Raw genomic sequence first — 72,089 nt, 5'->3', positions numbered from 1 at the left:
TGCATACAAGAGACTGAACTCAATTCAATGGAGAGTCAATAAATTTTTTCCATTCATTCTTTGGTTAGAAGGAATTAATACAAGCATCTTGCTGAGAGTGATGCTTATATGAATCTGTTAGGGGTTTTCAAATTTAAAGGACACACTCAGTGTGATGGCCAAGCCTGTTTCTGTGAGAACAACATGCTAATCTGTGGTTGGATTCCTGACATGGCTAACCATAAATCATCTTCCACTGTCAATAAGCGTGAGCCATAGCATACTTGCTTTTGATGTACGTACATACAGAAAATGCTGCTTCACAAAGCCAAATTCGCAGAGCCTTGACGGTGTGGTTAAATCAAACATTGTGTACGTTTACATGGACACTAATAATTCGATATTAATGCGATTAAGACAATACTTTGATTAAGAGTCACCATGTAAACATTTTTGATTACCTTAATCCAACTAAAGTCACAACTGAACTAAACAGAAAGTATGCAGATATTAGTGGCATTCTTGAAGTAAACACCGCAATCAAACTATTACCGTCATGTAGGACTTTTCGCCATAGTTTCCGACAAGATCCACACGTGGCTTCCAGTAAAAGACTGCGCACACACACATCGCAAAATCCTGAAGTTTTTCTCTTTCCATTTGATGTGCTTTATTAAATTCCATAACACTCTCACCGCCCCTTTCTTATTTGCGTCTAATAGCCCTGTTTGTCACGGGGGCATGAATGAAATGTTCATGAGTTAAAGTAAAACTGCCAAACTGCAGTTAAAGTCACTCAAAATTACAGAAAACTCTAACATGAAAGCACTTCACGTAAACACCTTAATTATATTATTGTATATTAAGGCAAATAACTACATTACTGATGTCCATGTAAGTGTAGACAGTAGTGTCTTCAAAGTAAGTGAAAGATCTAAAAAGGCATCCTGCTGATTTGATACAGAAGGGCACTTTTTTGTCAGACGCTCACCAGTTTGACCTTCATTCACCATCATTATTATTAAAAAGCACCCAATGCATTAACGCTTAAGGTGCCTGATAGTTAGATGTGGAGCTAACATTAATCATATTCCCTCTAGTGAGCACAAAAATCTTCATCATAATTTACTCCAGTGCACGCCTCAATGTCTCGAGCCTCCTTTAATAGGTGCTGACACCCCCCTGGTGGAGCGAGCCCCACAGTTTGAAAACCCCTGGCCTAATATATAATGTTCTCAACACATTAGCACAAAAACATACCTTTCTTCAGGGCTTAGTTTGTGCCGGAACACGCTGGATCTGGCACCTCTGAAATCCGATCCGGCACCTGATTTTACCGATCCCCTTCCTCAACTGCCCTCATCCCCCGTACACTGTTCACTTTCAGTTTCTTCCACAACTCCCCAACCCTCTTCACTTTGGTCCCTTATCCTCATCACCCCTCCGCCATCCAACTTCCCCCCCAACCACATCCATCCCATTACCACCCCCCCCCCCCTCCACCCCAACCACATCCATCCCATTACCCCCCCCCCCCCCCCCCCAGAGCTGAGCCTGGTTAGTACCTGGATGGGAGACCACACAGAAAAATTTGATGTTTGAAGTGGTGTTAGTGGGGCCAGCAGTGGGCGCTAAACCTGTGGTCTCTCTGAGTCCTAATGCTCCAGTAAAGTGAAGGAGACCGAGGTCCTGACTCTCTGTGGTTATTTATGGCCAGTTTCCACTGAGTGGTATGGTTCATTACCCTTTTATAGCCGTTTCCATTTTCAAAAGGTACCTTAAAGCGAACCGTCCCGTACCACTTTTGGGCCACCCTTTGCAAAAGGTACTTAACACAACAAAAGGGTACCAAAAGGCAGAGAAAGATGTGCAGCTGAACTCTATTGGTTTACAGAGATACGTCACTCACTCATGGACAAGCCAGAATGAAAACAAAGGAAGCACCATGTTTTAAATACACAGCCGACACATTACACCATAATAATATATACATATAATAATGAGCCATGGTCGACCCAAGCTTAAACACACCTTGTCATCATCTTGATGAACAGCCACAAAGCTAAGAAGAGCAGAATCTACCCTGTGCCCCGTAGTTGTTTACAAGGCTGTCTAAAGCGCGGGCTGTTTCGCTTTCTCGCATGTGCTCACCGCACGTCTATATTTGAAATAATGAACTTTTTGAGCTGATGATAATAACGTGTGCGTGATTATTGAAGTATGATTATTGAAATATATTTGCTCTGCCTCTGGGCTGTATTGCGTGTTGTTTTTGAACCCAAATAAGGACTAAATGTATGCTGTGTGTAGTTTTTCTGTAAGTGGTAACATATTGGAGACTGTCAGAGGCTGTATGTGTTCATATTTGTTGTATTTATTTATTTGATGTAACTGCAGACGTTACAGTAGGCTATTTCGCACTGTCATTGATCTGCAGTTATAATCAAATTATGTTTATTGAAAAGTTAGTAATAAACATTTATACACAACTATTTTTGAGTATAAAGCATCTGTTTTTTTGAGAAATGCTTCTCATATGACATGTGAAGGACCTGTACAGCTTTACTGTAGACATTTCCTCGAGCAAGAATGACGTCGACTGAAACTTTCTGTCATACACCATGCACACCAAAGGAGTACTACTGGTACCCTTTAGGCAATGGAAATGCAAGCCTGAAAAAGGTGACCTGTACCGACCCGTACCTTACCGTACTGTATCACTCAGTGAAAACGGGCCATAAAAATACCATGGCACTTCTCATAAAGATTAGGGTGTAACCCCAGTGTTCTGACCAAATTCCTTCCATCGGCTGTTACCCAATAATTCTCATCCACCAAACTGGCTCTATCACAGTCTCTTTACTCCAACCAGTAGCTGTTGTGTAGTGAGCGCACTGACGCTGTTGTCCTGTGGCTGCCATCGCATCATCCAAGTGGATGCTGCATACTGGTGGTGGTGTGAAGAAACGCCCCCTCATGATTGTGAAGTGTTGAATGGCCATACATCATAAAAGTGCTATATAAACACACATTACTTACAAAGTTTTTAATATATAAAAAATGGATCTTCTCTTGATGGAACAACCAGAGAACATTCAGGAATTTTTTTTCTAACTTAGAATACATTTTTGTGATATCAAATTCATGAAGAAATAGCACTTTTCCATTGCAAGGTACGGCACAGTTTGGTTTGTTATTGCTCACTTTTAGGGGCTTTTCCACTGCTTTCTGTAACTATGGTACTTTTCCTAGTAGCATCTTGAGTGAGGTTCCAAGTGAGCTGTACTGTTACCAAAAGGTGTTGTATACACCCTGCTGATCACCAACTGGTCCAAAAGAATCATCACTAACAGAATCCATCTAAACCTGCTAAATTTAGGTAGTCAGCAGCGCACACTGCAGTTTTGTTTGTAGACACAATTAAATCATTTTTATACCACTGCAAGTAAAGGATAGCTGAAATGGCAGCATCGTGGTCAGTAGAAGAAGTCTAGACATCAGAGCAAAACTAAACCATAGTGAGCTGAGTCATGCCAAACTCACCACAAAGTGGAAAGCAGTTAAAGAATGCACATTTCAAATCATATAAGCACAGAACTACATCTTATAAGAGTGTGGAATGCTGATGGATTCAATTCATCTAGGTATTATAATATGGCATTTAAAAACTTTATGATTTGGCCTTTCATCAACACAACGTGTTTTTTTTTTTTACGGGCCTTCAAAGTGCACTGTGTATAGGACTATTAAAAAACTATTCTACATTGATTAGATTTTCAAAAGGCATTGCTATTCTCTCTTGAATCGATTTTGAGCTTAGTTTTTGACAGCAGATGGCGCTATAGAACATAGGAACAATGCAGAGTACGCAATATTTTTGACTTGCAAAATTTGCCTCATTCACGTCTTCTGCATTTAGTGTGAACCCAGCCATGTTGGCCAGGCAGAAAGGAGAAAACTGCTCACATGCTAACATTTTGGGGCAAAAACTCTGGTTGTAAGTGTCCACATGACCAGACTGTACCCAAGAGATTCCAAAAATCTTTACCTAGGTCATAGTTTTCAGGAAGTTTTGCTTTCAGTCACCCCATATTGAGTTTTCATGTTGACAAACAGCAAAATTACATTAAAAAAGGTGCTGTTTTGAAAATCACCGCCTAGACTGGGTCTAAGTCATATACATTGATTTCCATGTCACAATATGTAGTCTAATGTAAACACAGCCCACTATGAACACTCTTGCACCTAAACCAAAGACTATAGAATACACAGGACATGTCACTCGTATCTTTTTGAATGGGGAAAAGTGTAACTGTCAATAATAATAAAGCCCCGCCTACTTGTACAGGAGCCAATCATCGATTGCTATTTGGTGAAAAAAGCCCACCTTCTAGTACAGGAGCCAATCTTTGATCGCTATAGACTGACGATACTCTGGGAGAGGGGCTTGGACCAGACGTGAGTTTCTGCAGATTTTGTGTGATTTGGACGTTTAGAAATGAAACTAAAGGGACAGTTGTTGTTTAATTTTATTGGTGATTTCTAATATGAAATTCAATAATAAGCTTGGCAAGCAGTTTGGAGAATTTGATGTTTCCCCATTCAAGCAGAATGCCCAAGCATACTGCCTAAGAGGCATTTCAAAGATGGCCACCGAGTGAAATGACTTGCCTTATAGAGACTTTGCTTAAACCCTTCCGAATTTATTAATGATTGTTTAAGATTTGAGTGGTGTTGGTAAGAAATTGGATGCAAGTATACATCTATAGATTATGGCTGTTTGTAAAGCATAAACCACCATCTGCTGAAAAAAAAACTAAGCTCAGAATTGATACATGAGATTGTGTAGTGATGCATTTTGAAAATCTCAGAATCGATGCAGAATTGATTTCACAAATTATTATGACTTTTTGCCACAGCTTCAGTTTCAGACACATTTATTACATTTGATTTCATGAAAACCAGACATGATCCTATTACATACATCAACAACTGTCAGTCAGCATTATTGAGCAAACGTAAGGTGCCAATCAAGCAATCAAAGAGAGGAATGATTGATTCGGGGGAAACGCGCTGTGTGTTAGATTGAAGGAAAGAGAAGAGTGAAATGAGCACCAGGTGCAAACCCATAGGAAATGGACTGTGCAGAAAGAAAAGGAGTGAATGTCTATGAAAGAGTGACAGACAGCTGAGTAAACAAAGAGTTTCATGGTACTTGCTGCTCTCTTTCGTTATGCTTACATTTCCCTGATATGTCAGGGTAAAAGCAGACGCCATGCAAGAAGTCGCCATTTGACAGCGCGTTCATTTCAGCTATGTAAATACAGTTTGTGCGTTATCTACTTCCACGTAGCGCTGTTGCTGCTTAAAAGCACGTCGTGACCTCAGCTGTGAGTTTAGTACATCTAGCAGGGTTTATCTGACACGCATACTTGACAGAAGAATTAGAAGTGCAGATGTTTGAAGAGAACAAACATGATGAAACAGCTGAGGGAGAAACGCTGTTCACACTTCAGAGGTTGCGTGAAGGGTGTAAAAACACTGCCTCCTGCTGGCTGAGTGTGAAAATACGGACTGTACTCTGCAGAAAAATAAATGGTTACACGTAGAATAATGGTACATTAGTTAATGTATTTAATAACATTAAATAAGTATGAATATTCTTGTAAAGCACTTATTAATTATAGTTCAACATTAACTAATGCATTAATAAAATCCAAATTTGTCCTTGTTAACATTAGTTAATGTGCTGTGAGTTAACATGAACTATTATTATTTAACTTAAATAACATTAAGTAGCGTTAACAAACATGAATAAATACCATAACAAATATATTACTAATAGTTTGTTCATGTTAATAAATACATTAACATTAACTAATGTACCATTGTTTTAGTGTTACCAAATAAATAAATGAAACCATTATAGAATTTTTATGGTTTTAATGGTCCTTTAGATTGCTACTGGTAATTATTTGCCTTTATTTGTGGCATGATTGTAACATTTTGTTTTATTTAACATTTATAAGATATGTATTGTAACAAAAACAGTACAATACCAATAATAATAGAAAATAATAATAATCATAATTAATTATTAATAATAATTAATAATAATTGACATTAACCCCCCCCCCCCCCCCCCCCCCCCCAAAAAAAGATCATCTCAATTACCAAATAAATATACATATATACACACAATATATGTAGCATAAACATATAAAAAACATAACAATATTCACGCATTTACAAAGCCAGTGTCATGAGTATATGGGTTAGAAAAGAAAATTTACAAACTTAAAATGCTAAATTCCCCAGACTCTTAAGATAGGTCTCCATGTGGTTTCAGCTTTTTTCTGTGAAGTTTCAAGACGTACCGTAGTTGTTCCATTTGAATGACATAAAGCAGCTTGTTCAACCATCTCTTATAACATGGAGCATTTGGAGATTTCCAATCTTTTTAGCTGTAATCATGTCAACCATCAGGGCTTGCTGTTGGGTTAATGGAAAGATGTCCATTATATCACAAAATATCCCAAAAATAGCCAAATTCTAGTGGGTTGGATATTGGTTCCATAAGCATTGGAAAACAATTCAAAATGCTGGACCAAAACTCATAAAGAACAGGACAAAATCCAAATAAATGAGCCTTCTGCCCCACCACATCTGTCACATTTAGGAGATACCGAGGGAAATATTTTACTGGCATGTTAAAACTAATAAATCCCACAATAAATTAAATCGTTAAAATATGCTTTTGATGGTTAACATGTGATGGTTTTTAATGTTTTTAATAGTATTGTAATGGAAACCATTAGAACTTCTATGATGGTTTCTGTTGTTGTTTTTCAGCATGGTTAACATTTTCTGATGTTAGGAAAAATATAAGTAAAAATGGATATAGTACAATATGTGAATCGTCTTGCAATTCCTCACAAAAAGGTCTGCTTCTGTAGTGCTATCAGAATAATACTGTAAATAATAAGTTGCTTGGCTGGTGCAAAATCGTCAGGAATAATCTGATTCTGATTTTCATGAGCTTTCAGTTTTGAATAAAAGTTGTTTTGAGCCAAAACTTTAGCTGGATTTTTTTTAGCAACACAAAAATTTCATACTGATGATACTAAATTGCTGATGAAACCACAGGAAACCTTAAAAAAAACTACTGATCAATAAAACAGTTTAATTAAGTGTAGTTGTATTATTTAAAAATAATTATAGTTTTTAAAATGAATGAAAATAATTTAACATATAATCCAATTTTGTAAAATCACATATTTTTAAAGTGTGGGTTGCAGTTCATAAATATGAAGAGTTTACATGCAAAAACATTTAAATGCCTAAAATTAGCATATTTTTTATTATTAAAATTAGCCAATTAGCATTCTTCTAAAATTAGCATTTTTACCAGGCTCCTGTGTGTAGGTTCAAAATTTTTCACTTTTATAGCAAAAATAAGTTCTTTACATGGTTTTTAAAGTGAACATAAATAAACTCAACATAATTGTAGAAGGCTGAGAAAAATGCTCATTTTCCATATAAATTTCAGACGCCACAGGTTTTTGCATCTAAACTCTTCATATGTTATTTTGTCAAAGGTTACGTAAAATAAACAGATACTTATTTATTATGTTTTTATGTATTGGGTTATGGCTGGAAGGGCATCCGCTGCTTAAAACATATGCCAAAGTAGTTGGCAGTTCATTCCACTTTGGCAACCCCTGATAAATCAGCGACTAAGCTGAAGGAAATGAACGAATTAATGTTTTTATGTACATAAAAGCAATTTAAAAATAAGCAATATAGAGGAGCTATTAACATGAAATTGATAAAAACCCAAACAATACAAATATAAAAACAAAACAAAAATATCTGAAAAAATGATGTGTAATAGCAATAATTTGACCAGAGATGTATAAAGTACTAGAGACCCAGACTTGAGTAAAAGTACAAGTGCTCTATCAAAAAAGTGACTTAAGTAGAAGTTGAAGTGCTCTTTAAACACCATACTTAAGTGGAAGTACTAAAGTATTCAACATTTTTTTGTACTTATGTATTGCAAATAGTTTATTTAAAATGTACTACTCAAATACTGAAAGTAAAAGTACAAGTATTGTGTAATATAATTATTAAAGAAATCAGTCAAAAAACATCATTGTTTTGTTTATTTTAAATATCTTTTTTGGGGCATGTGATTAAGCAGAACGAAAAGATACATGGTTTATGATATATATATATATATATATATATATATATATATATATATATATATATATATATATATATATATATATATATATATATATATATACAGATTATATATATATTATACAGCGCTTACAGATAGCTCAAACTGCTGTGTTTTGTGAATTATATTATTTTGAATTATTATTTTATATTATTATTTTTTCAATTTCGACTGTGAATTTTTGTAGGCCATTTTTCACAAAGAATGCACTTCGGTCTATATGAATTGTCTTTCACTCCGTTAAATGCAAACATGGACTCTCATAGGGCCATGGGTGGTCTTCTTTCTCATTGCCATGAACAGTTGAAAGTGAAGGAGTTGAAGGTGGAATTTCTGGGTTTTCAAATGTAGAAAACAAACTAAAATGCTCTCAGTGCAAGCAGGCAGCGGTCTTCTTTAATCGTCTGAATGATGACGAGCCAGCTTATTCAAACCTGTGACAGAGCCATCTGCTGCTCTGGCATTAATAATGTGGGTTTGGAATGATTAGTAACATTTTTATAATTGTAACGAGTAACTATGCAGTACATAAAAAAATCTATCGTAGTAAAAGTATTAAACTCATCGAAAATATGTACTGAAGTAAAAGTGGAAGTAGGAGAAAAAAACAATACTCCAGTAGAGTACAGATACAGCCTTTTAGTACTTGAGTACAGTGGTGAAGTAGTTCTACTTCGTTCTATATATCGCTTAATATGACACAGGAGAAAGTACTGAACTACTAAAATGTATTTAATATTTTATTTGAAAGGCTTTTTAATGATGGCAGCTTAAAGACGACTCTCGTATGGAGAATGAAGTCACATGAATTGCTCAGGTGTGAGTTTTTCACAGACTTCAACAGAGTCTAAAAATCTTGATGGTTCAATGAGTCCCGTCTATCAAATCTGATCTTTATTTTGTATTTTCATTTTGTATTTGAAGTCAGGTGATTGGTTGGGCCATTCTACAGTTTGATTTTCTTTCTCTGAAAGCATTTGTTCTGTTGGCTGTATTTTGGATCATTGTCTTGCTGAAATGTCCACCATGGACATTTCACCCACAATGACGAAGGGCAGAGGGTTGCTGGAAAAACTACTGAGAGATTTCAGCTGCTGTCTGGGTTTTCACTTTTTCTACTCCTCCCTTTCTTCATGTGTTCAATACTTATTTCCCCCACTGTATTTAAGTTAATGACTTAACATTTTGAGTTAAGATTTCAAATATTTACTGTCACTTTTGATCAATTTATGCAAGTTACAGTGTTTTGTTTCTAGCTAAGACTCCTTTTATGATAGTTTTAAAATTCTTAAAATAGTGCGTTCGTATTATTTCCAATGTTGAATTAGAAGTTAAATTTTCCCCTTTGATCAATATTACCTCTTAAAAGGACATTCTTTTAAAACAAACATCTTTCTAACATCATTAATAAAAGCTATTTACTGTCACTTTTGATCAAGTTTTGCATCCCTCCTGAATAAAAGTTCAAATAAAATCTTACTGACCCTGAATTTATGAACAGCACACCCACCCACCCAAAAGTAGGCCTATTAATTTGCTCCAAATCAAACTCACATTTCTGCTGTGGTTTATCAAACTCACATTTGCCCTACAGTGAATAGGGCCTATCTTATTTCACTGCTGTTTGCACTCCAGAAGTAAAACAGCAGTTCACATTAACTTTAAATAACAACAGAAACGTCCAGATAAAAAAGAATCAAAGAAATCGGATTATATTTCTCATAAAGAGCCTCTTTAACCTCTCCCGCATGTTGTTTGTAAAGGCTTAGCCATTTAATTTCATCAAAATACACGGCCTGCTTTCAGATTCATAAAGCCGAGTGTGACGGTGACCAGTGGCAATGGCAATCATCTCAGCGGGACGTTTGCAATGAAAGAGGAAGTTGGAAGTAGGGCAGAACATGATTAAAGAAGCTGAATATTTTGCCTTGGTGCAGCTCTTTCTCTCTTCCTCTCCTCTCTCTCTCTCTCTCTCTCTCTTTCTCTCTCTCCAGAGATTCATGAGTTGCAGTTGTTGCCATCCCCCCAACTTCCTCCATTTTAATCAACAGGATCTATTTACAAAGCCGATGCCTCATGAATAATTCTACAACCTCTTCAGGACAAAACATTGACTTCCTCAACGCTGGAGTTGATATTTTGGTCATGAATCATTTAGAGACGCGTGAGATCTGTTGTTTGTTGCCAGCGCTTAACTTCATATTTTCTCAGTTATTCCGAAGGCGTTTGTGTTTTCCATTCACGTCACGATCATCTTCTATGTCCCACATTCGCCAGTCCGTTTATTTATTTATTTTAAATACAATCCTTTGCGTCCCGACAATACCATAGTGGACTGTAATTGCATACAGTCATGTTCTGGCACATTATTTATCATATGGAGCCGCAGAACAAGAGATAACATAATAGCTTTGGCCAGCTGACAAGCTCAAATACAGTGGCTGCAAATTGCTGATTGTCACATAAATTATTTTCACATTCGGAACCTAAATAGGGGAGGGTGTACACACGGAGAGTGAATGTGATGTCTCGAGTCATTATTATTTTTGTAATTTGTAATAATGAATCTCTGGATTGTTGGGAGTGCAAATGAGCTCTTAATTTAGAGACTAAACATGAACATGCATTTTAATGACATCATTTGCATACATTAAGGTGGTAAATGTGGCGTCCTGACATATTGGAGTGCTCGGGATTAATTGCTCGGCTGACCCGCTAAACAGAGCAGTTTAACTTCGTGTGTTGTCACTCACTTTCCCCTTTCTGCCTCTCTTGATTAGTAACCTTTAACCAGTCAGGGAGCTTCGTCTGAGTTATTCTGCAGGGAGATTTTGCTGGAAATCTGCTGCGCTGGCAGCTTGAAGACTGTCGAGATAGTGTTTCTCACACATAGGTGGTAAATAATATATAGCACAGCTGTATTACTGTCATTGCTGTTTTGAGAAGCCCAACTTATGCGATTCAAAAGAGGTCTGAATACATGCATACTGTTTACAGTAACATTCCAGATTCAGTACAAACAAACTTCATTGCTTCTTTCAAAAGCTCAGATGTGCCTTATGAGAAGCAAGAATGAACCTATTTGGTTCTTGGAGAAGCTCAGATATGTAGTTTGACACACAAGAATAAACCTGATTGGTTCTTGGAGAAGCTCAGATATGTGGTTTGATACACAAGAATAAACCTGATTGGTTCTTGGAGAAGCTCAGATATGTAGTTTGATACACAAGAATAAACCTGATTGGTTCTTGAAGAAGCTCAGATATGCGGTTTGATTCACAAGAATAAACCTGATTGGTTCTTGGAGAAGCTCAGATATGCGGTTTGATTCACAAGAATAAACCTGATTGGTTCTTGGAGAAGCTCAGATATGTGGTTTGAGACACAAATATAAACCAGATTGGTTCTTAGAGAAGCTCAGATCTGTGGTTTGATACACAAGAATAAACCTCATTGGTTCTTGGAGAAGCTCAGATATGCGGTTTGATTCACAAGAATAAACCTCATTGGTTCTTGGAGAAGCTCAGATATGTGGTTTGAGACACAAATATAAACCAGATTGGTTCTTAGAGAAGCTCAGATCTGTGGTTTGATACACAAGAATAAACCTCATTGGTTCTTGGAGAAGCTCAGATATGCGGTTTGATTCACAAGAATAAACCTCATTGGTTCTTGGAGAAGCTCAGATATGTGGTTTGAGACACAAATATAAACCAGATTGGTTCTTAGAGAAGCTCAGATCTGTGGTTTGATACACAAGAATAAACCTCATTGGTTCTTGGAGAAGCTCAGATATGTGGTTTGATACACAAATATGAATCTGATTGGTTCTTCGAGAAGATCAGTGATCTGCAGTTCTATACACAACAATATTTGCTTTTGGAGAAGATCAGATCTATGATTTGATCCATAAGAATTAACCTGATTGGCTCTTGGGGAAGTGCAGATCTGTGGTTTGATACACACGAATAAGCCTGATTGCTTTTTTTTTGTTGAGAAGCACTGTTGTACCATGTGACACGCAAGAAAGAGCTTTATCGGTCCTTGCAGAAGATCAGATGTGCCTTGTGACATGCAAGATAGAGCTTCATTGGTTCTTCGAGAACCTCAGTTATGCCTCGTGACATGCAAGATTGAAAATTATTGGTTCTTGGTGCCAACTATCTGAGAACTTCTAGGACAACAGTTATCGAGGACATCACACATACTATATAACTGTAGGATAATTAGGTTTATATTTAATAACTTTAACTGATGAACTTATTAGTAATTAGTTATTAGTTAATTAAAGTTTAAGCAATTAATAGTTATTAATAGTTAAATAAATGTATAGTAACTAATAACCTAACTTTTCTCATTTTAATATTGTGTAATAAGTATTGTAAAAATGCTATACAAATAAACTTGAAATTAATTGCCACAAGATATGCAACCAGTGAGCTTCATTGGCTCTCATGTGTCAAGCCTATTTGAGCTTTCATGGGAAAAATGAAATGCTATTTAAAAAATAAAATAAAAATTCTGCTAAATTGCATTTTACAAAATGAAGTCTATTTTTGTTTTGAGGGTTGGATGGAATTATTGTGGTGTTGGTGTTGTGGCTATACTTTTGCTGGTTGACTTTATTTCTTGACCTTGGTTTTAAAGCCATGTCTTTCTCCTATTCAATTATGTAAAATAGTTCATAAGTTCTACCTTGCAATGAATTACATAATAATAACAGTTTCTCCATTTGTTTTTTTCTTTGGTGATTCTGTTGTTCATCTCTTTTGGAGTCATTTAAATTCATTTCAAAAAGACAAATTATTTTGGATTTCATTAGATTAATGTGATTTGTTTTGGAACAATTCAATTCAACAGCAAAGGCAGAGAAATAATGTAACTAATTAGATTTTGGTGTTATTTTTACATATTCAAAATTTCAGCTTCCCTTTTCATAAAAGAAATGAAGCAATAGCTCTTATTGAAAAAAAGAAGCTTTATTTGTCTTTAATACTTTTCCTTTTAAATGGCAATGTAATTCCCAAAATCATTTTCAATTTTCATTTCTAGGTTCCTCTTCCTCTTTATTTTGTTATTATTGTTTGTCATTATTATTTCTTACTGTCTGAACATTATATTTGAGCATTAATTAAAGATCTCCTTCCTAAGACCTCCTCCCCAATTAAAAATATAAGCACAGCTAGTGTTTTTCAGCCAATGATAAACTTCAGGTGAAAGCTTAATGTGACTATTTTCAATATCATAAGGTTCCTTTTATAGCATAGATGTTGTAATGTAGTTCAAATATAATCAGTAAAATAGACTTAAGCATCCATTTTGGTTGTTAAAGAGTAAAAAGACACGAAAAACCATTTAAACGCAAGCGCCGTCATTAGCAGCAGGCTAACACAGAAATTCCATTGAAAATACTGGGGTAAAATGAATTTCCATATCTTAAAGACATGGTGTGGAAAAATATCATTTAATGCAGTTTTTCTTGTTTGGTCTGATACTCACTTTATATCATATCTCAGCCAGGCAGCGAAGATTGCTGATTTTTAAAGAAATCAGAGCTTGTATGGGATGAGAATTAACCCAAAGCCCTGGGACTGGCTGACTGAAATTAATAGTCTGTGTGTATGTACCCCATTGTTTGTTTTAGACAATATTCTCTAAACTGCTTTGAAACACTATTTAGTATAAAATGTTTGGTTAATAATAATAATAATAATAATAATAATAATAATAATTATTATTATTATTATCTTATTGGTTATAGCTGCATGTAATAATGTTAAACTAGGCCTAATTATAAAAGGATAAAATCTTTTATCTGATACTAAATTTGTTCCTTGGCTATACAGTATTCATTAATTAATTAAGAGTACAGTGATCAGTAATTAATTTCATCACTGCTCAAAACTATTATTTCGTTTAACTATTTCGTTTACTTGTTATTTTTAGATATGTACACATTGAAATGTGCAGCAGTTTTTATTTTAAAGAGGGGTTTTAGTTTTATATTTAAGGATTTGTGCCTTCGAATCTTTAGACACAAAGGACTTGTATGTTGAAAAGTCGTGAAGCTTTTGTTCGTGATGATGTAATTAGTGCTGACGTCACGTTTTGAAGATGGCAGACGCCGCAAACACACCGACACCTGAGAGCTGTACAGCGAGTCATACTGATGAAGAATATGACAAAAAATGTATTTTCTGTAAAATATTAAAGGGGGAGATGGGAACTGAGCTTCTACACAGCGTAAGTGTGCTGTCAGTTTCTTTTTTATTAACTTAGATGCGTGAAAATGTGCCAGGGACGATACGAGAATTAGGCAAAAGATCAAGTGTGTAACGAAACCATTATTTGAGGGGTGGAAAACAACACATATATTTGTTTATATCTTATACTATGTTCTTTTATTTTTATTTATATTATTAATATTTTATTAGGATTATTGTAGTTTACGAATAACGTATTATGCAGTGTTAAAGACGAAAAATGACTTCTAATTCAATGTATATATTTAAGTTTTGCTCTGTTTTGACCAATTTGTGAGTTGCTAAGCAGTACATATTCTATTAAAAGTAATGTTTTTCTATTTCTTTTTATAATTAGTATTCTTATTATTATCTTCATCCCTTATTTGTATTTAAATTTGCTCCACAAAAGAAACAATACCTCCTGTTTATTAGATTATATAAAAGTTATCTAATAATAATGCAATATGAAGCTATCTAAAAATGTATAAATAAAGCGCACTATAAATCTAAGATAATAAAAAGTATTATTTTTTTAATGGCCTGTTAATGTAACAGTTGTTATTATTTTACTATGTGCTTTTGTATACTGTTTTACAATTAACTTAGAACTGGGATGATGTTGCACGATACAAAAAATTAGGCTAAAGAAGACAGCACATTACATGTCTAACAAAACCAGTATTTGAGGGTTGAAAAACAATACACCATTTTGTTTATATCCTTACAGTATGTCCTTGTATTTTTAATCACAAAATTTCATAAAGGTTATTGTATTTTAAGAGTAATGCAGTATTAAAGATGAATAGATTAGGTAAAATAGATTACGTTATCTAATTGTTTCTATTTATCATTGTCGTTGTTTTGCCTAGTTTGTGCCAACTGCTAAACAGTTTATATTCTATTAAACAGAAATGTATTTGTTTTTTAATTTACTTTACAATAGAAAGAGTAACTCATATTTATTAGATGATATGAAAGTTATAAAATAATAATGCATTATGAAACTAGAATGTATAAATGAAGCACACTTTAAATCTAAGAAAAATGCATTAAAATAAAAAGAATACACTTTTTTAATGCCATATTAATGTTACAGTTGTTATTATTTTATGTGTTTTTGTATACTGTTTTACACTTGACTTAGATGTTGACAGGAATTAGGCTAACGATCACACAGCACATTACATGTCTAACAAAACCAGTATTTTAGGGATGGAAAACATTACACCATCTTGTTTATATCATAACAGTATGTCCTTGTTTTTTTTTTTTTTTGTTAATAAATGGAGTATAAAATACTATTAAATATTATTTAATAATGGAATATTGAAGATGATGCTAAACAATTTATATTATCTTAAACAGAAATGTATTTCCATGTCTTCTTATAGTTATTCTTATATTCATCACCTATTTGTATTTCAATTTGTTTAACAAAAGGGACAATAAGTCATGTTTATTAGATTATATAAAAGTTCTTAAATGATCATACAATGTGAAACTGACTAAAATGGATAAATGGAGCACACTTTAAATCTAGGAAAAATGCATTAAAATAAAAAGTATTCAACTTTTTATGACTAGTTAATATTACAGTTATTTTGTTTTTTACTTTCTATTTTTGTATGCTTGGAATGCCCTGTTTTTAATGTTATCAGACAACGACTTTTATCTGGAGAGACTGAAATGTTTTAAAATGTTAATTTTACAATTTCAATCAAAAGTAAACCTTTAACTGTTTTAGGTCTTATATATTATTATTATTGTTCATGTATTTTATTTTTTATTTTTTAATTACTTTATTTTTATTGAGAACTTTTTAAAATTTTACAACAGAACATTTTACATTCAAAAATATACAGTATTCCACATCAAATAATAAACAAATACAAAAATAGTAATAATAAATACATAAAAGACACAACATTGAAGGGTTTACATTGTTCCAGATTCAATGCATTCAACATTTGTCAACATTGCAGTAATCAATCCATTTCTTCCAATGTTTTCGAAATAAGTCCTTTTTAAGTCTTAAAATAATTGTCAATTCTTCCATAATGCTTATTTCCTTCCCAATTTCTATCCAATCACCAATAAGAGGGGGTGTCATGCTTGTAACTGTATCTGGTTATACTCTTCTTGCTTGACACACTTAATATATTTACAGGGTAAACATCCTCCTCCACTACCACCTCTTCATAGTTTCCTAGATAATTTGTAATAAAGTTTTTGCTATATTGTATCCTAAGATCTTTTCCATTACCGACAAAACCTTGTTCCAGAAAGGTAATGTTTTTGCACGAGTCCAGAAGTCCCTTTGTTTTATATTCCCTTTCAAAGTAATTGCATATTTGCAGATAGCAGTAAAAGTCTATTGTCCAAATTATTATCAATTTTTAACTCTGAAAAACATTTAAATTGTCCTTGAGCCACAAATAAGTCACGTTTTAGGAGCGTTTAAAACATCGTCCCCCGGTTTCACAAACAAGGTTTAAGGCTAGTCAAGATTAAATTGCATGTTTGAGCTGTCTCAACTCAAAATAACCTGCAGTGAGATGTCTTAAAATACATCAGTGTCATTTTTTTCTCCAGGTGCACACCAGTAATATATTTTTCTAAGGCCATTTTTATAAATTTGGATTATTCAGCCTAACTAAGGCCTAGTCCTGGCTTAATCTAAGCCTGGTTTGTGAAACTGGGCCTATATGTTGCAAAAGTGCTGTTAAAACAACTATTAAAAAGTCAAACCACTAATAGAAACAGAAAAATAGTAATTAACTGAAATATTTGATATAAAATTTCCTTTTTTTTTTCTTCCTCCAGGATGAGACCGTGTCCTGTTTCCGAGATATACACCCTGGAGCTCCTCATCACTATCTGGTTGTGCCAAGTAAACATGTTGGCAATTGTAAATCTCTCAACAAAGAGCACGTACCGTTAGGTAAACACACTGTGAGTGATTATAGACTGCTGTAAATGTTTAGATGTTTCGGACAGTAGCTACTCTGGAGCCTTACCACAGTAACAATCTGAAGTAATGAGTGAGTTTTAACATGTACAAGCCATCACAATTGCCAGCTTAAGTATGCACAACATCTTAGATATAAATAACACCAATATGTTTGTGGTTTTCAGTGGAGAAGATGCTGGAAACAGGGAAAAACATACTTGAGAAGAACAATGTGACTGATTTAAGTGATGTTAGGTAATGGAACACATCTGGTACTTGCACTACAATCAAGTTCATATTTATAGCTTGTGAATTGTTTATTTACGTGTCTGTTGTAATTTCTAGGTTTGGCTTCCATTGGCCTCCATTCTGCTCCGTCACACATCTACATCTTCATGTTCTGGCGCCCGTCAGTCAGATGGGCTTCATGTCACGTTTGATCTACAGGTTAAACTCGTATTGGTTTGTTACGGTAAGCAATTAAATAAAAATATTCAACAATATAACCCACCATACTCTTTAAAAGCACAAAGAATTTACATCCACTAAAACTAATAATTAGTCTAGGCCCACATGGAATCTGTGCCCGCAGAAATATGCAGATTTCCACAAATTTCACATTCACATACACATAAATAAATGTATTTACTTATGTAAATGTGTGTAAATATATTAATTATATTATATTATATAAATATTGTTATTTATATATATATATATATATATATATATATATATATATATATATATATATATATATATATATATATATATATATAATAAAACAAATATAGTAAAACAAATAAGACTTTCTCCAGAAGAAAAACTATTATCAAATATACTATGAAAATTTCCTTGCTCTGTTATACATCATTTGGGAATATGTATGTATGGAGGACCAGGAGTGTCGGTTAGAAATAAAATGAAGAATCAAATTATCAATTTAATAATTGAAGCATAAAAATGTATATAAATAAATCACAATTTTAATAAAGTTGATTGGTTGCTCCCACGTGTGTGCTGTCCAAAGCCATTTTTTAACTAAATTTATTTTTCAACTCGAGAAATGCATGTTGCAAAAGGAAAAGAACTGCAAGTGTCAAAGCGCAAGTGGCTAAGAGAGAGAAAAGCATTTGTCAAATGCCTTTTTAAAAAGCTATTTAAATGCATTTTAAATGATTTATTAATACTTTTTTATTGTTTAATTAATCAGTGTTTTAAAACATGAATTAAACATATTATAAAATGTTTTATTTATTTATACTTTTAAAAGTTATTTTTAAATGCATAGTTTATTGCTTAATTAAATGACATTTAAAATCACAATTTAAATAAGCACATTTAAATATGTCCATTTATTTGTCCATTAATTGTGCACCAATAAATGGTCATTTATTTACACACATTTGTATGATTCAATTATTAAATTGATAATTTGGTTCTTTGTTTTATTTCAAACCGGCAATCCTTGTCCTCCATATATATAAATGTTGTAAAATAATAATGTTTTTAGTGGCTGTATTATACGAGAGAGCTACTGTAATTTTGTTTACCAAACAAGTACTTTAATAATGGATTTTTAATTATAAACATTTATTTAATTATTTATTATTAATATATTTTTTTAATTGTGTGTTTTTTTAAGTATCTGTGTGTATATATAAGTACCTGGTGAAGACACTGGCCTTTACAGACTGTTGTGCATACATTTAGTTTATTATAGCTTTAAAAACTTTATTGAAAAAAAACTGCATGTATACAACTAGAGTTTGCTTGTTTCGAAAAACAAAACTAAAATTGATGTTTAGTGTTTCAGCTCCTACACTTTTAAAATCATTCAACATAAATCCACAGATTTAATTTATTTAATTTTTATTTTTTACTAAATTCTGCACACAAATAGCTAAAAATTCTGTTTGCCTAATAATTACTTTCCCTCGGAGCAGGTTATTGATGCATTAACAAACAAAATGTTTTTTTGGAGCATAGCAAAACGTGTCCATTTATTACGCCTGTTGAATGAGACCTTTTGTCTTGTAATTGGAACAAGCAAATCGTATTAGATTAGAATGGACAAGCTACTGTGGAAGAGGAATGAAAACCTTTTTTGTTTTTGAGAGCACAGGCAGATTACTGATGCTCCTGGAGTGGAAAAATCTTGCAGTCTTAGAAATTACAACAATATACAGCTTTTTTGTTTTTATTTTATATCATTTTTGATTTCTAATTGTTTTGAAGTATGCAAATACAATTGAAAACATATTTATTAGCCCTTCTGTGAAATTCTGTATTTCCCAAGTAATGTTTAAAAGAGCAATGACATTTTCACAGTATTTCCTAAAATATTTTTTTCTTCTGAAGTCAGTCAAATCCATTTTAGTTTGTCTGGAATAAAAGCAGTTTTAAATGTTTTTAAGAACTATTTTTAAGGTCAATATTATTGCCATCCCTCATTTTATTTTGATTGGCTACAGAACAAACCACTGACTTGCCTAGTTAACAACCTAATTAACCAAGTTAATTCTTTCAATTACACTATAGTAACTAGAAAAACACAAACGAATTGAGTTATTATAAATTACTAGTTATTAAAACTTGTATTAAAATGTGTTGTAAAAATCTCTCTGTGACAGTAGAGCTAAAAATGTTGTATTTAGCTGTTTGTTGAACGACTGTCAGGGTTCCCACGGGTCATGGAATTTATGGAGTATCATGAAATTTTAAGAGGTCTATTCCAGACATTGAAAAGTCAGTAAATTTTATATACAGTGGGGGAAATGTGTATTGAACACGTCATAGTTTTTCTAAGAAAACATTTTTCTAAAGGTGCTGTTGACTGGAAATTCACTGGATGTTGGTAACAACCAAAGAAATCCATATGTGCAAAGAAAACAAAACGAATTAGTTTACAAATTAAGTTATGCATAGTAAAGTGAAATGACACAGGAAAAAAGTATTGAACACATGATGAAAGGGAGATGTAGAAAAGCAGTGAAAGTCCAGACAGCAGTTGAAATCTCTCAGTAGGTATTCAGCAACCCTCTGCCCTTCGTCATTGTAAATGAATATTAGCTGTTTCAGTCCAACATCTAAATTAGCAGGATTATGAAGATGAAATCAGAGTGGACATTATTGCAAAACACAGCCAAGAAAACTCTTAATTGTTTTTAGAGACAGAAAATCAAGCTGTAGAATGGCCAATCAGTTCATCAGACTTTTTTCAAGATCTGAGGTAAATTATACATTGCTGTTCTCATAGTGGCAAAGTCATGCAAAATGATATTCAAGCTAAAGCCTGTTTAATCTCAATTATCATAGATAGGTCCATAGGTAGTACATGCAGAAATCCCATCATTGAGTCTATTTAATAACTGTGTAAATGTTTGTCAATTTATATTTATTAAATGTTTTAATTAATTTCAGAAATATTATTGACTAAAATGAAAATTTATTTACAGTAGAGTTTGTAAGTAATATTTTCTGTCTATTAGTAGATATATTATATGAGACTTGCTTTGTTTAACAAATAAGTGAATCTAATTGGATGTAGATTGTAAACAATAAATAAAAGCTAAAAAGATATTATTTTTTATTTAATATAATAAGTTTTTAGTTACGGTACTTCCAAAACCATTCCTCATAAATGCGTCTATTTATTTATGTATTTTTTTTTTCCAACAAAATTCTGCACAGAAATAGCAAAAAATGTCCGCAGATTCTGTCTGTCACTATAGATCATGGAAAATCAGCTTTTTAGTCAGTAAAAAGTCAGGGAATTTGATATTTGGCTTAGTGTGGGAATCCTGACCTGTGTCTGTGCACACTTAAAGACTACTTTGGTCTTAAAATGTCTGAAATCTCAAAAACAAAATTTTAAGTCATATCATTTTAAACAGTCGGGCCAACACCCATCCAATCACCTCAATAGAATTTTTAACAAAAGCACAAGTTTTAGCTCTATTTACCAATATGATATTTAATTACCTTCCTTACATTAACATTTGTTTAATAGCTCTCCATATGTTTATTGAAAGCTGGTGAGCACAATGGCCTTTACAGACTGTTGTGCATACCTTTAGTTTATTATAGCTTCCAAAACTTGTCAATTTAAAAAGAAAAGTTATGTTGAAAACAGTGTATGTATACAGCTAGAGCTTGCTTGTTTTGACACATTATTTAAAATATATTTAAGAAATCATTAAAATTGCTTCTTTTTTTTCCTTTGATGAGGCAAGTAAAACTGGACCAGAAAAAAATCCTTAGTGTTTAGCCCTGTGTAAGTCTGAAATTTCATTCATAATGGTCTTCAAAATGTCTTAAATTTTACTTTTGCATTTATGCTAATGTACATTTAACAAACTAAGTATATTTGGGCTCCAGAGTAATTTGCTCAATCATTTTCTTTTCTGTCGGTTACAAAAATCGTACACGTATAGTCTTAGATAGCAGAAATTGCACAGTACGTGGACTCTAGAGTGTAAATAGAAAAAAGTGAAGTATACTATTGTCTAATCTCTTGTCTGTCTTCATTTTTCAGGCAGACCAGTTACTCCAAAGACTGAACTCTATGAGCTAAATGTAACTCAAACTCACTATGCACTAATGTAGTGTATAGAAATTCCAAATACACTAAAGATTGAGATGCCCAGAGCCATGTTACTAATAACAACCGTCCAATCTGTTTGTGATGACAAAAGGTCACAGTTGAGTGCCTCTGGGTTATAATACTCATTAATGCTGCGTTCATTGTTAGTTATATCATCGGCCAGACGGGCTAATCAAATTTGCAGCTACTTTTGAATTGCTTATGAACAAAAAAGGCATGCTGAATAGTAATGACACTGATAATTTTGACAGAATCATTAATCTTTTATGGTGAACAGTTGGGCTTCAGTTTTACTAAGATGATATTTAAGGATGCGTAGCAGCGAGAAAGACTTTTTAAATATGAATGAGGTAAAAATGGTAATTAATCTCAATAATTGGCTTTGGCCTTTCACCTCACATCAATAGGCCAAATTCATTGTTCAGTGATTCAGTGTTTTTGTTACTCTAATATACAATCCACTTTGTTTGCCTTTATTTAAAGACTAATGAAATGTTAAGCTCTGTTTAGATCTCAATGTACTGTATTGGCTTAAAGGGTTAGTTCACTCAAAGATTTTAACTGTCATCATTTACTCACCCTTTACTTGTCACACACCTGTTTAGGTTTGTTTTTTTTCTGCTGAACACAAAAGAAGATGTTTTAAAGAATGCTGAAAACCTGTAGCCATTGACTTCTATAGTAATGTTTTTCCTGCTGTCAAAAGCTATATTTCCATCCACCTATTTTTACGTGCATTTTGGATGGAAATGCCAAGATGCGCATAAATTTTGAAAATGTGCATTAAAAACATGAGCATAATTGAGTAGGATAAATGTTTTATGGAAACACTTTTACCGAACAAATTCCAGTATGCGCACTTAAAAAGGTCATGTGATTTTGTTATAAGACATCATGTGATGATAAAAATGTGTGTGAATGGACAAACCAGCAGGCTGAGCACATTGTAAAACATCTGACATTTTGTTTTGGTCATTCTAAAATGCCTAAACTATTTCGGTATTAGTGTTATTAAGCTATTATTTAAGAGGTGCAAGTCATTTATTAAATAAAGAAAAGATTCACGCAGCTTCCCCTACTGGATCAAATTCTGTTTTTAATCTTGATATTTGGGGCCAGTTAATCAGGAAGTGACGATTTGGTTCTTTTTGACTCATTGGATGGAAACGCTGCATTATTTGCACGTGTTTTATGTGACATTGCTGTTTTGCACATAAAGTTAATTCGCATCTTTGGATGGAAACATAGATAATGGTTACAGCTTTTACAAATTCTTCAAATATCTTCTTTTGTGTTCAAAAGATGAAAAAGACTTGTGAATGTTGAGGGTGAGTAAATTGTGTGTACATTATTATGTGTTAGAACTAACCCTTTAAAGTCTGGATGCCTCAGATGTATTAAATTATTGAAAATGTAAGGTTTTAATTGCACTATATGACATGCACAACATGTAAACAAAATAAATAATAACCTGCAGGTGTGCTGTCCTCTTTTTTTTTAATGGTTTTTGTGCATCAAAACTGACACCTGTTTATTACTATACCTAAAAATGCCTTAACAATGTGGATCAGAATGATTATGGAGAAATAAACTCACCGACCACTTTATTAGGTACACCTGTCCAACTGCTTGTTAGTGCAAATTTCTAATCAGCCAAACACAAGGCAGCAACTCAATGCATTTAGTTGTGTTGACGTGGTCAAGACAATCTGCTGTAGTTCAAACCGAGTATTAGAATGAGGAAGAAATGTTATTTAAGTTACTTTGAATGTGTCATGGTTGTTGGTGCCAGACAGGCTGGTCTGAGTATTTCAGAAGCTGCTGATATACTGGGATGTTCACGCACAACCATCTCTAGGGTTTACAGAGAAGGGTCCAAAAAAGAAGAAATATCCAGTGGGCGATTGTTCTGTGGGTGCAAATGCCTTATGTCAGAGGAGAATGGCCAGACTGTTTCCAGCTGTTAGAAAGGCAACAGAAACTCAAATAACCACTGAGGTATGCAGAAGAGCATCTCTGAATGCATAACATATCGAACCTTGAAACAGATGGGCTACAGCAGCAGAAGACCACACCGGGTGCAACTCCTGCCAGCTAAGAACAGGAAACTCAGGCTACAATTTGCACAGGCTCAACAAAATTGCACAATAGAAGAATGGAAAAGCGTTGCCTGGTCTGATGAGTCTCTGTTTCTGCTGCAACATTCGGATGGTAAGTTCAGAATATGGCGTCAACAACATGGAAGCATGGATCCATCCTGCCTTGTATCAACGATTCAGGCTGGTGGTGGTGGTCTGATGTGTGGGGGATATTTTCTTGGCACACTTTGGGCTTATTAGTACCAATTGAGCATTGTGTCAATGCCACAGCCTACATGAGTATTGTTGCTGACTTTTTTATTGTCTCCTACAGGTTTATGCACGTTGAGAGTGAATTGTATCACAGTTCAATGTGCACACTTATTCAGAAATAAGTCATTTGAAACGGTATAAATCTCTGAAAATATTCATATTGATTGGTCTGTTTTCCTTTTAGCAACATTGGCTAACTGTGTGGTTGACCAATAAAAGACAAGAGTCATATTTGACTGTTTCCCTACTCTTTTTAAACAGAAACATCACTGTCTAAATGAGAATATAACATTTGAAAAAGTTAAAATCTCATTAGTAACGTTTTCTTTGGCCAACAAAACTAACTCCAAACACACATTCAAGTAAAATGGATTTCTATAAAGCATCTTCGATAAGAAAGGCCAATTCCTTCCAAGGATGATAAAAATATTAATAAGGGTAAAAATATTTTAATATAAATCTCTAAACGTGTTATGATTATCAAGAAAAGTACATTCTTAATATAGAGGTATAGAAGAGTCCACTGCTGAGAAAAAACAACATTGCTGGAAACTCTTTCAAAAAGTTTTAATAAAACTAAAAGCTGATCAGAATATAAACGTTTAAAGCAGCAGATGACAAAAAAACTGCAGCACATGAATATAAGAAACAATGCTATCGTCTATCAGATGCTAATGTAGCTCTCATTCTTGCTATGAATGGGTCTTAAAGGGATAATTCACCCAAAAAGAAATTCAGTCAGCATTTACTCATGTTTGTGATGCTGTATTGCTATTTATTTATATATAAAAAACTAAACAAAAAAAACCCCCTGAAATTTAATGCATTATTCAACAAAAAATCCTGACCTTGACCATTGGTTTCTGTGCACAGCTGCATGTTTATGACCTTCGGTATAGACATTTTCACACCACTTATTCCTGGGTTTTAAACAATGCTTTTAACCTTGGGTCAAGGAACTTTTCATAATGTTTAATTTAAAAGTGGAGTTATACAACTTTGCCCTGGAGGAGAGATAGCACCAATTTTGCTTTGTTAACCCCACTCTGTGGTGCCAAATGTGTGCAATGTGAAATAATGTGTTGTTACAATGTTATGGCTAGATAATTATGACACAAAAACAGCATGTGTCGTATAAATACACATGAATCAGATTAAAGAAAGGACCCTTTATATTATCACATTTATAATGCTTGTCTATTCAGGAAAAAAAATGCTAATGTTGGGTTAATAAATATGCAGTAGAAAAGTTTATTAATTATTATTAATACCCTTATTAATACCCAGCTTTTTTTATATTAATGTTGCAAAATAACAAAAATCTTTGCCTGGGGTTTAGAACTATTAACTATGTTAAGTGTGAAAATCACTTGATATAGTGGCACTTCATTGCTATTGTCAAACCTACAAAAGTTATACGAAATATAAATGAATAGAAAGGAGACATGAAATACAAAGTCCCATCCAGCATCTATGCAATTTGTTAATAAAAATACATAAATTGGAACTGAGGAGAATTATGTATGGATTGCATTTTGTGCTGTGTCTTTATTAATCTTGATTTTTCATGTGTGCCCTGTGTCTAGATATTTTAAAGTGAACTGCTGCATTAATAGCCTTATGAACACAAAGTCATGCACAGATATCAACAGTTAAGGTCAGGAATTTTGACTAATAGTTCAGCTAAAAATGAAAATCACTCCATAATTTACTCTCCCTCAAGCTATACTTGGTGTATATGAATTTCTTCTGTCAGAAAAACACAGTCGGAGTAGTTTTAAAATTTATCCTCAGTTCCATGCTGTATAAGTGTTGGAAAGTGGCCCATTTTTTGATGCTTTGGGGGGAAAAAAAAACATTAATCCATCATAAAACTAACCCATACAAAGCCAGGAGGGTAACGCATGTCTTATAAAGTGGACGGATGTGTTTTTGTTATTAATAAATAAAATAAATTATGTCAATTTTAACATCTATGTAACAAAATTGTTTTGTATGGTTTTGTTTCTATCGCCTATACATAATACATTTATATTATACACACACATATAGCCTATTATGCCAAAACAGACTTTTATTTTCGATGTGATTAATCACGATTAATCTTTGCCCAGCACTATGATTATTTTAAACTATTAACTTAAATCACTGACTTCTGGTGGCTGCTCAATGCGCAGTCTCAACATTTTGGCTGACCTCTTGATGTGATGCATTCGTACAGAAGCCCCAGTAAGAGTAGATGAACAAGGATAACTAAATGCCAGTTACTAATCGAAAGAGAAAATGAGAAAAATATGAGTAAAAATGTACAGTAAGAGAAAAAGAGTTTATTTTTTGCACAGCAGGAGTAAATCATCATTAATGCTTCATATAGTGTGTCAGCCAAGAGGTTGTCAATAATGGGCATTGTCAATGATCTAAGTTCACAACTTAAAAATGAGAAATATTTTTGTTACAAAAACACATTGATCTGCTTCATAACATGTTAACCCTCTGGCGGTCTATGGGTTTGTTTTTGAAAGCTTCAAAAAAGGGCCACTACCCAACACCATTTTGCAGCATGTAAGAGAAGATAAATTTTAAAAGTACAATCCAAGTTTTTACTTTGAACTACTATTTAAAATGAGCTGAAACAACACAATTCTTAAGTTTTTTTTGGGACAACTTAATTGTTTTATGTTCAATCAACTTAAAATTGTATAAACCATTAAGCTAAATTGAACAATTTGGTTTGAGACAATATGAAGAGATTGTGTGGAACCCAGCATTTACAGTGTACTCCGACTGTGTTTGTCTGACAGAAGAAAGTCATAAACACTGAGGACGGCTTGAGGGTAAAGAAATTATGGGGTTATTTAAATGTTTTGTAAAACTATTCCTTTAAATTTAGAGTTGTTGTTCACCAAGCCTCATCATAAAAACCTCAAAAAAAAAAAAAAACGTAATAAACTGGACATATTGCACAGGACCATTCTGTAACACATTAATTTGGCCCTTTTTTAAATCTATATTCATTCATTCATTCATTATCTATTCGGCTTAGTCCCTTTATTAATCTGGGGTCGCCACAGTGGAATGAATCGCCAACTTATCCAGCATATGTTTTATGCAGCGGATGCCCTTCCAGCTGCAACCCATCACTGGGAAACATCCATACACACTCATATACACACACACTACGGACAATTTAGCCTACCCACTTCACCTATAACTCATGTCTTCAGAGTTGTGGGGGAAACCGGAGCATCCGGAGGAAACCCACGCGATCACAGGAAGAACATGCAAACTCCACACAGAAATGCTAACTGGCCCAGCCGAGGCTCGAACCAGTGACCTTCTTGCTGTGAGGCGACAGCACTGCCTACTGCGCCACCGCATTGCCCTAAAGCTAGATGCTGATTGCAAAAAAAGTATTTTAAAAATGCATAAAGAAATCTAAGTGAAGTTTATTTATAAACTAATTTCGAGAGGATCACGTGCTTATGATGGAACACAGCTGGTCATACATTAGCCAATTCATGATTCAACAATCAGACGATTCACTATAAATACCGTAAGGTCCATATCACAGCCATCTTCATTTTGAAGAATCCCCCTTCCACCTCTACTCCTCCTCCTTTCCTAGATGGGTGGCATGGTGGCCCAGTGGTTAGCACTGTTGCCTCACAGCAACAAACCAGCCGTATAGTTCTCCCTATGCTCACGTGGGTTTCCCCCGTTTTCCTCCCACCGTCCAAAAACATGCAACTTAAGTGAATTGACCAATTCAGATCTGCATCAAAGACGTGCTCCTACTAAGTAGTTATCTCTTAAGAGCAATCACTATCTGTTCATTAGCTACTACAGTGGGGGAGTTTCAAGATCTACCTGAGCTCAAACTCCCCTCTTGCCCTGCAACGGGTAGGAGCCCCGGGTTCTAGGATGTTATGAGCTCCAGGCTCTCTCTCAGAACAGCATGCCAAACACGCTTTATAATCTATCATCAGCTAAGTGTGAACTCTTGAAACAGCATTTATTTTTGTTAAACTAGTCCTATTGTGGTGCAAAAACAGCATTTTAAAACAATGCTACATTGTAAAAAAAAATCAGTAAATTAGCAGTTTTCCATATTTTGTGATTCATCATGTTTTTATTTCCCCCTTTATTTATGCTTTTGAATTGCATTATGAGACCTTGATCTCTCTTACAACAACTTTTAACTTTGAAAAGTGACTTTTATTAACAATTTATTAGTTTAAAGTTATACTGTCTGGGGTGGCGTAGTACAGTATATTACGATATAATAAATTAAGTCTGCCTCGACCCAGCCTCCACTCTCAGTGGTGTATTGATGCTCATTTGCCAAAAGGACTGAACTATGAGAAGTCAACAGTTTGTTGTCTCTGCATTGTTTGAGATGACTACATCTTGAGCAAATAGTAACAATTGTAGAATGGGAACAGAGAACCATCTCAAACAAGGGGTGATATAACTGCATTAACATACAGAGATAGAGAGAACAGCTGTGTCAACAGCCAAGGAGCAACTTCATTAACATCTAAAGGCAAGTCTAAAGCCAACATCTAAAACAGTGAGTTTAGGAATGTTCAGGGTTCATTCTGATGAAACCAGGGTACTGCCGTGTAGTTTGAGACTGCTATGCTCAATAAACATCTTCAATGAGATCTTTTACGTCCTCATTTTTTTCTTACAATGGTACAAATATCTTGTAACAAACTGCCAGTACATTTTCTGTTATTCTACAGATTTATTTCTCTATATGTTGTTTATTATATAATATATTATTTTAAACTTCTAAAATGCCAATAAAAGTCACTTAGCTAAACTGCAGAGTTGAATTTTCAACATCAAAAGTGGACAGAGCAGAGATCAACATCACATATTGCAATTCACAACCATAAATGAGCAGAAAACACTTGCGAAAATATGGAAACTGTTCATTAACAAATATTGTTTACAGTGTAAGGTGATTAAATAATGCCTTCATTTTCTTTTCATGTGTGAACTCTCCTTTTAATAGTGACTTTGAAGCAAGCACATGGTGTCCATCTCCGCTGTAAATCACTGTATCAGTGTGATGATCACTCCATCATCTCTGCCCTGCCACAGCATTTCTCCGTCAAAGTGTACCAGGCCTTGTTTGCGTGCACGCAGCAGAACTCCCACTAGTTTATTAGAGATGTTGACATATCTCTCGAAGAGAGTCCCGAACCGCACAGCCGTCCTGCCATCGTCTCCGCTCTGCCCAATCTCCCTAATGACCTGGCAGAGCTCAGTGACCTCTCTGTTCATGAGGAAATGGGCATCTTTCCCTCTCTGCTCGGTTTTGGAGCCCTCTAAAGGCCTGCCGTATCCCTCCTGTCCTCGTTGGATCTGTGGAGGAGTCACCATGCCGTTGCTAAAGGGATTTTTTTTCTGATTCTCGCAGTGCTCATTGGACCATTTCTGCCAGTTCTGTGTCAGACCTTTGACAGATACGGAGCAGGTCTCGTCAATGTTTTCCTGGCACGGCGCAGGTGCTTCATCCGCCTCCATGGTAACCTTTGCCTCAGAGGATGGGTCTAGGTTTCAGCATGCTTCACTGTTGGCACAACATGGGCTGCGAGTCAGAAGATTGCATGTCGAGCAGGTTTTAAATAACTTAAAGCCTCACAAAGTCTACAAGAAAGAGTGACCCAATGTAATCAATACTAGTCTGTCTTGCTAAATTATGTCATATAGATATAGGGTGTGTGTGTGTGTGTGTGTGTGTGTAGAGAGAGAGAGAGGTACTGACATTTAAATTGGGAATGGAACCACACAAGTTTACATTAAATAACAACCGAACAAATAAATTCAAATATCGCATGGCAAATAACTAAAATGTTTTCTGAAGCACCAAAATTCTCTGTGTGTGTGTGTGTATATATATATATATATATATATATATATATATATATATACACTACCGGTCAAAAGTTTGGGGTCAGACTTAACTGCTTTCTTATTAAATGTAGTTTCAAATGAAATGATAACACCAGTCATTATTGCTTTTATTATGATTACCATTATTATTAAAAATAATAATAATAATAATGTATATTAGAGTGATTTCTGAAGGATCATGTGACTCTGAAAACTGGAGTAATGAAGCTGAAAATTCATCTTTAAAATCACTGGAATCAATTATTAAATTAAATGATAAGCTACTGTTGTACCGTTATTTTATATTGCAATAACATTTGACAATTTGTACTGTATTTTTGATTAAATAAATGCAGCCTTGGTGAGCAGGACAAGCTTGTATATATATAGGACAAGCATATATATATATATATATATATATATATATATATATATATATATATATATATATATATATATATATATATATATATAATATTTTATAATAATATTATATTATATATAGTAATATTATAATAATAATACCAGAAATATTGAAAAAATATTTATGTAATAAAAATAACCTAAATTGTAATATAAAAAATAAAAGCTAAATATAAATATTAAAATAAAAAAAATGTTTAGCTAATCATAAATGAAAAGAAATATTAAGCATGTAAATAATAAAAACTAGGTTAGGGGAAATTAATGGAAAAATGTATTTGTAAATACTGTATTTATCGTTTCAGAGTGTTTTAGTCATTTGACCTGTTAAATGGCTTGCTATATGATAAATATCAGGGAATATTTATTGCCATTTAACCATTTGACAGACACTTTCATCCAAAGAAAAAACTTACAAATGAGGACAATAGAATTAATCGAAGCTATAAAAGAACATATATAAATTACATAAATTCAAATTTTATATAATAATAAATTCCCAGTTAGTCGATTATATATAATTTTATACATTCAAATGCTCCTTTTTCTGTTAAATTCAATATATGTTATTGCTGTGTTCGTTACACCTAAAAATAAATACACTTTTTAAAGAATTGAAACAATCACATATTCATATTGATTTTATATAGCATGTATTAGTATACTGAAACTGCACATACCACAACTGCATTTTCTTTTCATTTTGGCTCCTTTTAATCATATTTGCTTAAATGTGAATTACAGTTCTTCAACTTGTATAGAAAACTTTATTTATATTAATAACTATTTATATATTTATAAGAATTTACTATCAGAACGAATCGTCAATCGACCCTGTGTTTACAGGGTCGATAAAATACAGCACAATAAAATACCTACATTATAGACCTTTCAACAATACGGCGTCGAATTTGATACAGAAATGCATATTAAATTTATTATAGACACTTTAAGACCGCTCATTTACGTATTCAGCTTTACAAAGATGTATTTGACATGGAGATGCATACGCTACAACGTATTTTAAAGCACCTACTATAATAAAACCTTACCGCCCTTGTTTGGCTTCATAAAGATGCTCGTCAAGCTGTAACGGCGATGAAAGTGGATACATTACAAGTTGTGCAGAGGATACTTTTCTGACCTCCGGTGAGAGTGATTGACGGATGAACTAACCAATGAGAGCACGAGATTCGTTTCACCGTTCGAGATGATGAGCCAAAGACAGGCGCAGATTTTAGTCCCTTAAGAAGTTAATGAGCGGATAAACGAGATTAAAAGAGACCAAGTGACACCTAATATTTTTCAATATCAATAAATGCTGTGTATTTATTATAAAAAGTAATCATTAGTTATTAATGAGCAACTATTCTGACCACATTTATTTCATCTTACTCATGGTGACTTGATGAAAAACATGCACTGATAGTTGCAAACATTTAATCGGTTTAGGAGATTGTCGTTTAGAGGATTTGGGTACGGGGACGCCAAATAGGAACTGTTGTTACACGCACAATAAACTTGTCGGATGATGTTGAATGTTGCACACCAACATGGCGCTTCACTGTGGTCGGGCGTGTAGGCAATATTTACTTCATCTGGCGCACGATAACGTCGATTTTAGATTAGCGGTAAAAACTTTAAACCTTTCATTAGACTCAAACTTTAAAGTAAAAATTCGTATTTAATGATTCGAGCTGTCAGTACGGAGTTTTTGACTGTACGGCTGAATGTTGTTGATTTGCTTAGCTGAAGTATTTTATGTTTATTAGTGCACATTAATAAACAGCTGTCTGAATTATTAAATTGTTGTTACAGGAAATAAAAGCATTGCTCTCTCTAAGGGACCGGCCATTTGAGACACCAGAAACATTCAATGAAAAGGTAGTGTCGAAATTGTTTGTTTTGTTTTTTTTTCCATTTGACGTACAGTAAGGAATTGTTATGAATTATTTAACTTCTTACAGTTTTGACTTTTTTTTCCTTCTTCATAAGTCTCCCTTCTGGCATCTAAATGGCTTGTCAGAAGACGACATTCGGAGTGTCATGTCCAGAACGGTTTGTGGAAAGTAGGTTGTAATATTTTATCACATATTTTAATTGAGGTAAAGTAAGTTTTATATTCGCACATTTGGGCTTTCTCCTTAATAATATCACACACACACACACACACACATACATATACATATACATATACATATATATATATATATATATATATATATATATATATATATATATATATATATACATATATATATATTTCACAATTCTAAACAGGGAAATCAAAGTAGCAGCCAATGACTATCAAGTATATTTTTCAGTCAATTAAATAGTGCTAATGTTGTTTTGAAGTCATACTTGCATGCGATTTCTGACCGAATTTTCAAAATAGTGTCACAGGTTGTCACTTAAAAAACAATAACAAACGATTGTGTGAATATAAAGCCAACTTCAACTCAATCATATTTTATTATGTACAATATTGGAAATGGCGTCAAATATTCACATTTTTCAATTACATCATAAATTACTTTGCATATTCTGATTCCATGGCCCTTAACCAATCAAGAAATGCATATATTTGAATATACTCAATGATTGGCCAAAATCTGTATAATTTGTCAATTAATTTCTTAAATGTTGTATGTGTTATAAAACAAGTTGGTAAAAGCCAACAACACTGTTGGTAAAGGTAAATTTGGTTTTATATATGCACATTCTAATTTTCTTTTTAATAACATCATTTCTGAAAGTATTCTTTGCAAATTCTGAATAGGAAAATCATATTAGCAGCCAATCACTGTACATTATTGTTTACATTAAATCAAATAGTGCTGATGTTCTTTTGAAGTCATACTCGCATGCGATTTCAGACCGAATATTTAAAGTATATTTGGTACACAATAAGGGTACATTTACAATGAGCTAATGTGTGAATATAAAACCAAATTTACCTCATTGTTTGTCATCATTAGTAACCTGTCATATATACAAAAGTTCCATGTAATGCATGTTATGTAATAATATTACTTTTCTAAGTAGTTTTTAAAAATAAGTACTAATATTTGAGTTTTAAAAAAAATGTAATGCAAGTTACTTTTTAGGTTAATTAATTAACTTTGAATTTAAATTTAAGTAGTCACAAAGAATTACGCAGTCATTGAGTGAATGTATTAATTGTTTTGAACACATTGAAGAAAAGGAAAAGGGGGTTGTCTCAATGAACAGCGATTTTTACTTATGGCAAATAGTACAATTGGCAAACACATTGCTTTAAACGTTCACTAATCTGTATATAGGGCATGTATCGCTCTGGGGTCAGGAAGTTCTCAGATAACATTGTCCTAAAATAAATATTTTTGATGTGTTTTTTTTAAGGTAAATGTAGGTGTAGGTTATACAGTGTGTTGTTAATTACAGAACTCCTCTATTAAAAAAAGAAGAAGAAAAAAAAACTTATGGAAGAGATCAAGCCTCAGCCAGGTCAGAAAAAGTAATGCAAAAATTACTCAAAAGTAATGTAACGCATTACTTATCATTAAAAGTAACAAAGTAACTTGATATTGTAATGCATTACTTAAAAAAAAGTAACTTTCCCCAAACACTGGACCAAAATTAAATGTATTAATTAACATGAAGAGTATTAATCTTAGTTACATTCATTTTAACATTTGCAAATCAAATGTTTGTTTCAAATGTAGTAGTATTTTTTATTGAACAGAGCTAACATGAAATGCAATAAATAGCCATGCCTATTAACTAACATTAATAAACTCTGTCATGATTTTTTTTTCATTTGAAGTTAGTTATTATTTTTTCACCTTATTGTAAATTGCTTCCATTTACAATAATAATAATTTTTTAACATTTCTTACTGTAACTGCAGAAGTCAACATGATCTCACAATTGTTACTTATCTATAAATAATTAAATATAAATGACAAAAAATTTTTTTTTACAATTATATTAGCTTATGCAATTATTTTTAAGTGTTTACTAATGCATTGCAGAAGTAGGATATAGCATGCATTATAAGTAAACAGCTGTAGTATATTAATACTTAAATTAACTATAGACCATTTTGCGTGATGTAAATGATTAAACAGTGGTCCTAACATATTTCCTGTTGTACATATTTAATTTCCTTAGCTTCTGAGAATCCCAAAAGATCTACATATTGATAAATAATGTTATGGTCGCTGTTATAATGCTAAGTTATGATTGAATTGCCTCTTGTTATAATTATGCAATAGTTTGACAACAAACAGGAAATGTTCATGAGCCAGTGACATCACTACATTGAAATGGTCCATAACAGTTAATGAAGAGTTTGATTTATGTGTTGCTTAATATTCATTTCAAGGTCTGCTTTTGAACTTTGGGGTCATGGGAAGACGACAGATGAGCTTCGGAGGTCGTTATTGGAGTATCCATCAGAAAACATGGTTTGTTTAAGTTCTTCTCTTACAAAGTACAAATTGTATCTATCAATGAGCTGTCTTTTGTAACTCTTCACAGGCTCCATATCTGCAACAAAACTCAACCTATAAGATCAATGTCTACACTTTTAACAAAACATTAGAATTTAAGGACAGAATCAAAAAAATTGATGTAAGTATTTTTTTCTGTATTCTTTATATTTCACATTTATACATTTTTTGTGGTGTGCAATCAATAATTAATAATTTACAGTTTGAAATATTTAAATTTACACGCTACAAACTTTATTATGATGCTCCAATTTAGACACTCTGTTAGACAACTATAAGAAACTTTGCAAGTAGATAAAGTGTTATCTAAAATGTATTTTCTATTCATCTATTTATATATCAATCTATCTATTAATCTCAGGCTCTAGACTTCCTACCATTTGAAGGCACGGTCAACCTCAAGGATCCAGAACATATTTTCTGCTTGCTTGAGGATTATGGAACTGATCCTAATGATATTCCAGAGGAGCCTGTCTATGTGTACTTTGGGAGATGGGTGTGTAGCTCTTTCTATTTATTAATGGTTCCAATTTTTTATTTCTGTCTGTGCAATTATATTTCTATCTATTAGATTTGTATAATGATGTAAAATGCTTTATGTATTACTAGGCTTGGGCCGGTAAAAATTTCTGACGTTATGATAACCTTGGATACAAATATCACAGTATTGTGAATACTGCTCTAAAATTCATTCTTTTAAATATCTGGGTTAAAAAAACTGCTTTTTCCCCTTTGAACTCAATATATTTAATTTTAAGAAACATTTATAATATTTTGGAATAGTAAACATGTCAGGCTAAACAATTCTAATAAATCATTGACTTCTGCTCTCTTTATTAGTTTCAAAAACAGATTTCTTAACAAGTCATTAAAAAATCCCCTACATAAACCTTAGGAACAGTATAACAGAACATTTTAAAACCTTGACTTTTCTAAACCACGGTAAACCTTGAAACTGATTATTGTCCCATGCCTGTTTAATACTGAACGGTAGGTAATTTTCTTCATCTCTTAGATGTTAAAGTGCTGTTTTTTTATTATCTCAGATCGCAGACGGTCAGAGAGAGTTAATTCGCTCTTACAGTGTGAAGAAGAGACATTTCATTGGGAACACTAGTATGGACGCTGGCCTTTCTTTCATTATGGCTAATCATGCCAAAGTTAAAGCTAATGACTTGGTTTATGATCCTTTTGTTGGAACAGGTGAGTACATTTTTATTCATGTTAAAAATGCAGCCTTTTTTGTCTCTCAATGTAATTTTAGAGTATAATATCTGATTAAGTAAGCCATTTTACTATATAATAATCTATGTATGTAATATATAGATCTATATACACTCACCGGCCACTTTATAAGGTACACCTTACTAGTACTGGGTTAGACCCTTTATTGCCATCCAAACTGCCTTAATCCTTTGTGGCATAGATTCAACAAGGTACTAAAAATATTCTTCAGGGATTTTGGTCCATATTGACATTATAGCATAACCCAGTTGCTGCAGATTTGTGGGCTGCACATCCATGATACGAATCTCCCGTTCCACCACATCACAAAGGTGCTCTTTTGGATTGAGGTCTGGTAACTGTGGAGGCCATTTGAGTACAGTGAACTCATTATCATGTTCAAGAAACCTGCATATTATATTATAACATCTATTCTATTTTCTGAAGCCATTATTACAGTTTTCAATGTCAGATGATCCTTAAAAACCATTCTAATATACTGATTTTGTGCAAATTAAATGATGAAAATGGTTTAATATTGTGTTGGAAGATTTTCAGGACTTTTTTGATGACTACTTAAAATGTCTTTCATTATCAGTTTTGATTAATTGAATGAATCCTTGCACTAAAAAAAAACAACATGCATCTAAGAGTCTGTAGAAAATAAACTATATTACTGTTGAACAATAATTGTATTATTTTAGTTAATTCTCTAACCCCTGGCTACAGACATGGCTAAGACTAGTTCAAGACCAAAATGTAAGTCTTAGCTGTTTCAGCTGAAAGAAACTTCCACTGACTAAACTTAAAATATAAAAGTGCCTTTGTTTTTTAGTTTTTTTTCTAAAGAGGTGTAGTAATGTAATGTGTTTTTCTAAGGCTTAGTCCAGAAGTGCCCAAACTCGGTCCTGGAGTGCCAGTGTACTGCAGAGATTAGCTCCAACTTGCTTCAACACCCCTGCCAGGAAGTTTCTAGTATGCTAGTTGAGCTTGATTAGCCACTTCAGGTGTGTCTAATTGGGGTTAAACTCTCCGGGGTAGGGTTGCACCAGCTGATTGTAATTTCTATCTTAAACTGGACCGTAAACTCCACAGTAGGGGCTGTTTCTCAATTCCAAGAATGCAGAGAACGGACTTGCGTTCTTGTGGAGACCGGTCTTGCCAGGTGTCCTCGGAATAATGAACTCTGGAGACCACGAAAACACGCGTCCTTTGAGAAATGAGATGCTGCGTTCTTTCTGATGGCTTCACGTGTTTTTTAATGGAAAATTATTTAAACATTACAGCATTCATACAATGACTTATTGTTTTTCCGCTTTTCAAAATATATACTATGCATAAAAACATTATAAATATACGTTACACAATATATATAAAACAGATTTTAAAATGAATTTCAGAAAACAAACACCCTTAATGTGTTCATTCCTTTATTAAGATGTCTGTGGTAATGTTTACTTTAACTGTTTCATTTAGTGAAACTCCTGAGGTAAATGAGGGATATCTCTGAACTTTAATAATAAATCTATATAAAGTGCTGCGTTTCCCACCTCCAGTCGCAATGACTTCTGGGATTTCTAGAGCAAGATCGGTGCTCAAGTCTGCATCAGTGCATCCTCGATATCAAGAGCACATCTGGGAAGTTTCACGCGTCCTCTGTCCTAGCGGTCTCGAGTATTGGAACCGAACTTTGGCAGCTGATGATGACATTACACGAGGACGCAAAACTGCTGAAGAACGGTTGCACCAAATGTTTTTAAGGCAAACCTTAGTAACACTTTTTCCTGTGAAGGCGGTAAACAAAGTAATGTTATTTTAAATCGAAAAGAAGCTTATTTTGCTTGTTTTAAGGAAAAACTCACTCAATATTGACACATTATTTCTCAAAACGACAATATTTATTACGTATCTATAGGAATTTTTTGGACTAGAAACAAGACAACCAATAGTTAAGAAAAGCTTTTTTTGCGGTGTAGTATGTCGTAAGCTCTTCGTAAAGTCATGCGTAGTCTCATTAAATGACGTAATGTCCAATTAAAAGCATTTAAATGATTAAACTATTTTAAAATTCTGCATCTAATGCATCTATATATAACTCCTATAAAAATTCCTATAAAATATGAGTTACATTTGTATAGTACATTAAATTAAAGCCAGTCACTAATAACAGATGATGCATATACCTGCATTGTAAGCCGTGAATTCACGCGTAATAGACTTGAAGTTATTAAAACATTCAACTTGATTTTTTTTATACCCTACATAAGAAAGAGAAAAGAGCAGGAAGAAAAACTCAGTCATGAAGAATTTCTCATTGTAATTGATGGATACAATAAACACAAAACACTCATCGAAAGATAATTAAACTCTTCCTTCACAAACCGAAAAAAATGCGAGATTTGTGTGGAAATTAGGGCTGTTAGTAGAGGGAGATCGTTCTTTATTATGATCGCGAGCTCTTCACTGTAAACTAATCTCGCTGTCGTCTCTTTTCTATCATTATACATGGGGGGGAGGCTGCTGTAAATATTTAGTTGGAACATAACTTTATGTTTAACCTAAGTTCAGTGGTGCAACACAAAAATATTTAGTAGTGTGTAAGTTGCAACTTAATGTCCCTTTAAGACACAACTAGGCTACATTTGAACTTACACACTGTTGATGCAACCGGCCCCAGGACACTGGCCCTCCGAGACCGAGTTTTGGGCACCCTGGGCTTAATCTAACAGCGAATCCAGGCCTATGACAGGCATATTATTTGTAAGTTCCTCATCCAACATCTCAAATGCAGAATATTTTTGACAAATGATTCCATTTAGTCTTGCAGATTGTGTTTATTTGGCATGTTTTTAATCAGAACAGTTTAGGCGCTTCATTTCTGTCCAAATTGAAGCAGGTGTTTGTGTCTGTGCCTGATTCTGACTAAAATCACATCTGACAGTCTGTCTGCGTGATTGAGTACACAGTGTGTGCCATCGTCTTCTGTTTCTCATTCGCATTTAACAGGCTCCAGGAGCAGATCTCTATATAAGCTTTTGCGATGGTTCACAAGAATTCACACTTTTCAGTCTCAGTTGGCCCACATTTTCTCTTTCTTTTGACTTTGAAAGTACCACTTTCGAGTGTCATCAGTCAAATGAAGGATTGCTGGCTTTCTGAACAGCATGGGGCTTCATTTCTCTCGCAGACTCTGTCCTGAAGCTAGGCTCTCTGTGAGTTTGTAGCGTGCCATGATGCTGCCAGGCTTTATCATGCATCTGTTGTCACCACATGCACTGAGATCTGCAGGCCAGATGTGCCTGTTTAGTTGCTTTCTGGATTGCTGGAAATCCTTATTGGTCAAACTTTTAAAGTGTCTAACGATTATAAAGATTTACAGTCAAACGCAAGGGTTATCTGTAGAAATCATTTTATTAAAGGATGTGAAATAGTCTAATCTTTATTGTGTAAAGTTTGATGGACTTTTAGTTTTGGTGATACCATGTTAGAAAGAGAGTGTTACAAAGTGACCAAGGCATAAATAACCACAATATGCTTTCTTCTCAAGTATTTGGCTTTCATGGACAAGACTTTTGAGTAGCATTGTGAAGGTACAATATTCTGGAAATTGACAGATTTCTATTGTCCAGTTTGTCTTGATGTGGCTGAAAGGGTCTTTCATTGGGCCTTCATTTGGACAATGGGCTGTTGGAGGGTTTCAGTGACATTTGAAAGGCTCACCATTATGTGGATTCAGGGAAAACTGGAAAGTTAGGCTAACACTTATAAAAGCTTTGTCAGATAATAAACGAAAATACCACCAGGTTTCAGATGAACACCACCAACTGGGAGGAATCTGAAAGTGTTCTAAAATTTTAATCATTGTTCTTTTTCTGTGCCTCAGAATACAGTTATGTGAAAAAGTTAACACTCCCTATGCAATACAAAATCTTTCATATCAGGACATTAAAAAAGACCTTTGGCAGATCTTAAAATGGCCAGGTACTGCTAATCAAATGATCATCAGCAGAAGTTTTAGCAATTTGTTGGTCTGAAATCTTCAGGTGTGTGTGAACAAAGTGCCCGTCCCACAGATAAAACGTAGCTTTAGCCATGTTTACATCCACCTATTTTTATGCACTTTTTGGATATGTGCATAAAAAATGGTTGATGGAAACACCAAGATGCGGATAAACTTTGAAAATGTGCATAGAAAAAAAATGCATATAATTGAGTAGGATAAACTTTTTATTTTATAAAAAAAAAAAAGTGCATAAACTTTGCTGGAAACACTTTTATCGATCAAATTCCAGTATGCGCATTTAAAAAAGTCATGACATTTTGTTAAGATATAATGTGATGATTAAAATGTGTGTGAATGGACAAACCAGCTGGCTGAGCACATTGTAAAACATCTGAAATGTTGTTTTGGTCATTTTAAAACACCTTAACCATTTCAGTATTATTATATCATATATGTTATTATATCATTAATTTCCTCCATTATTGTCAAAAGTGTCTGTGCTCCGCATCTCACGTCTTCAAACGGCACCACGCATTCATTGCATGTCAGCATTTGTCTTCTGAGCTGCATGTCATTTATTAAATATAGAAAAGATTCACGCAGCTTCTCTTAACGCAGCAAATTTAGTTTTTACTTTTGATATTTGGTGCCAGTTAATCAAGAAGTGATGATTTTGTTCTCTTTGACTTGTTGGTTGTAAACGCTGCTTTATTCCTGACTGAAATGCTGTTGTAAGAGCTGCGCAAAACTCAAAAACTCCTTCAGAAGGATCCAGAGACTGATAAGATCATAAAGCAATTGCTTTAAGTTAATATAACTAAATGTAGATCTGTAGGTGTCTGAATCGTAGGGTGTTCTGAGTTTGTGACCCATACACTGCAATTTTATGTCTAGTTTCTAGTTCAAATATCTAATGATTCTTAAATCAAGAAGAATTTCCTTTACAAGGAAAACATATTGTCTTGCGTTAAGAAATAATATGTAAAACATTTTGACTTGAATCAAGCAAAATATTCTGCCAACAGGGTAATCAAAATAATGTAGTTGTTTTTTTCTTAAATGACATTGTTTTTGCTTACACCATTGTCAGATTAATTTGCTTGTTTTAGGGAAAAGCTCACTTAATTTTGACATTTTATTTCTGAAAACAAGATGATATGTTTTGATCATCTCGAAAATGGTTTTTAATTTAAGATTTTATAGATACTTGGACTAGAAACTAAACAAAAAAAAAATCTAAATTAGGAAAGAAATTTTGCAGTGTAGCTTTTCTCTCTAGGCTTTATTTTTGTTAAATAATAACGTCCTGCTGTGATGTTGAGGTTTTATCTTCCAAATTTTAAGACCTGGCAAGGACCATATAGTTTTTTTTGTTTGTTTGTTTATGTCCTGACAGAAAACCATGATATTCATAGGGCGTTCTAACTTTATGACTGTATATGTAATTTAAGAAATAGGGTTGGGTCGATAGACGATGCCATGGTCAATCGCCGATGGCCGAGCCGGCATCCTGAAAAATACACACTTAGGCCCCATTTACACAAATACATCTTAGTTTTAAAATGGCATTTTAAAATGAAAACGATTCACGTCCACACTGCCATTTCATCTAGCATTTCTGAAAAGCCCTCCTTCCACACTATACCGCTGAAAATGCACGTCACGTCACCACACACACACACACACACACACACACACACAATCTGTCATACGCTGCAGTGTATGCGTGCGTCTGAACTCCAGCAGGTGCTTTTATCACAAAACCCCAGAGAGCAGTGCATGTTGGATAGTTTATCAAAGATGTACTGGTGGATCGCGTCTCACTATAATTGTTAAACGTGATATTTAATTAATCTTGCCTCTATCTAACCACTCTTCGGTCTTTTGAATCTATCAGGTAATGTGTCACAGCGTCAGTACACTGCTTCAATCTTTTGCTTCCACGCTTGTACTTAGTAATTTTAGAGAAATCCTCAGATACTGATGGTTGGTTCCTGTTAGTTACCGGTTAGTTACCAAGTTTGTCGACGCCATTATAACGACACAGATCACTCTGCTTATTCATGCCAGAGTCATGTGGAAAACAGGTGATAATTTGTGTGTAACTTATCTTTATTTACTATTTGGTTATGGGTAAAACAAAGACCATGGTCTATGGGTAAAACAAAGACCAGGGTCAGGTAGTTGAAACGGTAGGCTACAAATAATTAATTTGTTATGAATTAATTAATTATTTATAAATAATTTGCGATGTTTAACATTAGACATCGTACGATGCCAAATTGGTCGACATCTCCCAACCCTATTATGAAATGTGTTTAAAAAAAGTGTTCTCTAATGTTTTGTCTTTAATTTCCACTTGTATGTGTTTTGTTTCTTTTCTCATGATTAATTTTTCTTGCCGCTTTGTTTTTCAGGTAGTCTTCTGGTAGCATGTTCACACTTTGGGGCGTATGTATGTGGGACAGACATCGATTATAACACTATCCATGGAATAGGTACAATTTTCTTTAAGCCATCACTCTCATTTTCTTTATGAGTTTTCTACATGGTGTATTGTTGCAATGAGTCCACAACTGTCCTGTTTTAAACTGATGTAGGAAAGGCCAGCAGGAAGAATCAAAAATGGAGAGGACCAGATGAGAACATCCGAGCCAACCTGCGACAGTATGGGGCTGAACATCTCTATGTGGACGTCATGGTGTCTGATGCTTCCAAACTTGTTTGGAGACGAAATGCCCAGTTTGAAGCCATTATTACAGACCGTACGTTGCTTTAAACTCATTGAAGGTGTCATTTTTGTGTGTTAAAATACCCGATTGTACCAGCTAAAAAGTGGTTACAATGCTCAGAAATGCCAGTTGAAGCTGGATTTTGAGTCACATGAGAATACTACTTGTAAACCTCTTTCAGTTAAGTTTATTGATGCAGAAATGACACGCTTCACCTTTAAAGTCACATTTGTTTGTGGTTACTGTTGTTTTGAAGCTTTCAGTGTTTTTCTTTTTCTCTCGTGCAGCTCCATATGGTATTCGTGAGTCCACACGGAGAACAGGATCTCATAAAGATATCATCAAACCTCCTGAGGATTAGTAAGCCTATCACTTTTATTCACCTGCATTTTTAATGGATCCACATTGAAACGCTCTTTAGATATAAGCTAGTCATCCAGTAAGCCTGCTGTGGCACCACTAAGAAAACTAATTGCAAGAGACAAATGATTATGTAAGCATTCTAATGTGTGTGCGAGTCTAATACTGTTATAAAGTTTAGAGGAATAATATGTAGAGAATTAAGTCTGTAAAGTAACAGAAAATTACTGGCGGTTTATTACTAGGCTTTTTACCATCATTTACAACAATAGTCCACACAATATATCACTTCAAACTGTTATAAATGTCTTTCTTTAAACAACATCAATTCTAGTTGGAGAAAAAAAATCAAGGTCCCGAAATGCAATTCAAAAGCATAAATAAGTAAAAAAATATATATATATATTAATTACAGAATTTGAAATAGTACGGTTAATTTACTCTTATTTTCAGTGTGCTGATTGCTATTGTTAGTTCTAGCTAGAGAAAAATGAAAATATCTTGAATATTGGACTTTTATGTGTCTGATACTGATTATTAGGGGAGGTCATTGGCGTTGAATTTAATCTAAGTCTTGGTTTGATCATTATAAATGAAAGCAGTTCTGTAATGAGACTCTTTCCCAAACTGTCATCATTTATTCACACTTCTGTTGTTTCAAAACACAAAACGTTTAAACGTTTGTTCATTTCTAGAATGTGTTAGTCAATGCTTTTTATGCAAGTAGTACACTTCAAACAAGTCGCTAATTACCTGATTAACAATGTGTTATTGGTGAACGTGATGTGCTTTTGAGATGTTTTCAAAAAATCTACAAAACCTCAGTGAATGTTTCATTTATGAATGTAACTAATCTGGTTTATGAGTTAAACCTCTGTACTTAATTCATTCGTTGTAGTAATTCCATATTATTTTTGAATAATGACATATTTTTAGTTTTTCCATTAAATGAATATAAAGAAGTACTCGTGATTTATATAATGCATTTATGATCCACTTTTTATGGAATTTTTACTTGATTATTATAGGCTTTATTGACCTAGAAAGTTTCAACATTTTCTGTCAGTCTTGGTACACAATGTAACTACAGAAGAATTAAGGTTTAAAGAGCCCCTGTTTTGCATTATAAAAGGTCATATTTTGGTTTTGGGAGTCTCCAAGAACAGGCTGGTATCCATGCAAGGTCTAAAAAACACTTCATCGTCTTATAATATGCATTTATTTTTACCTAATTATCCCAGCGACTCCCATATGATTAGTTCAGCGATTCATTTGTTCCTAAACCCCTCCTTAGCACGAAGCGAATCTGCACTGATTGGTCCGATGACCCAATCTGTTGTCATTGGTCGACTGCATTCAACGCATTGATGGATTTGATCTTCAGTGTTTGGACTCTCACCAGTGAATATTAAACCACACTGAACTGAACTGAACTTAATCTCTGAAAACTGAACTGACACTGTTTCAATTTACTATAATCTTCTATGTGAAACTGCTTTGACACAATCTACATTGTAAAAGTACTATAGAAATAAAGGTGAATTGAATTGAGAGAAATGCCCAAAGAGTATGCCAAAAATGGCAAAGTAGCAAAGAGTATGTGAGAGCCCAATGCAGGAATGCAAATAAAAAAATGCAGTTAAACACCAGCATATACTCTACTCTTAAACCTAACCCCAAGTATTAACATCGGCACAAATTCAGTATTAATCCACACAGTGGAAAAAGTTGAACTATTTGGCCATAGCAAAATCAAATGGCAGAGGATCGCAAGTTCAAAACGCATTTAAATCGGTAAAGGAAGAAACACATGTCACGTTTTCAACATGGTTTTGGATGCAATATGTGAACCGCCCCATACAGATTTAACCTGAGAGATGCATTACAAGAACTAATCTATAATAGATAAGTGATTGCAAGCCGCGCGGGGTGATTACAACTTATAACACACAATTTAACACATATTTTGCAAACTACACAAAATGAGGCAACAGTTTTAATTACACTTACATAATATGATCCAGAGGAAGAAGAAACTGGTCCATGTGAACTGCAACAGTTATTGGTCCCTGTCAAAGTCTGACAAAGTCCCATATGTAATAGTCTCTGCTGCTCCTTGCTTTAATAGCTAACGGCCGACAAATCCCGCATTGCAGCGTAAGTTATTGTATCAAAAAGCAGAAAAATGACAGGAACAAACACAGCACTAGGTTGGCCATACTGTGGTGTTGTTGTGAAAATTAACTTTTAACCCTTTATTCCCCCTCAGCCGAATCTCCATCTGTCAGTCATCGTCATCTTCGTGTCATGATCAGTCCCACGATCCCCCGCGCTCCGTTAGTGTCTGAAGGGAAAGGCGTGTTCACATTTTACTGGAACTGCATATTTGGTGATGTACCGCATCAACGTCAGTGCGTTCAGGCAAAATACCTGAACCCGACTCGATTAATTTATTCGACTCTGAGTCGACTATTTCGTTAAAGAATCAATAGTTTTAAAATTGGTGCACCTCAGCTGGATGTTTTCATTCACTAAGAGCTGTGTTACACACTGCATGTTGAGGTAATTTTCAAAAACCCATAATAGGGGCTCTTTAAATAGGAAAATAATCAAGACTTTTGTTTTTATAATTTTGAGCAAGATGCTTATTGTCAACTGTAATACGATTCAATGATTTATGTTAAACTTATCTAAAAGCACTCCCACCAGACCAGGAGATTAACTAAATGGATTTAAACATGCTAAAACTCAACTGTTTAGCTCTAATCGTGTTACTGTTTCTTTAAAGGTCCCGTAAAGTGCTTTAAAATTTGCACTTTTATTCGATATTTGACATAATCTCAACCAATGACTATAGAATACACTTAAGACTTAAAAGCATCTCGTTTTTATCACAGCTCTGTCAATGAGAGGGTTTGAGTTTAAGCACATGAAATGTGGAGCGTCTTGAAGGAAGTGTGGCATATCAGATACTAGAGAACATTTGATTGGTCACAATTTTATGAGCGACTGAAGTATGAGGTGATTGTTGATCTATTTAAGTGAAAGTGACAAACTGCAAGCTCCGCATGCTTATATCTTATGAATGGGATTTTTATCACTGCTTTGGTGCGCACTAGCTTGTAGATATCCTAAAAACTAACAACACTGATACTAACATCTAAAAACATTTATATTAATTTCATGGGATCTTTAAAGCTTCAAACACTGCATGGAAAAGTGTGACTAGTGCATTCAAACTTTCTTTTTCTTTGAGGAAAAACTAAATCAAAATTAGTTACCATTTGAGTACATGCTAAAAAATGACTTTCAAATTGGCGAGCTATCCTCTATAACTTCTGTAAAGAACCAAATTTAGGCGTGGCATAATGGCTCAGTGGTTAGCACTGTTGCCTCACTGCAAGAAGGCCGCTGGTTCGAGTCCCAACTAGGCCAGTTGGCATTTCTGTGTGGAGTTTGCATGTTCCTCAGCCCTCGGTTCCAATCAAGGTCTCAGAGACCTCTGACCTAGTTTGGTGGTTCCTGAAAAACTTACGCAGAGACAGGCAAATGCACTGAACATTCTTACATAGAGCAGTGTGTTAACATATTCATTAGTTAAAATCATTTCAAAGTTAAATACTTATTTAAATAATCAAATAATCATATTTAATAAAGATAATGAGAAACAGGATGATACAAGAAGGATAAATCCTTAATCCATGATGAGACGTGTTGGAAGGTATAAATCCGAGTCCTTCAGTCTATAGTGTATGAGTGTGTGTGTGTGTGTGAATGAGTGTGTATGGGTGTTTCCCACTTCTGGGTTGCATCTGGAAGGTCATTCGCTGGGTAAAACATATATGATGGAATAGTTGGCAGTTCATTCCGCTGTGGTGACTCTTGATAAATAAGGGACTAAGCCAAAGTGAACTGAATTTACCTGCTTTTTCTAATTAAATTCTGTTATCTTGTGTTTCATATCCCATTGCAGTTCTGGAGAGAGTCATGTGCCGGTTTCAATGGCTTACCATCTCAGCGATATCTTTGCTGACCTCTTGAATTTTGCAGCCCATCACTTGGTTTTAGGAGGACGTCTTGTCTACTGGCTTCCCATCTACAGGCCAGAGTAAGTAAATGTAATAGACTGAATGGTCACATGCATTTGACTCTTCTCTTCGGATTGAACACTAGGGGGCTATCTTGTCCTTTTTTTACATCTGTAGATAAAAGCTCAAAACATATCAGTAGCAGAAGCTAGTTAAACCTGCTCAGGCTTGTGGACCTGCGGTCAGTGGAGCAGGTGTGAAGCTGTGGGGTGTTTTCCATTGACCACAAACAGCAGCGTCCACAGATCATGCCACTCTCTGATTACAGGGAACAGTAGTGAGTCAAAGAACGTACCTGCTGCTTAATCTGCATCTTTGCTTCACCTCTGTTTCTCTTGTAGACAGATTTTCCATCATGTAGTTACGGGATTTACTCCCTCGGGATTGCTGATGCCAACAGTAATTAGTTTAGCTGGCGTCGTCATTATTTGATTTATAAGTAGAGTCGTGCAGGTACGGTCGCATCTTGCAATTGTTTTTTGCAGCATGTTTATTCATGTAATTATTTAAAGATTGATTCATGTCAAAACGCTTAAACGAGAAAAGCACATTTTCAGTTAGTATGATTTATTTATTTATTTATTTATTTATTTATTTATTTATTTATTTATTTATTTATTTATTTATTTTATTGCAGAGCTTGGGGGATCAGAGGGAGCACTCCTGCTTGGCCCCACCCTGATCCTATTTATTTATTTTTTTATTAAATATTTCTGCAAGTGCATCAGAACTGACAGAAAAATAAATACAAATATTCAAAAGATATTTAACATTTTCATAAAAATGTTTACGATACTTTTGAAAGACTTTCAAAAATACTAAGTAGCAAAACTGTTTTTCACATAATAACTTAATAAAAAATATGTACCATTCAAATCTACACCCAATCTACATATTAAACATTAAATAATTGTTTTAAGTATATATATATATATATATATATATATATATATATATATATATATATATATATATATATATATATATATATATATATATATATATATATGTATATATATATATATATATATATATATATATATATATACACCTTACATGAAATGATGAAATTTAGTTTATGTAAATGCAATTTAAAAAGCTTTATCAACATAAAACAGCTTTTTAAATTGCATTTACATTTTAAAACACAGTTTAAGACATAATTACTGTTTTTTTAGACTGTTTCACTTATTTTTGGAGTGCCAAGATCTTATGGTTTTGTTGTTTATCTTTTCAAATCCCTTATCTAAAGACCACAGACAAATTAATTACTTTTAGTTTTATTTTGGATTACCATTTTCTGATTGCATGTTAATTACCTAAAATGTAATCCATAATGTTCAAGCTCCAGCTTTCTTTCAAAGTAGGTCTGTCAAAATACTTTAATGGTAGACACATTAAAAGGACAAACTTTCATTTAGTAAGTTCTTTTTCCTTAGCTTACATTTTTTTTTCCTCCTCTTTTTTTATTAAATATTGAAAACTGAAGCCATAGATGCTGAAGTTTCACATGAATAATACATTTACTCGGTTTTAACAAATATTTGCATCTCACTTGAGAGCTACACAAATAAAATAAAAAAATCACGATAATAATTTTTTTTTTAAACAGCACTGTTGTGCACCAGACCTACATGGTTCGGCAAAACATGCATTTCAGTAGGGTGAGAGTAGTGCTGTTTTCAAAATAATAGCCATGTTAATAAAGGCTTTTTCACTTTATCACTTACTTTTTTAGTGCCTTGGACTTTGATTTTATTATTGGATATTTATGAATTCCTAATCCAAAAAGCACTGACGCATAATTACCCATAAGCACTTTTAGCTTTATTTAGGATTACTATTTTTTATGTTCATTTGTAGAATGTAATCCATAATGTTCAAGATTCAGTCTTTCAAAGTAGGTCTGTCAAAATACTTTAATGGTAGACACATTAAAAGGACATGGTTTCATTAAGTACGTTTTCTCCCCCTTAATTTACCCCTTTTCTCCCCTTTTTATTGAAATCTTGAAAACTGAAGCAATGGATACAAGAAATTCAGTTTCACCATCAATAAATTAAATTTACTGTTTGTCTCAGGTTTAACAAATACTTGCATCTCACTTGAGTACTAGAGACATAAAAGTAAAGCCTTTTTGTTCAGAAACCTGTCTTGACTGAATTACACTGTAATAAATTTGTTGCTGCCTTAAATTAGGCTGAATAATAATACAATTTTATTTCAACTCAGATCACACTTGTGACTTGAAAGACCCAGTTAAAATTGATATAATTTAAAATAATTAATTTAAAACACAACTGAAGTTAAATCCTGATAAACATTTTTTAAAATAGGTTTATTTAAATTCAAATTTATGCTATCATGACTTTTGATCATATATTTATTTTTATAGTGTTGTGTTTGCTGACAGTTTTAAAATTTATAACATTGGATCACCACAAGGAGGTGCTGTGGCCAGCGACAAAATGACTGCATCTTCAGAGCAGGCGTGCACGTTAGTATAGCAACAGTTGTGTTTATAAACTGTGGTGTCAGAGGAGTGGATGACTGCTGCTGGAATCTGAGGGCTTCGCTGTTGATTACCCTTGTAACAGTTTGAAGTGGAAACAGCCCTCAGTATCCAATTCATCCGCTTCGTCCTGAGAATAGGAAGTTCACAGACCAGAGGAAAACACTTCTGTCATAGCAAGCGGCAAGATTTCCAGATTCCTTATGATGCAATGGAGCATTCACAACAAACAAAAATAAATAAATGAGGGATTACAGAGTAACACACCCTAACAATTTTTATAATTGTGTCCACATGGAATAGACATCAACATGACAGTAAAAAGACAGTGTTTTGATTTGTTTGACACTTTTTTTGACCTTTACTACTTGTTTTGTTACCATTGTAAACAGAAGAATCAGCTTTTTTTTATTGGATATGGATATGTCATAATGCATGAGTCCAGTATACTGAAATAAATTGATACGGATGTAGACTGGTTTTCTTGATTTTTCTAGATTTTTGTCATAGTTTGTCATTCAAAAATATATATATTTTAATGTAGTTGTTGTTTTATCTGTAAAAATAGGTTAATTATAAACATACTTGACTATGCTGTAAAAAATGCTGGGTGCCACACAAGTCCTTCATGTTGTCCCAACACAAATTGATTAAAGGAACTTAATTGTTTTTACAAATTTAAGCAGATTGAGCATAAAATTTTTAAGTTGTCGCAAAAATACTCAGGATTTGTGATGATTTCAGCTCTATGAATTCAGCTCATTTTAAATAAGTAGTTTGAAAAAGTAGCAAGAATACATTTCTGACCTTTACTACTTGTTTCGTTACCACCGCAAACAGAAGAATAATCTCTTTTACTGGAAGTGGACTTGATGAGGTGAAGACAGATATGAGTGTAATCCACATGGGACGTTTAGTCAGTCAGTCATTAGTACCCCATAATGCACTGACTCATTGTCCTATATTCAGAAATGTGATTCTGTCATATGATTTCAACGGACTCCAGAGGGCCCTTTTCCTGGAAAGCTGACATTTGTTAGACATTTCTCCAAGGTGACAGGAGTAGCTCCGTGTAAACAGTGCGATAGAGAATATGCGTGCTCCGTATGCCTCCTTGTTTTGCTTTGTCAGGTCCGTTGAAAAGAGGGCACATAATTTATGATTTGTTTGAAACGCAGCTAACTGTGTGTGCGCAATGCTTTGTGGATCAGTGGCTTTGTGTGGATGAGGTTCGGCTACAGCTAGCAGCCCTCGAAATTATTTTTTTTTCATTGATTTCTGGCCATATTTACGTAATCGTCTGAAAAATGAAGGGAGTCGGTGCGTGCGAACGCGTCTGTCAGCACGTGAATGTTAACAGCCCACCAGCTCAACTCCCTGCTGAGTTAATGTCCCTACTAACTGTCTTCACAGCCGCTGGACACAATGAAGAGTTTGGAAGTTCGCAGTGTTTCTTATGGTTAAGGCAGGCCTCCAGATAGTGATTAAATCGGTCACTAATTCAACAAAAAGTGTGATAAAATCTAGACACGACTGGTGATGTATATGGTTTTTATCAGGTAGTATTTCTTGAATGAACACAACAGCTGTGTAGGGGCAGCATTCCAAGGCAGGAAGGCATCAAGGCATGTCCAAATCCAAATTCTGCTTCACATCTCTCTGGAGGCACGTTCTTCTAAGTGAGTCGTCCTTCATAGCCTTTGATGTCCTACAAACCTGTGCATCCCATTTCTGACAGTCTAGCTAAAATTTAAAGACGTGGGTGTCATTTTGTGGGTAAATTAGGGCTGCACAATATATTGATTCAGCAACGAAATTGCAATGTGTGTGTCTACAATAATCACATCGCAAAGATCTGCAATGTTGAGTCTGAATTATAGTCGAGTAGGAGCTACAGAATTATATTTAATCAATGTATTTGTACAGAATTTACATGGTTAATGCAAAAAAAATGGTCTTGTTTCTAGTCCAAATATCTACGTTTCAAAGAAAAAAACAGATTGTTTAACTTCCCCTATTGGTAGATATATTAGCTATCTTTAAGGAAAATCTCCTAATTGTGACTTGATTCTTCAGACAGTGGAAACAAAACAATATTTTTACTTGCTCTAAGAATTTTTTGATATTTGGACAGGAAACAAGACAAAACTAAAAAAGCCTTTTTTTTTTCTTATTTCATTTCTGTACCTGCATACTGTTATACTCGATGATGCTATTCAAACTTTCTTGTGAAACGATATTCATATCGCAATATTTATCAAAGAAAAATAAAATATTGCAATATCAGATCCAATATCGTGCAACCCTTGTTCCCAAACATCTTAAAGGTACTTTCATTTGAGACATGGATTCAAGGCCTGGAAAGTACTTAAAAACAGACAAGTCCTTGAAATTTCTTGAATTTTATTTGAAATTAAAGTTGTGCTATTTCAACAATGGTGCTGTTAAAAAAAAGAGATTCTTAATTAAAAAATTAATTTACAATTTAAATTTACAGTTTTGTATGGTTTAATAAATGAACGAATTATGCAATGTTATAATCTTCTTTCAGAAACCTCGTTTAATTATTACCAGTATTGAACACAAGTTTTATTACAGATATCTGAACATGACTTTAAAATGGTCTAAATTAAAAAAAATTACACCTTCACAATTAATGGTGCTTTAAAAAGTCCTTGAAAGTCTTTCAATCTGGTGTTTATGAAATTGTGGGACCTCTGTATTAGGCATGAGCGGTATAAGCTTCTGATGGTATGATAACCTTGGATTAAAATATCACGGTTTCACAGTATTGTGATTACTGTTCTAAATTATGCTCTTTTTAAATGTCTGGTAAAAAACTAAAACTTTTTTTCCCCTTTAAACACAATATTTTTTACACAATTTTATTTTGAGAAAAATATTTTGTAGCATTAAACATGTCAGGCTAAATAATTCAGATGAATCATTCACTTCTGCTGTCTTCATTAGTTTCAAGAACACAGATTCTTTATGATTTAAAACGGCATCTTTGGAGATATTTTCTGCTGGAGAAAAAAAACGTAAATAATTAATCTTACATATACCATAGGAATGGTATAGCAGAAAATTTTGGTGGTTTTAAAACCTTGACTTTTCCAAACCGTGGTATACCATGAAAATGGTTATTGTCCCATGCCTAGTCTGCATAGTTGATCAGCACAACAGTTGAGAATACATACGATTTGTGGGGTCATTGCAAAGTATAACAAAAACAGATTGAAACTTAATCATTTGGATGTGTTTTAAAAGGCATAGCATTCTGGCACAAAAAGGTACATTTGTAACTTTAATGAAGAATAATTTTACTGAATTAATACAATGAAGACTATATAGTGTAATTTTACATGTCATTAATCATGTTGAAATTTATTTTCTTTTTTTAATACATGATTCACACCATTACGAATTCACCTCAATCAATCTAAATGAATGATTCCTTTCCAAATAGAGCTATTCAAGCCCTATGGTCAAATTGTATTCATATTGCAATACATAATCACAGAAAAACAAAATATCTTAGATTTTTTTTCAATATCGTGCAGCCCTACTGTAAATATACTTTTTGAACCAGCATTTTTCACTTTTGATGTCTTTTCGAGTGAGAAGTTTGTATAATAGTGAGCAAATATTCCCATAGTTATCACCAAAGCTCTCTCTATTTTGTTGAACATGATTAAAAATTGTCTCAGAAGTCTGTTTGAAATCAGTTTTGACAGATGCCACAATAGCTGGCTCCATCGTGTTTTTTTTTTTGTTTTTTGTTTTTTTTTACAATTAACAGTTTTGTTTTGATTAACAAATGATCGAATTATACAATGTTAGGCAATGTTATGGCTCACTTCATTGCAAATAAAGAATTTTAGCTATTGTATATTGTTATCAATGTATTTTTTCAAATCAAGACTAAAAATCAATTGGACCCTAAATATATTTTTTTTTTACTAGCTTCATGTTGATTTGGGTGACTAAAAAGGTAAGCTAAGTGGTTTTAAAGTGAATTATAGTGGTGTGAAGTTTTGTTATTAACCCAACAAGTTCATCTATTCCATAGTAAATTCTTTCACACTGTAAAAAAAAAATACTGGGTTGTACACAGTCTGTTTGTCTTGGGACAACATGAAGGAATTAAGTTAATGTATTAGTTTTTTACAAATGTAGGTGGTTTGAACATGAAACAATTAAGTTGTCCCCCCTACAAAAAACTCAAGAATTGAGTTGTTTCAGCTCAATGTAAATAAGTAGTTGGAACAAACACCAAACGTCATTTCTTGAGTGCAGAAATCGTAATTGCTTCAGAATATGTCAGATCCCAAATGGGCCAACTTCACACAACTGCTTCTGTTATTAAATTGGTGACCTTTACAATGCTTGCCTGGGAAGGAATGAGTGGCTGGGAATCTATACAAAATGTCAGCAACCGGATTAACCAATCATCCCAGTCCATTGCTATGCAGTGCATGTGAAAGACAAACAAGTGAAAAGTGGTGCAATTTCAGCACAGGCATAGTTGTGAAATCCCCTACCGCTATAAAGATGTTGCGTTTGTTAAGTGGGCAGCTGTCTGAGCTCAACCTGTGCTGTGATCTGCAGGTACTGCGATGAGATGGTGCCTCTTCACCCCTGTTTGACTCTCATCAGCAACTGCGAACAAACCCTGTCCAGCCACACGTCACGAAGACTCATCACCATGGAGAAGACCAAGGATCCAGAGGTGCCGTTTGCTCTTATGACAACCTTGATTTATGCAAACAGTCAGCGTGTGCTCCTGAATACGTTTAATACGGTTACGTGTTTTATGGCACCACATTGCATGCTCTGAAAAAAAAAACCTGCCATCTGGCTGTGGTCGACTCGCTGTTTTTAATGACTTAATCACACATTGTATGGAAAATAATCCATCTTTGCATTTGACAAGCACTTCACTTCAAAACCCCAAATCATTCCCATAAAACACACTCACGAATATCTAACCAGACTAGCATGTGTTAAACCTGGAACATATATGTTACCTACATGCAGTATACTGTGCAAATGTTTTATGGCTCGTTTTCACTGAGTGGTACATTTTTGGTATGGTACAGGTTACCTTTATCACGCTTGCCTTTCTACTGCCAAAAGGGTACCAATAGTATGACAGAAAGTTTCAGTCGACGTCGTTCTTGCTGGAGGAAATGTCTACAATAAAGCTCTACGGGTCAGTCACATATCATATGAGAAGCACTTCTCACAAAACAATGCCTTATGCATATAAATACTTGTGAATAAATGTTACTAACATTTATTACATTACTAACCTTTCTATTAACATAATTTGATTATAACTGCAGATCAAATAGCCTGCTGTAACGTCTGCAATTATATAAAATAAATAAATAAATACAAAATATATGAACACGTACAGCCTCTTACAGTCTCCAATATGTTACCAATTACAGATAAACTTCACATAGCATACATTTAGTCCTTATTTGGGTTCAAAAACACCACAATATAGCTCACAGTCAGTGCAAACCTCTCATCTGTATCTGTAATCTTCACCAGCACATGTAACCTCTGTTAAAAAGTAATTCTGTCATTCCGAGTTCATAATAGTCCAAAAGGTGATGATAATAGTTAAACATGGCAGTTTGTTGATGTTTTAGGTTGCTGAAAGAATCATTTGCTCCTTTAATTTTTTCGGCTTCTTTGTTTTTTCGCGCTTCACTCTCGTGTTTGTCTGTTTCTGTAAGGATCTGATGTCAGTAGCACTTTATTTATCAATCACGCGCAGGTTATTATCATCAGCTCAAGAAGTTCATTATTTCAAATATAGACGTGCAGCGAGTGCAGGCGAGAAAGCGAAACTGCTCACGATTTAGACAGCCTTGTAAACAACTTGGGTGCAGGACAGATTCTGCTGTTCTTCTTTGCTTTGGGGCTGATCAACAAGACTACAACAAGGTTTGTTTGAGCTCGGGTCGACCATGGCTCGTTATTATATGTATATATTATTACAGTGTAATGTCTCTGCTGTGTTTAAAAAAAAATGGCGGTTCCTTTGTTTTCATTCTCCTGCTTGTGTATGCACTGGTGACGTTTCTCTGTAAACCAAAAGCGTTTAGCTGCGTGTCTTGCTCCACCTTTTGGTACCCTTTTGTCATGCTAGGTAACCTTTCAAAAGGGTACCCAAAAAGTGGTGGACAGTGGACATGGCCATAAAAGCATACCGTACTGTACTGAAACAGGCCATTAGGCTTCCACTTGTTTTGAGTACCCAATACTTTTGCCCAAATCCATCTAAAAGGTATGGAGCAAGTGCAGGGTCGTTACTTTTGGGTGAACTCTATTTAATATACAAACAGAAAACATGGGAAATATGTACACAATATTCAGAACAAAATTCCTTTTGGAATCAAAAGACTTGCATTAGAAGTCTGTGTTTAACGTGACCTCTTTATCACCAAGCAACAGCTTGAACCTTTTTGTTGAGTTTTTTCTGAAATAATGTGCTATTTAATATCTATCATCTTTCAACATTTCTTTTAGTTCTTCCTTAGATTTAGCATGTTCTGTCTCTTTTTCGGTCCAGGTGAATCTCATGCTGCCTATAATATTACCTACACATACTCTATATAATATTTAGGTCTGGACTCTGTGGAGGCCATTTCATGATTCTCTTTGTTTCATCAGTTTTTCTCTCCAAATATGATTTCATTACATTAGCATTGTGTTTGGGATCTATATTATGCTGAAAAATAAAACTCTTACAGATGAGGCGCTTTCTAGTAGGAATTACATGACGAATTAAAACCTGTCTGTACTTTTCAGCATTCACAATCCCATCAATTCAGGCAATATTGACAACAGCTCTGGCAGAAATGCAGATTAAACTGAGATAGAAACTCCAGTATTTTTGATTTATTCTTCCATCTTTCTCTAATTCTTTCTTTCATATGTTTTAAGCAGTTAGACTCAAAAAAATCCAACTAGAACCTGTATTTTCTGGTTGCATTTTAATAAAGAGAATGAGAAGTAATATATAATGTCATTATACCCTCACTAAAACAACAAATGTAACTGGGGCCTAATACTTTTGCACAGTACTGTATGTCATGTCCTTGTCTTCCTTCTAAACTCGCTTTAAACCCCAAAGAAAATCAAATAAGACTCTTCTGTGAAACTTGGCCTATTTCCCGACGCTCAAGTAGATCTTGGCATCAGATCCATCAATAATATTATGAGATCTCTGCCAAACTTCCCTGCGTGTCCAGCAGTAGCTGAAGAAACATCTGAACATTGTCTGCCGCTTATTGTTTATGGATGTTTATCCTAATGTCCTTGTTAGACCGCTCCACAATGCTCTTCACATGAATTATAATCTTAGGTTTAGAGTTCTGTTGCTTTTGTTTGAGAACAGAAGGAACACAATGTTGCATTATGGGATAAATATCACCCAGCGTGGCTTATTTTTAGAACAGAACGCGCGACTTTTCGGGAGCTTTGCAGATCCAGCATTAGTCTAGTGCTGTCAAACAACTCCCGAGTCCAGATGAGGCCCCCGTTTCTGCCTTGTGTTCTTTTCTTTCTCTCTGTTTCCATCTCGCTTGCACTCTGTTGCTTCTCTTTACATCTCACATGTTGGCACACTGAATCTGTGTCCTCATGTCCCCCGCTGAAGCAACTACATCTGAGATCTGCTCGTCTTGCTGGATGAATTACACACAAAGAAATGTCCAGGTCATGCTGACAAACCAAAATCAAAAGATAAAAGTTACATTTTTCTATTATTCTGTAAAGGACTAATATCATTTATTATAAATTTGAAATACAAATGTTGCCATTCTGAACATTTTTGGCATAATAAACATCTCTACCTTGTCAGGTTTGAGCCTGTTTCAGTTCCCATCAAGGACGTTTGCAACAGCACAAAAAAGTCTCTTTAACTTATAATACCTCCAGACCACAGACATACTCCGCTTCAAACTCCTTCCGTGTTCTACTTTGCCGGCATTTAACCAGTAGCGTCTCTGCAACAAAGTGATGTCATGCCTGAGAAAGTGATGTCGTGCCTGAGAAAATCAAAATATGCATCTCAGCTCTCACAACTACATGGAGTACATGAAGCCAAAGACTGTATTTATGCACCATTAAATGTGGTTATAATGGAAGTCAATGGGGCAAAAACAGCCACCAACAGCAAATTAGGGAGAAAACTGAAAATCTAACAATGCTTGAAAGCCAATGTTGTTACTAATCTTTCACATGTCCATGACTGTGATAAAAGTTTTTAAAAAAATCCAGTCCACAACTACTTTATATATTGAAAATATATAATTTTGTGGGGTTTTTTTTCACCAAATCAGTGACATCATTGTGAACTTTAATTTGTGAACAATTAAAGAGTTAAAATTCGGTAATTTAAAAAAAAAAAACATTTAGTAGTTTTGATCAGGAATGAGGTTAATTAACAAGATTTATGCAAAAAAAAAAAGATCTGATTCATTTTTTAGCAGTTTAATTTAGTGGATGTTTTCATCCCAAACATAACAGTAAGATAGTACCTTTGCCCAGTGCATAAGGGTTACAAATCGCTTTATGGTTTCAAATACTTGCCAATACAAGAATTTTTGCAGTATCTGCAAGTATTTCAAATACTTTTATCGGTATTGTAACAACTCTACTGCCAATAAGCGCAAGCGAAAATTGTATACAGGCCTTTACACATTTCCAGACAGATTTCATAAGAATCGCTGTGCTTCTCATCATCACTTGTTCATCCTGTAATTCTGACTGACATTACAGCCTACTTAGGCCACTACAGACACACGGGTGTCTTTTCCAGAGACTTGTGTGGTCCGCATTGTGTAAGTTGCGTTGTAAACTGAGGGCCCGGCACCTCTGACCTGAAGCGAGTCCTCTCTGACTGGCAGAAGGGAGTGTGCTGTCGAAGGTGCCGCTGATGGTTTGCAGGCTTAGATCTGGAGTCATCACTTTGAGCTCCGTCTTTCTGCCACCTCGTTAGCCTATGGCGCTGCGCGCTTCCCTCCTGCTTAAGATTCTGGAAAATCTTAACACTCTGCTGTCTGTCATTAGGCACTTGACTAGGAGCTTGTGAAGGGAAGACATAAAATTCTGCTGTATTAAATCAAACCTTTCATACTTGCCCGTTTCTGCCATTCTGCTTTAGTTTGGCTTTGGTCAAGTCATCTTTTTTTGTACGATAAATATTGTGTGTTGAAAATGTGTTGGAAAAAATCCTCTCTCCATTAAACAGAAATTGGGAAAAAAAAATAAACAAACAGGGAAGCTAATAATTCTGGGGAGCTAATAATTCTGACTTCAACTGTGTGTGTATGTATGTATGTATGTATGTATATATGTATATCATATAACATTTCGGCTCAATGCCTTCCTCAGTGTGTGACAACATTTCCTCACTCTTCCCTCTTATTCCTTCACGTTGCATCATTAATTGAATAGCTACTCAACAATTAAAAAACAATCCAATCTAATTTAGTTTTGTGTATAGCTAGTAATAATCGAGGAAATAAAAGAATCAGTAAAGCAAACAATCAAATATGAGATGAATTCATAGTACTTGTGTAAAGCAACACTAAAAAGACTATATTTTCATTCAGTTTAGGAATTGATAATTGAAGACAGCTGTGTCATTGTTCAGTGTAGATGTTGCAATATTTCAGCCCAATCCCAATTCTACCCCTTAGCCCTTCCCCTTCCCCATACCCCTCATTTTGCGCGTTCGCGTGAAGGGGTAGGAGTGTCCCAATTCTCTTCCGCCTGAAGGCATAGGGCTAAAAGGAAGGGCTAGATACCCCTTCAAATGGAGATTTTTCAGGACCACACTCGAAGCCAAGGGGTAAAAAAAAAAAAAGGGGTTTTTCCAGAATACACCTTCCACAATAGCAGCATGGCTACACACGGAAGTAAAGAGATGCACAAATGAGTATTTTTTTGTGATTTAATGCAAATTGTTACAACAGACAAGCATAAGTTTTAATACATTCATAACTGCCTTCGTGTTTTACTGTAATGCTTTTAAAAAAAAAAAGCTAAAACAAAAACGCTAAATTTCCCTCATATGAAGCAAGAGATCGTGATGACATATGATGACATATGCAGGTGCTGTTGTGCTGTCCCCTTTCTTGGGGTTAAATTTTGAAGACCTTCCCCGTCACACTCTATTTCAAAGGCGAAGGGAAGAGGTAGGGGTACAAAAATAGAATTGGGATTGAGCCTTAATCATTGTTTTGAATAGTTTTGGCTGACCATATTTCAGTTCTAAATTTTACAATTCTACATTTTAATTATTATGTTCACTCTACAGACAGTGGTGTCATTTTTCAGTTTACTGGTTTATAATCACTATATAATATAATCACTTTAGGGGTATATAATCACTTTAGGGTGAGTGAATTTTCATTTCTGAGTGATCTGTCCCTTTTAAGGTACATTTGATCAATTCTTGGTTTCCCAGGGAATACAACCAAGGACTAGGGATGTCCCAATCTGGGTTTTTTTTACCATCGAGTCCAAGTTATTTGATTTTGAGTACCGAAACCTGATCTGATACTTCTATCATACATAAAAAAAAGAATAAAGATGAGCGAAGAAACAGATCCAGGATGTTCCTTATTTGTTATTTAATTCCCCTTATTTTTACATTCAACAAATCTGTTAACAGAGCACTTCTGTGAGGTAGCTTGAACAATTAAGTAATAAATAACATTAATTCTTCACTTTTGGATTTTAGTGCAACAGTAACGATTTAAAAAATCTAAAATAAACACAATTAGCACCTCAACTAAAATTAAAATACCCGGCAGGTAATCCCAAGTTTACAAATCTCACAGTTTGCTATGGCAAAGTTGTAGTCATCAACTTTATAATACCTCCAGACCACAGACATGCTCGCGCTTTCTGATTCAAGCTCTTTCCGTGTTCTACTTTGCCGGCATTTAACCAGTAGCTCTGGTTTCTACCTCCACCTCTGCTACAAAGTGATGTCATGCCGCACGCGTTGCTGTTTCTGTGTGAAGTCAAGAAAGAGGTCTAACTCTGTACCTCCGCATAACTATAGATGTGTTCAAAAATAATATTTATATTATTTTTTATTTATATAAGAATATTTATATTTATAATGAGATAATGTCCGATTCCAATCGAGCCGGAAACCGCGTGATCGGGCCTGATTTCTGGTCACTTGATCCGATCTGGACATCCCTACCAATTACCTTGCTGTTTTTGAGGTACAAGAAATGTGTTTTTGATTGTGAATGTTGTTTGTAACTTTTAAAACAAACAAAAATTGTAAATGCTTTCTTGCAGGATTCGGACAGTCTAGCACACCTTGCTGACCCTCGGTTCACCCCATACCACGGTCACAACTCTTTCAGAGAAAAATACTTCAGCGGTCTTACCAAGAAAAATGGAAAGAACGTCAAAGTCACAACAGAAGATGAAGATTAAAACATAAAAAAAACACTGTTTTATGCTTATAAACAATTTTTTTACATTCTTTTTATTCCCTAATTTTGATATGTTTATATGTTGTTTCAAATAAAATGCATTGTTTTATTAATTGTCTCCACCTCTCTTTTTTATTTTTCTTTCGAAAGTGAGCCCTACGGTGCGATTGAATTTATCGTAGCATTAGCAATATGTGTTGAAGATGAATTGGTGACAGGGATTAGTGTAATACTTGTTTCTCCGAGTGCTTGGGAAGGGGGGAAGATGTAGGGGTGTAATGTAATGTGCCTACTGGACATTTGCAGAGGAAGATGGAGCGCTCGGTCTGCTATCTAAACTCCCTTAAGAGTTTATACCAGGTCAGATAGACCAATGACTGATGAATCTGTCTTAGACTTAAACTCACCTCAAAGAGAGACGTCTAGTTCAACATAAATAAAATCTCCTATGAAAACAAAGAGATCCTAGAGGGATTTGGGCAGAGATTAGCATGATGTCATATTAGAAGATTAGTGTAGAGCCCTGCATTTTTATTGCTCTGGTTGTTTTTTTGCATCGTTTAACTCTGAGGTTCTGTTTTTCAACTAATATGAGATGCATTTTTTGTGAAATTGTCACAAGATGATGACACACAAAATGCTTTAAAATTCCTGTGGTTCCAAAATATTAAATGTTTTAATTTAGACTTCTTCCAGAGTAGTTGGAAATGTACTGTATAATCTGGGTTGCTTTTGTGGTTTAAACAGCCACTAAAAACCACTTGTTCTCCATTATCTGACCTCATTTTTAAGCACTCATGGACATATTCCTGAAGCTCAAGGTAAGAACTTTGCCATTTGAAATATATATACACCTGTCTAACTGCTCGTTAAAGGAAATCACATGGCAGCAACTTAATGCATTTAGGCATGTAGACATGGTCACGACGATCTGCTGCAGTTCAAACAGAGCGTCAGAATGGGGTAGAAAGGTGATTTAAGTGATTTTGAATGTGGCATGGTTGTTGATGCCAGACCGGTCTGAGTATTTCAGAAAATGCTGATCAACTGGGATTTTCACGCACAACCATCTCTAGGGTTTACAGAGAATTGTCTGAAAAAGAGAAAATATCCAGTGAGCGGCAGTTCTGTGGGTGTAAATGCCTTGCTGTCAGAGGTCAGAGGAGAATGGCCAGACTAGTTTGAGCTGATAGAAAGGCAACAGTAACTCAAATAACCACTCATTACAACTGAGGTATGCAGAAAAGCATCTCTGAACTCACAACACGTCCAACCTTCAGGCTACTTCCAGCAGGATAACGCACCATGTCATAAAGCGCAAATCGTCTCAGACTGGTTTCTTGAAAATTACATGAGTTCACTACACTCACATGGCCTCCACAGTCACAAGAATTCAATCCAATAGAGCACATTTGGGATGTGTTGGAACAGGAGATTTACATCATGGATGTGCAGCCGACAAATCTGCAGCAACTGCGTGATGCTTTCATGTCAATATGGACCAAAATCTCTAAGGAATATTTCCAGGATCTTGCTGAATCTTTGCCACAAAGGTAACTAGTAAGGTGCTAGTAAGGTGTACCTAATAAAGTGGCCGGTGAGTGTATATTTTTCAGACAAAATGATTCCAACCAAACCCACAGTGATGTATTTTGAGGCTATCAGAGCAGAAATAAAAGCTGCTGTTATCCAGATTTCCTTTCGTGTTTATGTAGAAATTTTTTTCAGTATAAGCCCAAGTACACCTGCCCATAAATTTAAAAAGTGGTTGAAAGAGATTAAAATGCCATGCAATATGTCTCCCTCATCTACTTTAATTGACCAAAGCACATTTTAATACCAGGTGTGAACAGGAATTGAGTTGACTCCCAAACATGGTAATATTGAAACATGGTTTCATTCACTAATAATTGTATGTGATTTTTCGTATTTATATGCACATTTGAAGTTCTCACCGAAACTTGCTGCATTATTTACAACATGTACATACGCTCACTTAAACTCGTTCTTCTGTTTGTGAGTTTGGAGTCATGATGAGCACCTATGTGCGCTGCACAATGTGAGTATTTTTGCATAATATGCGTCCCAGCACTTGTCCAGAGAAAGACACGTATGCCCCCTAATACAAAGACAAAGAAAAAAAACTTTATCATTAATGAACGTGAGGTTTTTGCTGTTGGAGGTGGAAGCCCGAAAAAAAAGCTATTTAAAAAAGTTGCATAGATCTGGGCAACCTAAAGTGACTGAACAGACATATCTGTGTGATATCTAAAGACGTTTTTTCTCCTTAAAGTACACGTTGTAATGTCTTCAAGTAGTACCTAGTGTGTCATGGCTCCAAACACAAGGTTAGACCATTTATATAAGGATTGTTATTTGGACCCCTTATATATATATATATATATATATATATATATATATATAATGTGTGTGTATATATGTTTATTTATTTATATTAAGCCTCTAATTATACTGTATTATTATTTTTGGTGTTTGGCCCTTACTGATCTCTCTCTCTCTCTCTCTCTCTCTCTCTCTCTCTCTCTCTCTCTCTCTCTCTCTCTCTCTCTCTCTTTCTTTTTTTTTTTTCTTTTTTTTTTTTTTCTGTTTTGCATGTTTGTCAGACTTTAATGTTTCAGATCATCAAACAAATTTAAATTCTGTCAAAACAGAATGCAAAACTACTTAGCCATGTGTGAGAAAGTATTTTCCTGGATGGGCCATCCTTAGCAGCAACAACTGTGATCAAGATGGCTGGACATTCTCCTTCAGAATATTTGGGTACACAGCAGAATTCTTGTTTTCATTTATCACAGCAAGTCTTCTAGGTCCTGAAGCAGCAAAACAGCCCCAGACCATCACAGTACCACCACCACATTTTACTGTTGTGTACTTTTTCTGAAATGCGGTGTTAATTTTATGCCACACATAATGGGACTTTGTGTTTTTTAACTTTTGTCTCATTGGTTCACAGAATATTTTCACAAAAGTTTAGGGGATCATCAAGATGTTTTCTGACAAAACTGAGAGAGCCTTTATTAATTTTTTTTTTAACTCAGCAGTGGTTTTCGTCTTGGAACTTTGCCATACAAGCAATTTTTGACCAGACTCTTTCTTATGGTGGAGTCATGAACACTCACCTTAACTAAGTTAACCACAACTAATGTTATGTGTTTTTTGTGACCTCTTAGTTGTCACTGTGTCTCTTGGGGTAATTGTGGTCAGCTTTGTTCACTTTTCCACTCCACTGCATCTTGGGTTCTTTATTGTATATTTGTTTATAAGGCCCCAGATGTACATGAATATTGCGTATGTGTGGTATATGTATGTTCGTACATTTAGAAAACATCTTAGCAAGATAGTTTCTAATGAATCTTGACTTATTTGTGAAAACATCTATGTACACATAGAGAATTGTTCTCATGCATATTCCCAGTTCCTGTTTCATCTTTTTCCCCATTCAGGCATTGTTTCTTTATAGTAAAAGCATCCCGCCATTCCTGCACTCTCCCCTGTGGAGGATTGATGAAGTGAAAAGCCACAGAACTGTCCATGCAGCCTTCAACTGTTTCAGCCTGAAACACACTTTCCATTACAACATGAGCTCACATTTGGTTCTTTTTTCACAGTGGGAACTGTTCAGAGCAAGCTAACAAATCTATTAGCAGGCAAGTTGCAGCAGAGTTGTCGTTGGAGTTTCTCTCATGTGGTCCAGTATCCATTAGTTTCGTCTCAGTTAAGTTTGTAGTCCTAAGATTCTTTTTAAAACTTACATACGCTGTTAAAAATTTACTTTTTAAAAAATTGTGGAAACTAAAAAATTATATATTGATTCAATTAATTACTTCCCACTAATTAGCCCCAAAGAAAAAAATCCACCGAATTAATTTTAGCTCATGGTCTAAAGTTAAAATTCTAAATGTATATTTACTAACATATAAAATTTTGTTTAGCCAATTTATCAAACAGAAGTGAAATATTTGTGTATGACAAACAAATCATGGAGCAAAAAACATGAGTACTGAATTCTGTATTTATTAAATCATGTTTAAATTTAACCAAATGCAAGTCTCAGTAATTTAGACATAAAACGAACAGCATGGGCATTATTTTAGGCTGACACCTCCGACATATTGAACATTAACGTTACTCTGTGGTAGTAAAAATGAATTCTTGCCTGTAACATTGACATCAAACGTATGGTTTTTGACAATGCTGATCCCTCTGGGTACTTTAAGGTAGTAAATATTGTTATTAAATTATTATTTTATGATGGAAGAGACACATAAAGTTATGCTTTTTTTTTTTTTTTCTTTCTTTCAGTCTAACTAATGTGAAGCCGACGTTGCTGGGCGAGGTGCAAATACTACGATGACTTTCACAGTAAGTACTCTTTTAACAATTGTGTGTATGTTTATTCCATATTAGTCTCAAATTCTGCTAAGATGTGACATTTGTGTAGTTACTTTATTGAGGGCTGCCATGTGCCGTGTCTGGGTGTAATGCAGGCTTTAAACCCATGAGGCATTTCTCATGTTCACATTGTTCTGTTACCAGTATCAGTTTTACAGTAGCCTTATAGCATACCAGTCAACACTCCTGCTTTTCCGGGGAGACTTTCGCATTTCAGACCCTCCCGTTTTGTTATTTCTCCCGAAAAACTTCCAGAATTTCATCCCGCTCTCTGTCCTCCAAAACCCGGTCCATAGTATACATTTACTATAAAATGAAAAATTATGTAAAAGACAACTCTGCCTTATAGGTTTTCACCTCGAAAATATAAAACATTGATTAGGAGTTTTTCTTAAAGGGAGATAGTTTACCAAAAAATAAAATCAGCCTCACGTGGTTCCAAACCTTGAATTTTTTTTTTATGTTGAACACAAGATTATATATTTTGCATAGCAATAATAATTACACGTTACTAAGAAACATCATTCTTACAATGGAGGTTTAAGTTCAATCAGTTATTCCCTCACTGAACTCAAAGTTGAGTTAACAGGGTAAAATTTATGCCATATTCCTAGTTTCCTGCACTGTTCTAGTTTGAAGTCCTAGCATTAAGTTAACCTCCACAGTTGAAATTCAGATACGGAAATTGGTATTTGATTGGCAATGCCCCTGACAGTGTCATCACTAGTTCTATTGAGTGCATGTTTCTCAGAGTAAATGTATGAGAATGCATGTGCAAGTCTGCAGCCAGACACTATTAACTATAAGTGGTAGACCAATCACAACAGACTGGGTAATCTGACCAATCAGAGCAGACTCTCATAATGGAGAGGTTAATTGAATGAATCATTTGAGACATTTTGTAAAGTTAGCAGATCTGAAAATTAAAATCTTTAATGCAATTAAACCTAAAGACAAAAAGAGGAATTTTATTTATTTCATAATGAGGATTTTAAAGGGTTTTGGTCACCGAAACATGGAATTCAAAGTGTTGCGTTGGCAGGTGTGTTTGTCTGTGTGTGTCTATCTCTCCCTCTCTTTCCACCTGCAGGCCCCGCCCTAGCTACGCAGGGGACATGCCCTGGGATTGGAGGAGGTTACCCAGGGCGTCCTTTAAAATGGGAACGGGCGTGGGGTGAGAGAGCGAGTCTTGTTAGTGTGTTGTTTGAGATTGTTGTGATAAAGTTATTCCTGTTGCTGAGTTGTTTTCGTTGATTGTGTTTCCCGTGCTGTTGTACAAGTATTGACTTTGTCTTGTATACCCATCCGTGTTCCCCCTTCCTATTATTATTTTTTTGGTTTGTATGTTTGTTGATTGTTAATATTGTAAATATATACACGGTAAGAGGCAGTAGGGGTTGTACGCCACTTTTATTTTTGTAAATATTTTCACCTGTTTTTGTTCTTAGTTAGGGAGATAGGTGTAGATTTTGTATTTTTCTTTCTGTTATTTTATTAGGTGTAGTAAGTTTCATTTGGGTGTTTAGTTAGTGTATTTTTGTTTATTATTTTTCTGTGGGTTCACCCCGAGGTAGTTGGCTTCACGTTTTTCTTGGTGATAAAAACAAAAAGACACAAAAAAAAAACAAATAAAGAGACCCTACACAAAGGGGTCATTAAAGGGGAATTTTATTTGTCGGGTGTTTTTTTTTATGTTGCGGCCTTGACCCTAGACCAGGGTCATAACAAAAGGCACTTCCATTCGATTTAATGGAAAAAAATTATTATGCGCAGGTTGTAAGTTTTAAATATCCCAAGTGGGATCAAACTGGATGAACCCCACAAATGTGACTGTTGATTATTATTTTTTTTATTGAATGATTGAAACTTTCTTATCACAAATCTTACACATGCGGCCTCTTCCTGTCTCAAACAATGATTCAGTATGCTTTAATATCATTTATCTTGGTGTGAGTGTTCTGCCATGGCTGGATGTTTTCAGTTACGAGTGCTTAAAAGTATCTGAATTGACTCTAATCCCTAACATTTCCCTTTTGTCTTCAAATGAGCTGTGCCGTTTAAATGGGCTGCTCACGAACAGCCAATAAAACTAATAACCAGCAAAAACAATAACCACACGCGTTCTCTTCCACCAGTGCAGTCTTAAGAGAAGCTTTGAGACACTTTTATTAGCTTCATATGGCAGAAAAACAAATACGCTGCTCATTTACCCACACGCACCGAAAGGATGTTTAGGAAAAAGAGGAACAAAAGACCAAAAAAGCAGTCAACATTTTTTCATAGTTAGCTTTGTGTGTGTGTTAAAATGGTTTACACATGCTCATGTCATATTTCATTAACACTTGTTTTGATATTGTGTGGAATCAACAGACCTGAACACAAAGTGAATGATGTTGTTTTTTTGTGTTGTTTCAGGTTCCCACTGATAATCTACTGGAGTTAAAGGTCTCACCTTGCCTAGCCTCCAAAAACTAGACCTTCCGAGGAACAGATGAGCAGTCTGAACTGGTTGTGCTTCATTAATTTTTCTATGGAACCACGCCATTTTGTGGCTCTTGAATGTTTACTCACAAATCCTTTAGTTAGGCGTTTGTTATTCTGTCTTTGTGATTTTGTGCATTTTCAGCTGTGTCTTATTAGGTTTTGTTGTGAACAATTTTCATCCTCTTTGACTAAATGGCACATTTTGTTGTTGTTTTAACAACATTTGTCCTTAGTCATTTGGACCAAATTTACAATTTTCAACATGGGCCACATTAGGCTCACAATCAGATTACATTTTGCCATGAGTGCCAAATCTTTGCCTTAAATGGCCCATATATGAATTGGAATCTTTGGCCTCTTTTGCCATTGTACAGGTGGGCCACTTTAGGCTCACATTCATTTTGTCTGGGCCAAAGGAAGACCACCAGTGGTGCATAACTGCCTAAAGTGGCCCACATTCGTATCCTATCTGGGACTGCAATCAAAACAGATTTTATTGACCTAAAACACCTTAAAATAGCATATGCTAATGAATCATTTAAATTAACCCCTATTAATGTTAAGTTTAGCCTACTTTAAAGCTAAGTTTATAGCCTATTGATATTTTTGTTAAATGGTTTATGCAGTTACATTGTTACAGTGAAGACATTTAGATTTCGGAGAGACCCACATACAGTAGCATAATATCTCTGGCCCAGCTCTGGTCCACACAATCAGCTTTTGCTTGGCCCACATGCCGCAGTGAATTATGGTATATGAACGGACCAAGTCTGGCTTTCAGACAAGGGCCAAACATGGACCATGTCTGGGCCAAGTCTTAGCCAAGTTAATAACTCATAACTAAGCCTGAACTGGGCCAGATATGTTGGTGTGTCACCACAGCAATGAAATTGATAAAACTATGAAATATTGCGCTTTAGGTGTGCTATTTCTCAAAGCGACCAGATTGGTAGAGTTTTCTTTATTTGAAAATGTACTTTAAATGTGGGTCAAAAAAGGCCAAACATTTGTAGCTCACATATCAATTATTAACATCTGGCCCAAATACCACATTTTACGTCCGGCCCAAGGATTTTTTTGACGCCTTAAAGAAGGTGCCACCTCTGCCAAACCAGGGCCATGTTTGGCCCACATGTTGTATGCCAGTGCCGGATGAATGCCTGCTGTGCTAGATTTATGCCAAATCTGGGCCAGAATTCTTTGCTACCTGAGTTTTAACTCTAGCAAGGGGTAACTGGATGCTTTAAAAATTCACAGTTGCTAGGTTGTTCTACCTTTAAAAGCTAAGAGGAGCCTCTGCAAATGATAAGAGGTGTCAATGACTCTTCATACATTTCCTTAAAAAGGCTTTATAACAAAATCTCTTTACTAAAGTGTTTTGACAGCAAAAAAAAAAAAAAAAAGATCCATTCATTCCAGCTGCCTCCATTATTATCTCACTTCCTCCCACTGGACATTCCACTACAGTGCCGACCTTTTCTCACTTCGCTGGAGTGGCTGGGATGCAAAAAACACTTTGATTATGAATTGCTTCTCCTTGAGAAAACCCAGACGAGTCTAGAACACACGCCATGCTTTAAAAAGTGGAAACTGAGAGTCAATGACCGTCCTGTCGTACAATCACATCCTTTATCACGTCCATTTCCTCTTGACCCGCCGTGATCCACAATTTACATAAGTCTTGCATTCTCTGATATAGTTTTTAAAAAAATCTGTTTTCAACCCGTCGGTCAAACTGAGTTTTATTGCTGCTAGAGTTACCACAAACTTCCCTTTCACCCCATTCTGAGGCGAACTTGACAAACATTGACAAACACGAAAGAAATGTGTTGTTGACATTGATAATAAACTCGAAAGTCCCTAAAACATCTGCAAGGGAAGTTCGCGGGGGAAAATGGCTTAACGACGGGCCGACATAATTACGTTCAATGAGAGGGAACCTCTAACGCGTTCATCCCGCCACATTTTAATGAGTCGTGGGTGCCAAGTGGCAACTGCGGTTCCCATCACACCAACCTCGGCATCTTTCTCTTTCCATTCCTATAGGCATACACCAGGCTTACCAGTTTCAACAGTGGACGAAAGAAGAGGAACATTTGAGGTAATTTTCTTCTGTTTTTATAGTTTCCCTTGCTGAAAAAAACCCAGCTTAAACCGACCAGGCTAGTCGACCAGCTAAAACCAGCAAACCATCTTAGGCTGTTTTTTTTTTTTTTTTTAAGCAGAGTCATATTGATCATATTGGACCACACAAGAACTATAGACCTACACTGGGTTTCAATAAATTCTCCCCTTAATTGGACAAACAAGTAGGCCAATAAGTGCACTGAAAAAATTATTTCCTCAAAATTGTTGCAAACAATTTATTTGTGTTGAATTTAAACAAAAAAATAGAATTTAGTAATGTTCAACTTAATTTGTTTGTTTAAATTCAGCCCAAATAAATTGTTTACAACCACTTAATTTAAAAATATTCAGTAAATCCAAGGAATCATGTTTGAATATTTTTTCAGTGTATTAACATAATGATTAATATGTGTCTGTGTTTGTGTATTAGCCTAATTTAGTTTGTATAGGCCATATTGATTCTCGAATGTTTTGACTTTGTGCTTGCTTTAAATATTCTATCAAAATATTTTAATTAAATATAAAATTATTCAGTTGCACTACACCTTTTAAAAATTTAAGGTCAGAAGAAATTATTCATTGCATTGTATGCATTCAATACAACAACAACAAATAAACTGTATAACCAATAAGCATTAAATAAGATTTATCTTTATATTTACCTTATTAAAACAAGTTAAACATGTTTCAACATATACAGTTGAAGTCAGAATTATGACACCCCCCCCCCATTTTTTTTCCCCAATTTGTTTTATGGAGATAAGATTTATTCAACACATTTCTAAACAGAATAGTTTTAATAACCCATTTCTAATAACTGATTTATTTTATCTTTACTTTGATGACAGTAAATAATATTTGACTAGTTTTTTTCAAGACACTTCTATACAGCTTAAAGTGACATTTAAAGCCTTAACTAGGTTAATTAGGTTAACTAGGCAGGTTACTGTAATTAGGCAAGTTATTGTAAAACGATGGTTTGTTCTGGAGACTTGAAAAAGATATATCCTTAAGGGGCTAATTATTTTGACCTTAAAATGGTTTTTAAAAAATAAAAAACTGCTTTTATTCTAGCCGAAATAAAACAAATAAGACTTTCTCCAGAAGAAAAAATATTGTCTGACATACTCTGAAAATTTCCTTGCTCTGTTAATCATTATTTGGGAAACATTAAAAAAAAAAGAATTCAAAGGGGGGCTAATAATTCTGACTTCATCTGTATTTTTCAAGTTATACAGATAACTTGACTTAGTCTGTTAAACTAACAATAGTCTATTGTTATTTGTAAGATGATATTGTTAGTTGAAAGGTTGATTTGATTCAACTTAATTTAAGGTAGCTCCTACATTTTGCTAAAATAAATATGCTTTTCCATCACAAGAACAAATTCATTTCACAAAAGATGAGCAATATCACACTCATAGCAGTGCGATATAGCTGAATATTGGCACTGCGTTGCGT

At 34.5% G+C, this 72,089-nt stretch overlaps 3 protein-coding genes across 3 annotated transcripts; 2 read left to right on the top strand and 1 right to left on the bottom strand.

Annotated features, from left to right (window-relative positions):
* The first annotated feature begins 14,332 nt into the window (after nucleotides 1–14,332).
* hint3 (histidine triad nucleotide binding protein 3) lies at nucleotides 14,333–23,048 on the top strand. Its single transcript, XM_056475392.1, has 5 exons — nucleotides 14,333–14,470; nucleotides 17,296–17,413; nucleotides 17,608–17,677; nucleotides 17,768–17,894; nucleotides 21,960–23,048. Exons 1-5 carry the CDS (start codon nucleotides 14,342–14,344, stop codon nucleotides 21,996–21,998), a joined length of 483 nt encoding a protein of 160 aa, XP_056331367.1. The 5' UTR covers nucleotides 14,333–14,341; the 3' UTR covers nucleotides 21,999–23,048.
* A 6,346-nt stretch (nucleotides 23,049–29,394) lies between these two features.
* si:dkey-29b11.3 (actin-binding Rho-activating protein-like) lies at nucleotides 29,395–29,914 on the bottom strand. Its single transcript, XM_056474743.1, has one exon. The coding sequence runs from the start codon at nucleotides 29,912–29,914 to the stop codon at nucleotides 29,441–29,443; it is 474 nt and encodes a 157-aa protein (XP_056330718.1). The 3' UTR covers nucleotides 29,395–29,440.
* A 2,339-nt stretch (nucleotides 29,915–32,253) lies between these two features.
* Nucleotides 32,254–61,717, top strand: trmt11 (tRNA methyltransferase 11 homolog). Its single transcript, XM_056476140.1, has 13 exons — nucleotides 32,254–32,337; nucleotides 32,525–32,590; nucleotides 32,702–32,775; nucleotides 35,073–35,154; nucleotides 35,228–35,320; nucleotides 35,561–35,695; nucleotides 36,246–36,402; nucleotides 42,844–42,924; nucleotides 43,027–43,191; nucleotides 43,446–43,518; nucleotides 47,492–47,626; nucleotides 54,730–54,850; nucleotides 61,465–61,717. Exons 1-13 carry the CDS (start codon nucleotides 32,260–32,262, stop codon nucleotides 61,603–61,605), a joined length of 1,401 nt encoding a protein of 466 aa, XP_056332115.1. The 5' UTR covers nucleotides 32,254–32,259; the 3' UTR covers nucleotides 61,606–61,717.
* Nucleotides 61,718–72,089: the final 10,372 nt, after the last annotated feature.

This window comes from Danio aesculapii, chromosome 16 (genome assembly GCF_903798145.1).
Source record: "Danio aesculapii chromosome 16, fDanAes4.1, whole genome shotgun sequence".
Lineage (NCBI taxonomy): Eukaryota > Metazoa > Chordata > Actinopteri > Cypriniformes > Danionidae > Danio > Danio aesculapii.
This window is presented reverse-complemented; position numbering and strand designations above follow the sequence as displayed.

Bases quoted from the DNA above. Each gene is read 5' to 3' on its own strand.
- hint3 (XM_056475392.1), top strand. From the start codon at position 14,342: ATGGCAGACGCCGCAAACACACCGACACCTGAGAGCTGTACAGCGAGT. The intron at 14,471-17,295 runs GTAAGTGTGCTG...TTCTTCCTCCAG, and splicing joins GAACTGAGCTTCTACACAGC to GATGAGACCGTGTCCTGTTT. The intron at 17,895-21,959 runs GTAAGCAATTAA...TTCATTTTTCAG, and splicing joins ACTCGTATTGGTTTGTTACG to GCAGACCAGTTACTCCAAAG.
- si:dkey-29b11.3 (XM_056474743.1), bottom strand. From the start codon at position 29,914: ATGGAGGCGGATGAAGCACCTGCGCCGTGCCAGGAAAACATTGACGAG.
- trmt11 (XM_056476140.1), top strand. From the start codon at position 32,260: ATGGCGCTTCACTGTGGTCGGGCGTGTAGGCAATATTTACTTCATCTG. The intron at 32,591-32,701 runs GTAGTGTCGAAA...CTTCTTCATAAG, and splicing joins CAGAAACATTCAATGAAAAG to TCTCCCTTCTGGCATCTAAA. The intron at 43,192-43,445 runs GTACGTTGCTTT...TCTCTCGTGCAG, and splicing joins TGAAGCCATTATTACAGACC to CTCCATATGGTATTCGTGAG.